This window comes from Pelobates fuscus, chromosome 12, assembly GCF_036172605.1.
Source record: "Pelobates fuscus isolate aPelFus1 chromosome 12, aPelFus1.pri, whole genome shotgun sequence".
Classification (NCBI taxonomy): Eukaryota; Metazoa; Chordata; class Amphibia; order Anura; family Pelobatidae; genus Pelobates; species Pelobates fuscus.
This window is the reverse complement of record NC_086328.1, coordinates 85560353-85632441: the sequence shown is the minus strand read 5'-3', so window position 1 is coordinate 85632441 and position 72089 is coordinate 85560353. Positions and strand designations below refer to the sequence as shown.

Below are 72089 nucleotides of genomic sequence, written 5' to 3'. Positions count from 1 at the left end.
AGTTCACAGAGAAACAAAAGTTTCACACACAAAGCTTGCAGCTTAAGGCCATAAAACTTTAGCTGACAGTTAGAATAACCCTTTCAATGCTGGTTAGACCTCCTAGGTAATTAAGATCTATTCTCATGTAATTTTAAATAAAATAACATTTAAACCATCTCATTAGTCATTTCCTGGAACCATCCAATAAAAGTAAACAGATATTTTATCCTATTTTAGAGCAAATCAGTACACCTGGACAAATATCACGATATGCTAACATGTGATATGTCACATAAATACATAATTATTGTAATTCTATCTGCAGAATAGAATGCTTAATTATATATTCTTTAGTAACTAAGATTTCTAAATATCGAAATTTGGTCGTGATTTATCCAGTCATGCTATTAGAAAAAAATTTAATTAATTAAGATTAATTAAATGAAACCAGTATAATTACCAGTTGAGTAGATATTTTCATCAGATTAGTAGGTAGTCTCAGGAATTTGAATGTCATGGGTCTCTTTCTCTGTCTCCTGACTTAGCCTGCTTCCGACTGCTTCCTCTGACTCCTTCCCCTGACTGCTTAGCCCTTTTGCATCTCCTTTGCATTCCTTTCTTGCTTCCTTTGCATACCCCTTTCTTTTCTTTGTCTTAACTTTTTAAAGGAAAATTCACTAGGTGATAGCCCAATAGAAACACTGGAGGTGTGGTTACCTTCCAGATAGCAATTTAAGTATTTGGTCTATGGAGGGCAGTCTCGTCCCACTAAACATACCTATCCAGGAAAGAGTTAACTTTTCCTGGTGGCTATTTTGAAGTCATTTAGCTAATCTTTATGGTTGTCTATAACTTAAGCTTACTGTCAGTTCAAATAGTTTTCTTTGAGTTTTGTCCAGACTATGTGTCTGGCAAATTCTGCTATAATTTCTAATATGACAGTTATAACTAAATATGACCCCTAAACTTACAATGGGACGTTATACAATATCGAAAGTAAAATTAAATTATTTAATCTTCTCTGTCACAAATGTCTGGGTTTAGAATTGATTATTCCATTAGCATTTTGACAGTCTGTCCATCCCCCGTTCTCATCTCTTATCAATTTGGTTTGTATATACTAAGCATTCCTTAGCTTCTGGCAAGTGGTTAGTTTTACAGAAGGGATAGAAATCTTGTGTCTTTTGTTCACTTGAAAATAACAAAATGGAGTCTGCTCTGTTCAGAATTATTCAGGCAATATACACTTTAATTTCTATCATAGCACAAAATGTCTGCCGATATAAATACCCTGACAACCTAAGTGGGCAGGCAGGAAAGGGCAGGTTCTGCAGGCAGGGCCCGCCTTAGGTGTTCAGGCGCCCTGTGCGAAACAATCCCGTGGTGCCCCTCCCCCCCATACTAGCTGAAGCGCTAGGAGTTGAAGATGGCGGCACCTGGGAGGGGCAGATTCAGCTATCTAAATCTCACTTTAACAGCCCCCACCGGGCCACCAGAAGCGATGTAACTGTCGGGGGTTTTCAGCAAAATCCACCCCTTCTAAAAAAAACTGCCCCTCTTTTAAAAAAACCCTGCTTTCCCCTTTACAAACCCCCTGCTCCCCTTTTACAAGCCCCTGCTTTCACTTTCTCAAATCCCCCTTCCCTTTTACAAGCCCCTGCTCTCCCTTTTACAAACCCCGCCTGCCCCCTCCTTATTTTAAAAACCCCTGCCCGTTTTACAAACCCTTTGGCCCCCTATAACAGACCCCTCTACCCCCTTTTAAACTCTTCTTCTTTTACAACCCCCTCACTTTACAAACCCCCCAGCCAACCCATTCACAATTCCCCTCCCTTTACAAAAACCCTTCCCTTTTTACAAGCCCCTGCCCCCTTCTACAAACTTGACACCCCTTCTAAAAAAAATCCCCCTTTTACAAAAACTCCTGCCCTCCCCTTTTACAAGCCCCTGCCCCCCTTTTACAAGAACCCCTGCCCCCCTTTTACAAGCCACTGCCCCCCCTTATAGGTCCCTGCTTCCACTTTTTCAAACCCCCCTCCCCATTTTACAAGCCCCTCTCCCCATTTTACAAACTCCCTGCCCCTCCCCATTTTACAAACCCCCTGCTCATTTTACAAGCCCCCTCCCCATATTACAAACGCCCTCCCCCTATAACAGACACCTCTGCCCCCTGTTAAGCTCTCAATCCTTTACACCCCACCTCCCTTTACAAACCCCCCTGCCAACCCTTTTACAAAAATCCGTGCCCCCCCTTTTACAAGCCCCTGCTTCCACTTTTTCAAACCCCCCTTTCTTTTTACAAGCCCCGCTCCCCCTTTTAAAAAAACCCTGCCCCCTCCCCATTTTACAAGCCCCTTTCCCCATTTTACAAACTCCCTTGCTCCCTCCTGTGCCCCCTCGCTCCTCCTCCACGCTATGAAATAGTGGAGCCGACCTGTTAGTAACTGACTGCGAGCTGTGTCGGCCGCCTGGCGCCCTGTGTGGCCACACAGCTCACAGACCACAAAGGCCGACCCTGCAGGCTGCAGGACTACTAAATGGAACGGCGTTCCTGTTGTGGAAGAAGTGCAGGAACGCCATTCCCACACGTTCCTGCAGGACTCGAACCCTGCATTTATTGCATTGTATTCATCACTCCCCCCTTGATTTGAACCCCCTAAATGAGCTCTGATGGAACCATGTGTTATCATATCTATAAACAAAAGCACCTGTTTCTGGAAGAATTTCTTAGAGAACATAGCAAACACACAGCATCATGAAGACCAGTGATCTATCATAACAATCCAGTTTATGGATTAAGTTATACAAATGTTCCCTACAATTTAACTTTGCATCCATCCATAGCCACCCCATGTTATCATCTTCTACTTCGCCACAGTACGCATGTTCATTCTGCACCCCTGTACCTGCTCACAGTTACTACTATGTCTACTTTCAGCCACTCTGTCCATATGCAGCATGACTGAACAAAGCACCCTTGTTCATTTACATTTGTTAAAACATTTTTTAAACAATCTTTATTCATCATATTTTCTTCACATACTTAAATAATAATAGAGAACAACAAAAACAAATAAAATAAAACCAAATAAATAAATAAAAAAAACAACAACAAAACAAACAAATAAATTCATTTAACGACTATAACATCATCTTCAAGATGTCTCTAATTTGAGGTCCTATTACACTTATTCAGACAATATTAACTAAGCAAAGGAGAAAGAGAAGAAAAAAGAAAAAAAAAGTTATATATATATATATATATATATATACAGGGCCGGATTAACATAGGGGCTGATGGAGCTGCAGCTCCAGGCCCAGGCCCAGGCCCAGGCCCAGGCCCATGGAACAGGCCCATTTAAAAAAAAAAAATTAAAAAAAAGTTTTTTTTTTTTTTACATTCTACTCTTAGGTTTGCCACCTGACTGGTATTTTAAGACACAGACGGTATTTGAGCCTGCCTGGCCGTGAAGGTAATACCGGCAATACAAATGCAAATATTGTTCTCAGTATAAACGGAGATTACTCTGCAATACCAGCACCAGCCAGTAGGGGTCACTATGCATGGAGGGAGGCAGGGATAGGAAGTTACAGCATCTCCCTGCCTCTCTCTACTCACTGATCCGTGGGAAAGCAGCTACACAGCACAGAGAGCCCAGACAGCAGCTCCCAGCCTGCAGAGACAGCCTACAGCTCAGGTATGTGAAGGATGTGGGGAAAGGCAGCAGGGAGACGTGGGGACACTGAGACACTTGGGGACACTAGGAGATGTGGGGACACTGGGAAACATGGGGACACTGAGACACTAGGGGACACTGAGACATGGGGAAGCTGAGACACATGGGGAGCTGTGAGACATAGGGAGACACATTGGGACACTAGGGACACAGTGTCTCCATGTCTCCCAGTGTCCCCATGTCTCCCAGCCAGTGTCCCTAGTGTCTCAGTGTCCCCATGGCTCCCCTAGTCTCCCAGTATCTGTGTCCCCATGTCTCTGAATGTCCCCAAATATCTGTGTCCCCATGTCTCCCAGTCTCCACATGTGTCTCAGCGTCCCAATGTCTCTCAGTGTCCCTATGTCTCCCAGCCAGTGTCCCTAGTGTCTCAGTGTCCCCATGTCTTCCATGTGTCCCCATGTCTCTGTGTCCCTAGTGTCCCCATGTGTCTCAGTGTCCCCATGTCTATGTCCACAAGTGCCCCATGTCTCCTAGTGTCCCCAAGTGTCTGTGTCCCCATGCCTCCCAGCTAGTGTCCCTAGTATCTGTGTCCCCATGTCTCCCAGTGTCCCCAAGTATCCTAGTGTCTGTGTTCCCATGTCTCTCAGTGTCCCTAGTGTCTTAGTTTCCCAAATGTATGTGTCCCTATGTCTCCCAGTGTCTGTGTCCCTAGTGTCTGTGACCCCATTTCACCCAGTGTACCAAAATGTATCAGTGTCCTTATGTCTCCCAGTGTCTCCATGTCTGTATCCACAAGTGCCCCCATGTCTCCCAGTGTCCCCATGTGTCTCAGTGCCCCCATGTCCCCTAGTGACATGGGACACACTAAGACATGGGGACACTGGGAGACTAGGACTGGGCGACATGGGGACACTGACACTGTGATGCATAGGGACACTGATGCCAGGCTGGCCTTCCAATTCTTTGAACAGACATGCCTCCTTTTTGAACATGTTCGCCCTTTTGGCAGTTCTGGTCACGTGATTCGCATCAGTGGCCCACCCTTTTACCCCGCCTATTGACTTCCTGCTTCACTGAACACTGCTGTTAGGGGGTATGGATATACTTGAAAGATGAAAGCATAAATTAGATAAAGAGATTAGCATAGCGTATGTGTATTCTTATAGCTGCATCCTTTGAGTTTCCCTCCAACACCAACTCCATCAGATACATGACGCTTGAGCGGTATGACTGTTTTAGTGTTTTTGGTCAATAAGATTCTTTAATAAGGCCCCATCATCATTGTCAGCACCAGGCCCTCTGGGCTCTTAATCTGGCCCTGTATATATATGCATACACTCATACACTCATACAGATACACCGACGCACAATAATTTTATATCAACACATGCCGCCCGTGTTTACTATTACCTCCCTTTTAAGATGTCTTACTCATTGCCATTTTAAAGCCACCCTCCAGCTTCTTTTACCAATAAAGCTACTTTCTACCTATGTGAGATAAATGCATGCCAAACGTGCCATTTTTGAACATGCTTTTCACTATCATTATGTGCTATTGCAATCCTTGATTAAGCAGCTTCAATCTCGCTCACTTTATCCAGCCAATTCTGTATGGTTGGAGAGACCGTAGTCTTCCGCATAAAATAAAAATCTAACAATTTATGTTTTGTTTTGTTTTTTTTTTATTTATAATATTTTATTAAGTTTTTAACATAAGTATATATAATCATTCATACAAAGACATTATCATTTTTACAAAGAGTTGTGGCACAAAAATTACATATTAAAGTTCTTTCGATTGCAGTACAAATTCTATTATTCAGAACCAGTCTTTTTGCATTTTCCCCTTCTTTTCTAACAATAATTCCATATCATGCAACAAACAGATACAAAAAATCAATACATATATTCTCCAATGTTGACATTACATATGGATTTCTGGGTATCCGGTTCCGTTTTCTACCATCATTCCCCCTCCCCAAATGTCAAATTTACAAGAATACCCCAATTCTTTTCTATTAAATTGCACTACCTATCTTAATGAGGTGCTCATACTTTATCTGCCTATACTAAAAAGCTCCAAGCTCTCTATGTCAAATTTTTCCCTTATAAAACAACAATACACACACACACACCTTTCGCTGTACCAAGATTCGAGGGGGAGAGGGTTAGGGGAAACAATCTTTTTCAAACGCTATGAAGTACAATAACCAGGGTTCAAAAGGTGCTTGTCTCCATGTAGAAAAGGACTGGGGAAGACTCTATGAAACATATTGCGTTTTAGTCATAATTTGGCAACTTTCGTTCTAAAGAAGATGGAGTTGAGTATCTATAATAAATTGTTAGGGCCCTTTCCTTTTCTAATTCCCCTTTCCTCCTTCCTCTTAGTTATAAGTCCCTTTCTTAAATGTTTCTACATTGCCCTAAATTTCCCAATTGCCCTGACCCTCTATTAACAAAACGTAAGAGAAAAAAAAAAAAAAAAAAAAAAAAGGTCCCGCACCCGCCGAGGGTCAGTCCCGAGTCGGTCTTAAGAACCCGAAAGGCAACACTCATCCTTATAACTACTGATCAGGTTACTCATAAACACAGATATCTTGAGAGTGGACGCACAGGGTTCACCCCCAACCACAGATCCATAGCATATACATCTTATTATGAATTAAGAATCGTTTCTTCTACCTAATTTTATAGTCCATTTCTGCCATTGTTCGATTCGCGGGTTAAAGTAGTGTTCTTGTCTTAATATCCCTATTTCCATTTTACAGTTATTCAAGACCTGCTGTTTTATCAGCTCCCAAGTCGGGGAGTCTGGGTTTTTCCAGAATCTTGCAAGAGTAGCTTTAGTTTCAATGAGAATGTGAATTATTAACTCTTTTTTATCCTTTGGAATTATAGGCCAGCCCAGATGTAATATCATAGAACTACAGGTGTAATCAAGATCTACCTCTATTGCTTCCCTGCAGAATTTCGCTACCTTTTGCCACAATGGAGATATGATCGGGCATGACCACCATATATGGACATAGTCTGCTCTCAATGAAGCGCAGCGCCAGCAGAGATATTGAGATCCTGGATATATTTTTGTTAATTTAGTTGGAACATAATGCCATCTATTGATGACTTTATAATGGCTTTCCGTTAGGTTTAGACAGTGTGAAGTTTTCAGTACCGCTTTATTGGCCTTAAGCCATTCCTTTCTTGTGATTGTAATTTGTAAGTCTCTTTCCCATGCTTTTAGGGCTGGGAATTCAGGGATTACCTTATATTTACTAAAAAGTTTTGAGCTTTTAGAAACTAAATTTTTATTATGTCTGATGTTTATCAAATCCAAAAAAGGTTGTAATTCCTCAGAAATCTCAGTTATTCTATGTCTCATTAGGAAATGTTTTATCCTTAGATACGCAAAACTTTCTCTATAAGAAAGCAGAAAAATTTGTTTAATCTCCTCAAAGGGTCTGATTTGTTGCTGTTGGAATAGCTGGTCTATTCTATTAATACCTTTGCTTAACCATGGCTCTAGATTTAGATCCTCAATATTATTGGCCAATACATGCAGTGGTAAGTCAATGATAATTTTATCTTCAATCTTAAGTCTTTTTTTCCAGATTCTCCATTGGGCCAATAGGTTAGCTAGGATTAGACCCATATCATCTTTCTCAAACTTATCTATACTCCAGAATAAAGTCGTTAAGTCCGGAGCTGCCGCTTTCCTAGCCTCAATTTTTTCCCATGGTTCACCACTAGAACTCTCTTTCATAGAGGAAATAACATGCGCCAATGAACAAGCTTCATATATATCCGTAATATCAGGGATTCCCATCCCTCCCAAATTAGGCTTTAAATTCAAAATTTTTTTATTAACTCTGGGTTTTTTCCCCAGCCATATATATTTGTCTAAAGCAGCTTGAATCATCATGAGCCATGGTTTAGGCATTTTCAATGGTAACATACGGAATATATAACTCCATCTAGGGACCAAATAAGACTTTACGATGTTGATTCTACCTGTCCATGATATCTCTGCTGTTCTCAAATCCTTTAGTTGTTTATTAATTTGCATCATTAGAGGTAGAACATTATATTCCATAATCCTAAAAGGATTACTGGAAATCTTAATGCCTAGATAGGTAATACATTTTTTTGCCCATTCGAAACTATATTTCGCTTTAATATATATTTTCTCTTCCTTCTTTATATTTTTGGCAAGAATAGTTGTCTTATCTACATTTAACTTGAAATTGGAATAATGCCCAAATTCATAAATCACCTTTAACAGTTCGTCTATTGATATTATAGGGTCTGATATAGTGATTAGGACATCATCTGCATAAAGTAAAGTTTTAAGTTTCTCTTGTCCTATTATTATTCCCTTTATTTTCTCATTAGACCTGATGTCACAGATCAGGGGTTCTATATATATCAAATATAGCAACGGGGACAGGGGACACCCCTGTCTTGTCCCATTTCTTATGTTAAACCACTCGGAGGTTATACCCCTACCAATTGTTCTTGCCATTGGGGAGCCATACAAGGCCATGATAGCGCTCAGAATCCAACCTTCGAAACCAAAGGCCTTTAATGCCTCCCAAAGGAAGTCCCATCTGACCCTGTCAAAGGCCTTCTCCGCGTCCAATGACAGGGCCAGCAATGGAGTGCCTGATTCATGAACGTATTCCAAAATGTCAATCACTGTCCTTATACTATTGTTTGATTGTCTGTCCTTCATAAATCCAACCTGATCTCCATGGATTATGGACGGGAGGACTCTTTGTAATCTCTTTGCCAAAATACTTGCGTATATTTTTATATCGGAATTTAGTAAGGATATAGGACGATAATTCCCCACTAATTCCGTTGATTTATCTGGCTTTTGTATGGGAATTATATTAGCATATAGTAATTCGTTGGGCAAATCTTTTTCTCTAGCTATGCTATTGAAAAGATCTTCAAGGTGTGTTACCAACACGTCCTGGAACTGTTGGTAAAATATGTTTGGAAAGCCGTCCGGCCCCGGGGTTTTTTTTTTTTTTAAAGACTCTATTGCATTTATTATTTCTATTTTTGTAAAAGGTTCATTAATAGAATTCAATTGTTCCCTTGATAATTTTTTTAGGGTTTTATTTTGAAAATATGTTTCTGGTTTATAGGGGGAATCAGGTAGATTATACAATTTTTGATAAAATGAATTAAATGCTTTACCTATATTTTCAGGCGTTAATTGAATGCCATCGTCTGTAATAATTTTTTGTATTAATTTGTTTAATTTCGCACCTTTAACTCGATTTGTGAGCATTTTATTTGCTCGGTTTCCTTTATAGTACCATTTTATTTTTAGATATTCGAGTTTTTTTGAGGTTTGTAAAAGTAGGATTTTATTGATTTTATTTTTTATTAATCCTATTTTCTCACTTATCTCTATGTTTGGATTATTTTTATTAAGTTTTGTTAATTTATAGAGGGACACATATAGTTCTGTCAGGGAAGCTTCTTTTTGTTTTTTCTTGATTGTACCTAATTTAATAAACTGTCCCCTCAACACGGCCTTATATGTACACCAAACTATGGCGTCTGGAGTTCCTTTATTTTTATTCTCCTCAAAAAAATTATTTGTTAATTCTTTTATGGTGTTTATATCTTGGGCCTCCCTAAGAAGAAATTCATTTAGTCTCCAGCTATTTCTAATTTTAATATCTGGTGAGATAGTGAGATCAAGTATTACTGGGTTATGATCTGACCAGGTTACGTCTTGAATCAAAACCTTTTTAATCTTATATGAAACCTCTAAAGAACCCAAAAACAAATCTAGTCTAGAATAGGTACAGTGTGCTTTCGAAAAACAGGTATAGTCTTTTTCTGATGGATGATTTATCCTCCAAAGATCTAATAATTCATACTTATTTATCAACATTGAGAATTGCATTGAGGATTTCTTTCCCCTTTTATCTTGCATTACCCCAACCAATGAGTTCCTATCCAACGTGCCATCCAAAATACAGTTAAAATCTCCTCCTATAATAATTTTACCCTTTTTAATTTTTTCTAATTTACTCAGAACCATTTGTATAAACTGAACTGGATTAGTATTAGGAGCATAGATGTTTACAATAGTGAATTCTTCATCTTGTACTTTACATATAGCTAAGATGAACCTGCCATTTTTATCTATATCCTGGTATGTAACTTGAATATCTAGATCATCTGTCGCTAGTAAAGCTACTCCACATTTCTTTTTATCCTCTAATGAGGAGCAGAGTTGGATTTTAAAATTTTTGGGGATAAAACGTTTTATATCTTTCCTTAACCAATGAGTTTCTTGAAGTAATACAACTTTTGCACCTTCCTTTTTAATATATTGATACACCATGGCTCTTTTAGTTGGGTTATTCAGGCCCTGTACATTCACCGTCATAAACTTAACCATAGTCTAAGCATTTAAGACTCGAGACCAAACCCCCCGGCGGGAGGGAAAAAAAAAGAAAAAGAAAAGAAGGGGGGGAGGAAAGCACATAACAATTACATTCATATGACCTCATGTAAATCAAACATGAGACCACGCATACCCACATTCTTGATAAGAAATTCCGTCTCCACTCCCACTTAGTGGAAGACAGACAATGCATCCCAGAGCTCTGGGAATACATCCACAACTCCACAACAAAATATGGAGTTACTTGGGGGAGCATGAGAAAAACCCTCCCCGAGAGTGCCGCTGATGTCCATATGTACCCAGCAGGAAGAAGAAGGGAAGAAAAAAAAAAAAACCAAAAAAAAAAACCACTTTTTATATACATATCATAAACCACACTGTGAAAACTACTTTCAGTATAATTTCAATTTCTTATGATACATCATGCTTTCCTTATGATCTAAAAATTACTCTAAACCAATAACATCTCGTGTACACCGTTATGATTCATCTTACTATTCAATTTGCTCCAATAGGTGTCCTTATATATATATTGTCCCGTTCCCCTTTAACCAAAAGTGCCTTTAAATGTGATTATTTCAATTTCTTTATATCAGTTTTATGTTACTAAAATCTGTCTTTACAATCTAAAGTGTTATCCATGCAATATCTTGTGGACCAAATAGCCAATTTAACCCTTAAATTTACCCCCGAAGATACATTAAAAAAAACAAAAAAAAAAAAAAAAAAAAAACCAAAAACACATTTATGTGTACGTTCTCCTAATCTTCACTAGTGAGGACAATTTGTGATGTGATTACTTCCGTTACTACATAGTAACTTTATGTTAGTGATTTCAATACTTGTGCTTTATAGATTCTTTTAAACCAGTGTTCTATCATACAATGGATTCCTATCAGTTTAGCTATTCAAATTACACCCGAAAGTGTCCATATCTGTCATTATCTGTGGGTGGTCTCATTCTCCTCAAAGAGGATATACTTTCAAGTGAGTGTCATTTATGTATACATTAACCTATTCCCCTGTAATGTAAAAATTATATAAAATATATATATATACAATTTATGTTTTTATATTGAGTTACAGATAGACCTGTGTGGTGTAAGAGGCTTCCTGGCCTAAATTGTTCAAAAAAGATGGAATCTTTTATTTCAAAAATAGAATTTACATTCCTCCAAAACTCCGAAAGAACCTCTTAAAAATAATTCATGATTCTCCCCTTGCTGGACATCCTGGAATAAAAAAGACACTTGAACTCTCTACTAGACAATATTGGTGGCCTCGTCAAGACAAAGCCATTGAATCCTATGTTAAGTCTTGTCCAGTATGTCAAAGGTCAAAAGTGGAATGTCATCTTCCTTATGGATTATTAACAAGATTGAAGACCTTGATAGTCTATTTCCATGGACTTTATGGTGGAACTCCCTCCTTCTCAGAAATACACCACCATCCTTGTTGTCGTAGACCGTTTCACAAAAATGTCACATTTCATTCCTTTGACAAAGTTACCCTCATCCTCTGAACTTTCCAAAGTTTTCATTGAAATATAATCACATTACATGGATTTCCTGAAGAAATAATCTCAGACAGAGGTTCTCAATTTACTTCACGTTTTTGGAAGGAAATGTGTTCTTCACTTCAAATCCAACGTTAACTTTCTTCAGCATACCATGCGCAAACAAATGGCCAAACAGAACAAGTCAATCAATGTCTGGAACAATACCTTTGTTGTTACTGTACGTATTTACAAGATGACTGGAGTAATTGGTTACCCATGGCTGAATTTGCCTATAATAATTCCATCCATACAAGCAGCAAAATTACGCCATTCTTTTCAAATTATGGATTCCATCCCTCCTTGTTCCCGGAAGTTCCCAAGACAACTTCTAATCCAATGGTTTCTTCTCAAAATATGGAAATGTCTTCATTGTTCAAGAAATTAAAGAAAAACCTCGAAAGTTCTATGTCGTTATATAAAAGGAATTATGATATTAAAAGGAGAGCTCCTCCTAAATATAAAATTGGTGATACTCTTTGGCTATCTTCAAAAAATATTTCTACTAACCGTCCTTCTAAGAAACAAAGTCTTCTTTTTCTTGGACCTTTTCAAATTGAATCCATTGTTAATGAAAATGCTGTAAAATTGAAACTTCAAATCACTTAAATTGCATCCTGTTTTTCATGTTTCACTCCTAAAGTCTTTTCTCCCAGACCCCATTGAAGTACAAGGAGAATTGGAATATGAAATAGAGAAAATTCTTGACTCCAGACTTCATAGAGGTAACTTACAGTACCTTATTAAATGGAAGGGTTATGGAGAAGAAGATAACACATAGGAGAAATCCTCTGACATACATGCATCGAAGTTGATTACTGCCTTTCGCAGGAGGTACCCTCATAAACCGAGGTAATAGCACCCGGAGAGTGCTCCTTAGGTGGGGGGTCCTGTCATGGAGTAACACTTCCGGGTTCGGCACTCAGCGGTGAGGAGCCGGACCCCGCCCCCCTCTGACACAGCTCTGACGGTATTTAGGAAGACTGGGCCAGAGAGAGGGTGCTTGGTGATTGATTGTGTGAGCTAACGTGTGAGCTGCCTCCGCGAGACCGCGGGCTCCACAGGCTCAGCTACTGGGAGCTACTTCCACCAGACTTACCTCTCCACAAGCTCAGACAAGCCGTTCCAGCCTTTGAGCAAATGCAAGGATTGCTGCATGCCATAAAGGATTATTGGAGAACGGATACTTTGCTACTTTACAAGTGGACCATATCTCTGAACTATTGGAGGACTACCCATATTAACCTTAAGTATATCTTTCAGCTATTTGTCTGCAATATCATTTATTAATGAACTAATGCTTGCTTACTCAAATCTTCATTGCTACAAGTTACTAATCTCATGAAGGACAACTCCCATCATGCTTATTCGCTATGAACTGTTTCTTGCTTTGCAATTACATTCAGTGCTTCAAGTTACTAATCTAATGAAGGACAACTCCCATCATGCTTATTCACTATGAACTGTTTATTGCTATGCAATTACATTCAGTGCTTCAAGTTACTAATCTCATGTAGGACAACTCCCATCATGCTTATTCACTATGAACTGTTCTTGCTTTGCAAATATCCTTAGCTACTTGATTATTGTTCCTATTGAAGATTATTCTCATGAACTAATGTTACTTAATACATCTCTGAAGAAATACTTAATAATGAACTTTGTGTTGTTGATTACTTGCACTTCTTCTTATTGGATTATTGCCTAAATGCAATTCATTTAAGTTTAACACTTATTAAAACTTCGGTTGAATCCAGTTACCAGTGATTCTCTCTTTTCTTAAAGCTACAGTATTGATACTTAAGGATTCTCCATTTCTTCACTATTGTAATTAGGGAGATTACAAGCTGCAGTTGAGTTCCAATCCAAATCACCCCTAGTAGCATAACAGAACCCATGCAACTAGGTAACACAAGACTCTCTGAGGCTGAGAAATCTTACAGAAGAAGGGAAGGGTTGTGCCTATACTGCGGTCGTAAGAGGCATTTGTGTAACAACTGCCCATCACGTCCGGAAAACTCTACCACCTATGCTTGTTCAGGGGACCGGCCTTGGGTGTAAAGTCTTTGTCCCCTAAAACGAATTCTTACAGGTGTGTTTTGCCTGTAACCCTATTATGGGAAAGTGTTCGTCATCTCACTATGGCCCTCATTGACTCTGGATCTGCAGACAACTTTATTGACCGGACCTTTGCAACAGCTCTTTCTCTTCCTTTTGAGAAGAAAGAAACACCCTTGGCCTTTGAGGCCATAGATGGTAGACCATTAACAGTCCCCTATGTTACGCATCAAACTAAGACTGTTATTTTATCTATAGGCGATACCCATAAAGAGAAGTTGTCTTTCCAGGTAATTTCTTCCCCGTTTTGCCCTTTGGTTCTTAGTTTTCCATGGTTACAAAAAACATAACCCTGTTATTGACTGGAGGGAAAGTCAAATCCTGTCTTGGAGTACGTCCTGTAACCGTTCTTGTTTAAGTCAGGTTAAACCCCTTTGTTCCCTTAATGTTCCTTTAGCTCCTCCACTTTCCACTAACGTACCACCTCAATACCAAGACTTGGTGAAGGTCTTTGACAAAATACAGGCAGACCGTCTCCCTCCACTGTGCTATCAAACTCCTCCCTGGTACCATGCCCCCCAAGGGAAGGGTTTACCCTCTTTCTCAACATGAAAATAAGGTGATGGAGGAATATGTACAAGAATCACTAAGTAAGGGATTTACCAGACGTTCTTCTTCCCCTGCAGGGGCTGGTTTCTTTTTCGTTGCCAAAAAGGAAGGGGATTTGCGTCCATGCATTAATTATAGGGGTTTAAATAAAATCACTCTAAAAAATGCGTATCCTATACCACTGATAGCAGAGCTCTTTGATAGGCTTTGTGGTTCTAAAATCTTTACCAAATTAGACCTTAGAGGAGCTTACAATCTAGTTCGCACTAAAGAGGGAGACGAATGGATGACGGCATTTAATACTCAAAGTGGTCATTATGTGTATACGTAATGCCCTTTGGTCTATGTAATGCCCCGGCAGTCTTCCAAGATTTTATCAATGATGTCTTACGAGATTATTTGCACACTTGCGCTATTGTGTATCTTGATGACATTCTTATTCATTCTCCTAATATTCAGATACATCACCAACAAGGTAGAACTATTTTACAAACCCTTCTTGCTAATGGCTTGTATTGCAAACTTGAGAAATGTCTGTTCGATCAGACTTCTATGCAGTTTTTAGTGTATATTATTTCTACTGACAGATTTCAAATGGACCCTAAAAAACTATCGTCTATTCTTGAATGGCCCTTACCCATTGGTTTGAAGTCCATACAGAGATTCATTGGATTCGCTAACTATTATAGAAAATTTATAAAGGGCTTTTCCCAGATTATAGCTCCAATCACAGCTATGACCAAGAAGGAAGCTAATCATGTCAATTGGTCTGAAGAAGCCAAGGCTTCTTTCACTCTCTAGAAGAAATCTTTTGCCTCAGCTCCGTCCTGGTACATCCAGACCCCTCTAGACCCTTCATCCTTGAGGTTGATGCCTCCGAGACCGATGTGGGGAATCTCCTACCGCTCTGTTGCATCCTTGTGGATTCTTTTCCCGTAGGCTGACATCTGCAAAAAAGAATTATGATATCGGTAATAGAGAATTATTAGCCATAGTATCAGCTCTCAAGGAATGGCGTCACTTACTTGAGGGATCTACGGTTCCTATTATGATTCTCACCGATCATAAGAATTTATCCTATTTAAGTGACGCTAGAATGCTTTCGCCCAGACAAGCCCGCTGGGCTCTTTTTCTTTCCCGCTTCAATAATGTAATCTCCTATAGACCTGGTAATCGTAACACCAAAGCAGATTCTCTTTCCAGACAGTTTGCCACTCTTGATAAAGAGGAGGTCATAACAGAACCCATCATACCTCCTGAGAGAATCATTGCTTTAACTAGAACCAGGGTCTTTTCCCCTCTTCTGCACAAAATCCAAAGGGTCCAAGATAGGGCACCTAGTGATAAGCCTGTTGATAAATTCTACGTACCTCCAGAGCTGAGAGGGGAAGTATTCAGCCATTACCATGACAGTAAAATGGCTGGACATATGGGGGTATCTAAGACCATTGATTTGATTACTTGACAGTATTGGTGGCCATCTCTTAGAAAGGAAGTTGAAGCTTACGTATCGTCGTGTAACGTTTGTTCCCAATCTAAGTCTTCCCATCAAATGCCATGTGGTCTGCATCCCCTTCCTTTGCCATCAATTCCTTTGTCCCAGCTGTCTATGGATTTTATAGTCGAGCTGCCACAATCTAAGGGTTTTACTGTTATTTTGGTTATAGTTGATCGCTTCTCAAAAATGGCGCATTTCATGCCTTGAGGAAACTGCCTTCCTCTGCTGAATTAGTCAGAATATTCACCAAGGAAATTATACGCTTACACGGAATGCCAGACGTCATTGTGTCTGATAGGGGTTCACAATTTGTTTCAAAGTTTTGGAGGGGCTTTTGTAAAGACATGGGCATTGAGCTTGCCTTCTCCTCGGCCTATCATCCTCAAACGAATGGTGCTGCTGAAATGACTAATCAAAGCCTTGAACAATATCTCCGTTGTTTTACATCTCAACTCCAAGACAACTGGGCTGACCTTCTTCCTTGGGCTGAATTCACCAGGAATAATGCTACACACTCTGCTTCTGGTCACAGTCCCTTCTTTGTCACGTATGGTCGTCATCCTAATCTACTTCCGGCTTCGTTTTCTCACATGGGTATGCCGGCTCTAGCCGAACACTTATCCACTGTACGCGACACTTGGAGAAAGGTTCATGCCATCTTGGAAAAAAATGTGTGTACTCAGAAAGCCTTTGCTGATAGGCACCGTAGGGCGGCACCTTTTTATGTTGCTGGTGATAGAGTTTGGTTATCTACGCGTAACTTGCGCTTACGCGTTCCCTCTATGAAGTTGGCTCCTAAGTTCATTGGTCCTTACAAGGTCTTGCGACAGATCAATCCTGTTTCCTATGCCCAAAAGCCTCAGTGTACCCGTCTTTCATACGTCCCTCCTGAAACCGCTTGTTTGCAATAGTCATTCCCGTTTCCAGCCTCGTCCTCCTCCTGTTTTGATTCAGGGTCAAGAGGAGTATGAGATTCAACATGTTGTCGACTCCCGCATCTCCCGTGGTTCACTTCAGTACCTGGTTCATTGGAAGGGCTATGGTCCCGAGGAGCGCTCCTGGGTTCCTGCTTCTGAGGTCCATGCGCCCCGACTCCTTAGGGCGTTCCATGCTAGGTTTCCTTCTCGCCCTTCTGGTGTTCCTCCAGTAGGCGTTCCTTCGGGGGGGTTCTGTCATACCTTGTGTCCTGCGCTGTCCCGGTCCCGCCGTCCGTCCTCTCCTGTCGGACGGTGTGGATCGCTGGCGGGAGTTGCGCGCGCACACCTCCAGGGGCGCGCGCGCATCTGGGAAAGCGTCCACGGACGTGCGCGCGCACAAGGTAACCGGCAGGGGTAGCATATAATCTACTCTTAAAGAGATAGTAGCCAATTGCTACTACCTATTTATACCTTCCTCAATTCTGTCCCTGCCTATCAGTATTCACCTTACCCTATATTAACCTCTTTCTGACATCACTTCCTTGCCCTGTCGTGGTTTATTATAGCTCGAGAGTGCATTCTGAGTAGTTGTCTTTTCTTTGGTTCCTGACTTCAGCTTGTTTATCGGTTATTCTCGTTTCTGGCTCCGTGACCTTGGCTCTGTCTATTCGCTTTCCTGTATCTCTGTATTCCTGACCTTGGCGTGTTTGACTATTCCTATCTCTCATTCCTACGTTAAGCCCGGCCACCTTAAGGTCCGGTAATACGTCTATCTGTGTTTGCCTTTATTGTTCTCTGGTTTGCGTGTTGGGGAGTATTAACCTTGACACTTAATATATTCCACTTATACTGAGGGAGTCCGTGGTCTCACTCCTCTCCAGGTTACCCTGCCAATGTTTCTATAATATTTTGGAGTTCCATAGTGATTATATAAGTGATAATACTCACCCTATCTATCTATAATACCCTACCTCTAGGGTTTAAATTTCCACTCTCTTTTCCCTCTTCCACCCACCCTTTTTGATACGTCTGGGCACCTTTGTGTATACTTATGTTCAAATCCCCATATATGTATCTCCCTGTAATGCCACAACAGCATTCTTAGGAAGTATAAACATACAAGAGTTGTAACCGTTGTTAAGCATTTAGAAGGTTCGCACATATTTTTTAAACAATATATGATAAAACAGGCTAGGTACATGCTGGCTGTCTAAAATGAATTAGTCAGACGTTTGGTAACAGTAGCTTAAGTTTATTAAGTGCAGTAATCGTTGTCCTTAAAACGTAAATGTTGCCACCCTCAGTGTAACACGATATGAATAAATGAATTAATACATAACTTTTAATAACTTTTAAAAATCAAAGGTGGAATTCGCCACCCCAGATGTACTAAAAGAGGAGCCGTGTTATAGTTGTCAGTCTCCTCAGAGAAGAAAAAATCTCTATTCATGCACAAAACTGAGATTTGGTCCAACTAGGTCCTAGGTGTAGCAACAGCAGGTGATGATTAATACTGTATAGATAAAATAAGTAAATGTGCATATATCAAGAGTAAACTGGAAAAACTTTCTGGTACTCAGGACTGATATGTGGTTCTGGAAAGTCCATACACTTGGTGGTTCATACTTCAAATGATTTGCACATCATACAGTTAATCATATGGGGGAGACACCTTGTATAAGCAGTATTTTCCGAATTCATCAATCTCTCGGGTAAACTGATCCTGCCCATAAGTCTAAGAGTAAACCTATAAGGTCATACAGATGATTAACCCAGCTTCTCGTTGTAATAAGCCGCACACCATCTTTAATCTATTGGTGATAATATATAACCCAAAGTAACAGAGTATTGGTGTGGATGTTAGGGTGCATTTAGGCAATATAGATGGTGCCTAGTGGACGCCTTCTACGTTCCGTGTATATCAGGTATCAGCAACTAAATAGTTGGACAATACAGCTGTCTACCTTGGTAGCCAAATTCGTATACCCTGAAGATTGTGAGATACAGAGTTACTCAAAAAACGACAATAGAGCCGAGGGGTAATTGGCCAAGGGCTGAGACCTACAGACTGGGGATCTCTAATTTGCCCACGGCTGGTAAAAAAAACCAAAATTGTATGCAAAGTGTCAGTATGCTTCACAGGAAGATGTATAATGGTAGAAAGCTTTCTAGGGTGCAAACCCGATAGGATAATCAACCCCCACTTAAATGCTCAAAGGTATATCTGTAGTATGCTATTTCTGATGAAATATATACATGGTCATCGTAATCGTGCCACTAGGGTACAGGCTGAACTGTTCAAAAGTTTTCAGTGTGCTCCATGTACTACTTCAGTTTGTGCAAAAAAAGGAAAAGATTTTCTTTGCTCAAAGTACTAGGGCTCCCTAGTACTTTGAGCAAAGAAAATCTTTTCCTTTTTTTGCACAAACTGAAGTAGTACATGGAGCACACTGAAAACTTTTGAACAGTTCAGCCTGTACCCTAGTGGCACGATTACGATGACCATGTATATATTTCATCAGAAATAGCATACTACAGATATACCTTTGAGCATTTAAGTGGGGGTTGATTATCCTATCGGGTTTGCACCCTAGAAAGCTTTCTACCATTATACATCTTCCTGTGAAGCATACTGACACTTTGCATACAATTTTGGTTTTTTTTTACCAGCCGTGGGCAAATTAGAGATCCCCAGTCTGTAGGTCTCAGCCCTTGGCCAATTACCCCTCGGCTCTATTGTCGTTTTTTGAGTAACTCTGTATCTCACAATCTTCAGGGTATACGAATTTGGCTACCAAGGTAGACAGCTGTATTGTCCAACTATTTAGTTGCTGATACCTGATATACACGGAACGTAGAAGGCTTCCACTAGGCACCATCTATATTGCCTAAATGCACCCTAACATCCACACCAATACTCTGTTACTTTGGGTTATATATTATCACCAATAGATTAAAGATGGTGTGCGGCTTATTACAACGAGAAGCTGGGTTAATCATCTGTATGACCTTATAGGTTTACTCTTAGACTTATGGGCAGGATCAGTTTACCCGAGAGATTGATGAATTCGGAAAATACTGCTTATACAAGGTGTCTCCCCCATATGATTAACTGTATGATGTGCAAATCATTTGAAGTATGAACCACCAAGTGTATGGACTTTCCAGAACCACATATCAGTCCTGAGTACCAGAAAGTTTTTCCAGTTTACTCTTGATATATGCACATTTACTTATTTTATCTATACAGTATTAATCATCACCTGCTGTTGCTACACCTAGGACCTAGTTGGACCAAATCTCAGTTTTGTGCATGAATAGAGATTTTTTCTTCTCTGAGGAGACTGACAACTATAACACGGCTCCTCTTTTAGTACATCTGGGGTGGCGAATTCCACCTTTGATTTTTAAAAGTTATTAAAAGTTATGTATTAATTCATTTATTCATATTGTGTTACACTGAGGGTGGCAACATTTACGTTTTAAGGGCTTTATTAAAAGTTATGTATTAAGTCACCATAGGGCACTTGGTATTTTCTCTTTTTTTTGTGCTTACTACAGTTGTAGTTCCCTGAGGGTTAACCCCTTGCCTACAAGTGCCCCTTTCTAGCTTCCAGGCTCCTTCTTTTTCCTTTTCAGTAATCGTTGTCGCTTTAGCTTTGGGCCCTAGGCTTACGCTTACGCTTACGCTTAAACAGGCTGTCTAACTAGTCATATCCTACAGTCGATTAGCAGTTAGGTCACATATCAGACATTGTGTCAGTCGCTAGGTAAGTCGCTTTAATGTGATGGGTTAATTATGCTAATTCAAATCCAGCATTTGTAGTTGTGGCGAAACCGACCTCGCCACGTGTCCTTGGAGGGGGCTGATTGCCCGCCTCTTGCCTTTGGACTATGGACCAGACTTCATGGGAATGTGATACCCCAGATAGCCATACCATGGAGCCTATTCATATAATGAAAGACTATGGGAAAGACTTTAGCTCCATGGCAATTGTACTGTGTGAGTAGGATCTGCGCGCTATTCGGTAGTTTTGTGCGTGCAGATCCCAGCTATCTGGGGATAGGTGAAATGTCTGTGTGTTATGTGTAAATGTGACTTTATGTATTTTAAAGTGTTTTATGTTGTTTTGCAACCATGTGGTTAATGGAGTCTGCCTTTAGTCCTGGGTAATTGGATTACTTCTCCAATTAACTCCAGGGCAGAAGGGAGGAAACCAGGGTGCATTGTGGGGATGTTTTTCTGCCAGCCAGAAAGGAACAAAAGATACTTTTAGTAACTTTTGAACCCCTGGTCGGATTCATGCCATTTTTTAATATGTTGTTCCCCTGAATGGATTGATTGTGGATATGTATTTTTATGTGAATGTGATGTATGGTATGAAAGTTGTGTAAAAGTATATTTTACACTGTATGCATAATGGGATTATGTGTCACACTAAGGGGAGGGGATGTGTGGGAGGTAACATCTATGTCATTGGTTCTTTTATGCCTCCCCCTGGGTGTGGCCTGTATGTGTGAGTTGGAAATAAAAGCCAGGCTGGATGAGCCAGTCCAGAGTTCCTGTTTTAACCTCAAAGTGATGTGTCGTCTCATTATTGGGGGAAGGATTTATTGTATGCTGTTCCAGTTGACTGCTAGGGGTACAAGCCTATTCGTATGGTTCCTATTCAATGGTCTACAGCATTCATACGCTTGGGAGAATTTAAAGGTTTCTTGGATTCGGTGATTATGGTGTCTGCCAGAGTGCTTGGAGTCCTCAGGAAGCACTAGGAGCATCCATTAACGGAGGTACCAAGTCGGGGTGCCAGGTGATCCGTTACATTGGTGGCAGCGGTGGGATCATTAATGTACAGGGAATAGAGAGCCCAGTCTCCATTCCCCAGCGGCAGAGTGTTCTAATGGGAGAGGAGCTGGTTACCACCTCTCCCCAGCGGCAGCTTAATGTACCAGGGGGAGACTGTAAGCCCCACACCTGTGCAGATGGGACCGTGGTCTCTGCACTTCCAGCACAGGGGGTAGGGACGGTCGGTCCTGCCCCCCCACAACAGGGCTGTTTAGCCAAAGGGGAGACAGTCTGTCTCCAGCAGCAGAGCTGTGTAACTAAAGGGGAGACAGTCGGTCTCCAGCAGCAGAGTTGTGTAACTCAAGGGGAGACAGTCGGTCTCCAGCAGCAGAGCGGTGTAACTCAAGGGGAGACAGTCGGTCTCCAGCAGCAGAGCTGTGTAACTAAAGGGGAGACAGTCGGTCTCCAGCAGCAGAGCTGTGTAACTCAAGGGGAGACAGTCGGTCTCCAGCAGCAGAGCGGTGTATTTAAAGGGGAGACAGTCGGTCTCCAGCAACCAGGCTCCAACCAGACTACTCCCGTGGTAGTGCTGGCAACAGGACAGAGTACCGCTGGTCTCTGCCCCCTCAGCAACCTACCAAGGCAGCCTACCAGTCCCCCACACAGCCGTGGTGAGGCACCTGAACCTGGACAAGATTCTCCCTCACCCAGGTGTAGTAACTGTTTATTGTGGGTGGGCTGCTCTGCTGTTTCTGTCTTGTGGGTGGGCTGCTGGACTAACAAGGGCACTGACCGGCAGGAGGTCAAGTACCCTGTTAGTCTGGGGGGTAAAGGGGAGAAGTGTGGCGAAACCGACCTCGCCACGTGTCCTTGGAGGGGGCTGATTGCCCGCCTCTTGCCTTTGGACTATGGACCAGACTTCATGGGAATGTGATACCCCAGATAGCCATACCATGGAGCCTATTCATATAATGAAAGACTATGGGAAAGACTTTAGCTCCATGGCAATTGTACTGTGTGAGTAGGATCTGCGCGCTATTCGGTAGTTTTGTGCGTGCAGATCCCAGCTATCTGGGGATAGGTGAAATGTCTGTGTGTTATGTGTAAATGTGACTTTATGTATTTTAAAGTGTTTTATGTTGTTTTGCAACCATGTGGTTAATGGAGACTGCCTTTAGTCCTGGGTAATTGGATTACTTCTCCAATTAACTCCAGGGCAGAAGGGAGGAAACCAGGGTGCATTGTGGGGATGTTTTTCTGCCAGCCAGAAAGGAACAAAAGATACTTTTAGTAACTTTTGAACCCCTGGTCGGATTCATGCCATTTTTTAATATGTTGTTCCCCTGAATGGATTGATTGTGGATATGTATTTTTATGTGAATGTGATGTATGGTATGAAAGTTGTGTAAAAGTATATTTTACACTGTATGCATAATGGGATTATGTGTCACACTAAGGGGAGGGGATGTGTGGGAGGTAACATCTATGTCATTAGTTCTTTTATGCCTCCCCCTGGGTGTGGCCTGTATGTGTGAGTTGGAAATAAAAGCCAGGCTGGATGAGCCAGTCCAGAGTTCCTGTTTTAACCTCAAAGTGATGTGTCGTCTCATTATTGGGGGAAGGATTTATTGTATGCTGTTCCAGTTGACTGCTAGGGGTACAAGCCTATTCGTATGGTTCCTATTCAATGGTCTACAGCATTCATACGCTTAGGAGAATTTAAAGGTTTCTTGGATTCGGTGATTATGGTGTCTGCCAGAGTGCTTGGAGTCCTCAGGAAGCACTAGGAGCATCCATTAACGGAGGTACCAAGTCGGGGTGCCAGGTGATCCGTTACAGTAGTAGTAGTAGTGAAACAAAGATCACCCATGCAAAAAAGGAGAGGAAAGAGAGCTGTCCAGAAATCATGAAGAAAGAGAGTCTAAAAAGATATACTTTATTAAATAGAACTAGACATACACACAATAATTGACACAGTTACTAGTCAATATTGCTCCAATAATGGATAACTGGGGCAAAAGAGGTGACTGCAACTTGACACACTGAGTGGATATACAAACGAAAAGACGGTGAACATAACATAAATAGCTGACTAGAAGCTAATATCCCCTTAGGAACGGCACCGCGTAAAGAGATATACAGCGGGGTCCCAAACAGAGTATGGGAGGATATAGCGGTCAATCAGCACGTAACTGCTCAAAGCAGGGGAAATGGTACCGGTCTAACCAATCCCCAACTTAAACACTAGAGTCTGAAAATTATCTAGGTAGGGGCTCTAATCAGTGCCTTCATGGGCATCTCATTGATAGAGCTTTAACAATAATAGCCGGTCTGTGCCAACGTGGGCACCTTAGGAATGTATGTGACACAAGCTGTACACTTGCTCGTGGTTATCCTAATACGGTGCCTTGGTGGGCACTTAGCGGTGTTGATAACTCAAGCTGAAAAAATAGGCTCGTGGCTCTCTAGATCTGTGCCTACGTGGGCACCTCGCAATGTTGGTGACACACACTGTGCAATTTACTCGTGGCTAACTTAATCTGTGCCTTAATGGGCACCTAGGAAATGTTAGTGGGCGGTACAATTGCTCGTAGATGTCTTGTTCTATGGCTGAGTGGTCACCTAGAACTATTAGAGACACACACTGTACAATTATTGGTGGTTGACTAAATCTGTGCCTACAAGGGCTCCGCTGTACAATAGCTCTAGGCTAGACTTTAGTCTGTGCCTTCGTGGGCACCTAACATTGCTGATAACAGAAAGCTAACCACTGTGTAATTATTAGTGGCTAACTAAATCTGTGCCTTAATGGGCTCCGCTGTGCAATTTCTCTAGGCTAGACTTTAGTCTGTGCCTTCGTGGGCACCTAGCATTGCTAATCACAGAAAGCTAACCACAAACTGAGTAATCTGTGCCTTCGTGGGCACCTAACATTGCTGATATCAGGCAGTTATCCAGTAACTATTGATTATCCTAATCTGTGCCTTCGTGGGCACCTACGTAGTGCAAATGATAATGTAACGTGCTTGCAAACTGAGTAATCTGTGAAGGCACAGATTACTCAGTTTGCAAGCACGTTACATTATCATTTGCAATGTTAGGTGCCCACGAAGGCACAGATTACTCAGTTTGTGGTTAGCTTTCTGTGATTAGCAATGCTAGGTGCCCACGAAGGCACAGACTAAAGTCTAGCCTAGAGCAATTGCACAGCGGAGCCCATTAAGGCACAGATTTAGTTAGCCACTAATAATTACACAGTGGTTAGCTTTCTGTTATCAGCAATGTTAGGTGCCCACGAAGGCACAGACTAAAGTCTAGCCTAGAGCTATTGTACAGCGGAGCCCTTGTAGGCACAGATTTAGTCAACCACCAATAATTGTACAGTGTGTGTCTCTAATAGTTCTAGGTGACCACTCAGCCATAGAACAAGACATCTACGAGCAATTGTACCACCCACTAACATTGGCTAGGTGCCCCTTAAGGCACAGATTAAGTTAGCCACGAGTAAATTGCACAGTGTGTGTCACCAACATTGCGAGGTGCCCACGTAGGCACAGATCTAGATAGCAATGAGCCTATTTTTTCAGCTTGGGTTATCAACACCGCTAAGTGCCCACCAAGGCACCGTATTAGGATAACCACGAGCAAGTGTACAGCTTGTGTCACATACATTCCTAAGGTGCCCACGTTGGCACAGACCGGCTATTACTGTTAAAGCTCTATCAATGAGATGCCCATGAAGGCACTGAGTAGAGCCCCTACCTAGATAATTTTCAGACTCTAGTGTTTAAGTTAGGGATTGGTTAGACCGGTACCATTTCCCCTGCTTTGAGCAGTTATGTGCTGATTGACCGCTATATCCTCCCATACTCTGTTTGGGACCCCGCTGTATATCTCTTTACGCGGTGCCGTTCCTAAGGGGATATTAGCTTCTAGTCAGCTATTTATGTTATGTTCACCGTCTTTTCGTTTGTATATCCACTCAGTGTGTCAAGTTGCAGTCACCTCTTTTGCCCCAGTTATCCATTATTGGAGCAATATTTACTAGTAACTGTGCCAATTATTGTGTGTATGTCTAGTTCTATTTAATAAAGTATATCTTTTTAGACTCTCTTTCTTCATGATTTCCGGACAGCTCTCTTTCCTCTTCTTTTTTTGCATTTGTCCACTTAGGGTTACCCCCTGTACTGTCCCTCTATTTCCTCGATCATTCCTACAGGGCCTACTCTTTAATTTAAAGATCACCCATGCTTTTGCGATTCTAACTAATGACAGTTATCTAAAGACAGGCTGGTAAGGTCAACAAGATGGGCGCTCCTATTCACAATGTGATCTATGGGCAAGCTTTTGGGTGGAGTATACCCCCAGGCAGTAGATCTTGTAAGTGAATGGCACAGAGTCCCTGAGGGTGAGATGGTGGAAGACAAGACAGTCCCGGTTGTAAAAAGTCCCTTGTGAGGTGAGTAAGAGACGTCCTCTGCAGCTGCTGATTTGTTATATCAGGGAGCCCGGTCTGCTGTCAGAGGCTGGGTGCTGGGTAAGTTCTCTACTATGTTCCTGTCGCATGTGAGGATCTCGACTTCAGGGATGTGGGTGATGGCTCTATTGCTTTTCCACATGCTGGTTTGCCCCCCAGTGCAGCGGTGGTTGCTGGCGGCTGATGCCTCTGTGGGGCGTCTTGTTTCCCTGCTTGGAGGAGGGAAGAAGTACCGGACCTCTGAGGGTCCAGTGTTAGTGGAGGTGGGTGGCTTGCTGGGGTTCTAGGATGTGTGCAGGTGGATGGTTGCAGTCGGGATCTGTACCTTTGGTATTTACAGTGCACTCGTTGTACTGCTGCTGTTGGGAAGTATCCTGTGGAGGCTCTGGACTCGCCGCCTTCACAAGTGGCCTCCGCCATCTTGGTGACAGTGCCTGGAGCGTGGGTCTTGGCGTCCCTGTAGCTTCGCCTGTCGTGCTTGCGGTTGTCGGGTCCCGAGAGTGGGGTCTGCGATCACCCCCCCCTGAGAGGGGGGTACGGGGCCGGTTCCCTGCGGATCTGACTCTGAGTGCTGAACGGCGTGCGGCAGGGCAGCGGCCGTCCGCCCCGCTCGCCTCCGGAGTAGGCCTCAAAAGTGTCAGGTAGGATTCCTCCTCCAGGGGACTGAAGCCTGTTTGGCCAGCCTCACCCTGGATCCAGGGCTCTCTGCCCACTGAGGGCCACTGTTGCCGGTCGGTTTTGTGCCATAAATCTGAATTTTATTGCTTGTTAGGCCTTGGGTTGCAGGAGTTGGTCTCACTTGCGACCAGCAAGCTCGGCGGTCTGGCCCCGCCCCCCTTCTTTTTTTTAACCATTGTTAATACATACATGTCCTCACTGGAGGTACTTCTTCTAACCAGTAATGTCTATCCCTTCCGTACCTGAGCAATGAAAAGGTCTCCCTATGCATACTCATCCTTGATATATTTGCATTGCAAGCTCGTTATACCAGTGTAACTCTTATACACTTGTAGTACACTATCACAAATATATATATAAATACATACACATTATCAATAAGTATATCTAATGTTTGTTTTTTGTTTCATGCTCATTTATACTATAGAGTGTAAAATATAATAAAAAGGCTTACACATTTCCTATTTACAATGCAAACCGTGCTATTTTTGTATGTTATAAAAATGTTTCCACTCTGCTGTGTTTCACATGAATAACTTCCTGATACATTATTTCAAGTCCGATTCATAGTATATGCGTATGTGTGATCATGTCTATATGAGTAAATAGTTTAACATGATAGGGTGACCAGATGTAAGATCTATGTGCAAGATGTTTCCTGCAAGCTTACATGGAAATATTTGCTGTTCAAGGCTGCAAGGAAGACTCTCTTCATCTAAACGCCCAACATGTCTGTTTGTTCCGAAAAACACCTATCATAGATCCAAGCTGCAGTGGTACAGAAGCTGGCAGAACATGAAGATAAGAGTTTTCGCAAAAATATGAATATCTGGGTTATCCCTGACTCTCTAGAGACACCCGAGAGTCCGCATTTCTTGTGATGTCTTTTCCATCATGTCTTACCTTGTTAGCTCATAGATGGTCCTATAGGATCTATACACCAGCTAAATCCCCTACCTCTGTCTCTAGAGATCTAATTGTACAGTTTGTCACACATCCAACAAAATATCAGTTATGGCAGCTGTCAGAGATTCCCCTTCTTTGGAATTCAAGCAATATTTACTGTCTTTCTATTCAGACTTATTTAGGTCCACACTACAACGGAGACAGTCTTTTCACCCTGTTTCCATTGTCCTGCAGGACAAAATATACCCTATTGTTGGGACAACCTAAGATCTCTACAGATCTTTAGTCCACTAAAGATTGGACTACACATAAGTAACTTACTGCTGCAGACTCACAGGCTTTCCTTGCTGTGTTGGGAATCCCTCTAAACGCGGTTCCCAAGCATCGTTGGGACATAACTATCATCATGCCATTTGTGCCTGCTTGGTGACCTTCTACTTTAACTGACGCCCATGGTGACAGAAACCGTGTGCGATTTCTCCGGTGTCTTTATTGCTTTTTGTTTATTTTTTATTTTATTGTGATATCTGAATGGTATTTTTTGTAGCATTTATTGCTTTAGCCTAGATCCCACATAATGTATAGCAGATATAGCAGCTAAACTCATTACTCCTTGAATTCTAAATTGTACTGCTCCACAATATAAATCAAGAATAAAAAAAAAAAAAAAAAAGATTTGCTCTTATGCAGTATGCATTTTATTTAAATATCTGCCCCTGCCAAAATGGAAGCATAATGGTTAAAGGGACACTATAGTCCCCAAAACAACTTTAGCTTAATGAAGCAGTTTTGGTGTATAGATCATGCCGCTGCAGTCTCACTGCTCAATTCTCTGACTTTTAAGAGTTAAATCACTTTGTTTATGCAGTCCTAGTCAGACCTCCCTGCATGTGACTTACACAGCCTTCCTAAACATTTCCTGTAAAGAGTCATCTAAATGTTTAAACCCCCTGTATTTCACATTCTGTTTAATTTAGAATTTCATATCTCCTTCTCTGTTAATAGCTTGCTAGATGGTAAGCCCTAAACGTACCAGGAGATCTAATAAGAAGTGAAAATGTGAAGCAGTGTAAAAGCACAAGGAATAATAGGTACAGATACCTATCCATTTCCTCTGTACCTATTATTCCTTGTGCTTTTACACTGCTTCACATTTTCACTTCTTATTAGATCTCCTGGTACGTCTAGGGCTTACCACCTATATTTGTTTATATTACTTTCCATGCCTTTATGGGAGGCAATTTACCTATCCATTTCCTCTGTACCTATTATTCCTTGTGCTTTTACACTGCTTCACATTTTCACTTCTTATTAGATCTCCTGGTACGTTTAGGGCTTACCACCTATATTTGTTTATATTACTTTTCATGCCTTTACGGGGGGCAATTTATGCTAGTTGAGATCTTTTCTTTTTTATCATCAATCCTTACTATTTTCTCCACTTATTAGGGCTAGTTTTTTTTTCTACCCAAGCCTAGAATAGCTTGCTAGACCCTGCAAGAGCCTCCTGTATGCAATTAAAGTTTAATTTACAGAGCAGGAGATAAAAAACCTTTTCAATTAAGTTACATCTGATCGAAAGTGAAGCCATTTTTTTCATGCAGGCTGTGTCAGTCACAGCCAGGGGAGGTGTGGCTAGGGCTGCATAAACAGAAACAAAGTGATTTAACTCCTAAATGGCAGTGAATTGAGCTGTAAAACCTGAGACGCATGATCTAAACACCAAAACAGCTTCATTAAGCTAAAGTTGTTTTGGTGACTATAGTGTCCCTTTACGCTGGATAGGTCTACGATATCACTTATTTACAATATTTAAATGTCACTCTTGTAACTTAAAGTTAATATTGAGGCATAAGTGCATATCACTACTACTATTACTAATATTACACACTACTACTGTCTTTAACTTCCCCAAATAAAAGCAGAAAGCAGAGCTAAAAAGAGGATCGAAGAGAAAGATGAAAGAGGAAGCTATGTCAAATGTAATGGCATCCTTAGTTGAAGGGTGGAAGATATTCAACCAGGGTGAAAAAGCTTCTGAAAATAGTACCAAAAGCCACAAAGGGTTGCGGTCATTTTCTCCACATTGTACAATTAGAGCACTAAGTGACATGCTCACGTGTCTGTCAGCAGGAATAGAAGCTGAAGGCAGATATACTTACTATATACTTAGATACTCATCCTTGTAAGTGCTGCCATTTTCTGCAAACATCTTAAACTGCTGGTGCTTCATCCACCAGGAGCTGTGTCAAAGTCACACTCTTGGAAATGCTTAAGAGTACAATGCAGAAAAGCTAATGTTGTGAACGCTCACAGTGGTAGAATGACCACCACACACACGACCCGGCAGGAAGTCCCTCAGGGAATAACCCCAAAGGGGTATGAACGCATCATAAGGGCCACCAACAACTTCACGGAGAATGTTCCCAACTGGGGAGTACACAACACAGACATAGATGAACATTATCTTAAGGGACAGACCTACACGACGTCCGCGGCCACTATAGTACGAAATCAGTCCAGACGCAATAGCGAACACATAAGGTGCACAATAGCACGAACTGCTTTGAGTGTTTAACAGACGAACACAACGACTGCGAACCTGTATGGTGGAATCTAGAACCGCACAAAGTTAACTGTTTTATATGCCACACAGTCATGTATCGTATTGTTTGGATTTAGTTTTTGTTTATGTTTGACACATGGGCTCGAAATGCCCTAAGAAATTAAAAACGACACCGAGCGGCACATTCGAACTGATATACATGGTACAACTCCTCTTATCTTCTGTAAAAAGAAATGTAATACCTGTTGATGATCGGCCCCTGCGTGGGCCACTAAACGTTACTAAGCCGCATTCAGTGTCGAAACAAAAATAAAGAATTTAAAAAAAAAAGAGTACAATGCAGAGGTCTGTAGAGAAATCCGCAAGACCCTGAGATCCTCCATAAACCATCTCACGATGCATGAAAGTATGTCTGGTTCCCATAGCCATTGTTAGCAACAGTTTCTGAAATCGACAAAGCTTGACGGCAGAAGCTCCAGCTTTTGTCAAGTTTTGGCAACTTGGACTTTTACCACAAGACACATGAGTTCCTATTTTGTCTTATGCTATCTTGGTTTGATTGTGTTGGGATGAAATGCAATGAAATTTGAAGATAGTCATTAAGAGTAATTTATAAATATTTTATGTTTAAGGTGGAAGAGCTGCTGTAAACACAATTTATTTTCAATGTGTAAAGTAATTGATTAAGTGTCTTCCAATTGGTGATAGTTAATCTGAATACAGGGCAAATTTGAATAACTAGGTAGCTTGTTTGCAGGGACAATGCCACCCACATGAACGCAAGTTCCTTTGTGACCACAATTCTCATAGCAAAATAGCATGCTACTTTGAAACAGGTGATGAATTATTCATGGGAGAGATAGCACAGGGATATTGTCTTATGGAGATTTTTTAATAAATGTGCATGCCATCAGAATGTATTTTGGTGAAAATGTTTGCATTGCATCCATGCATTGTCAACTACAGCATGCCCAGTATATTCAGGTTAACTCTTGCAGTTGAAGATCTGCAAGAGTTTGAATTGACAACCGTAGCGGACGAAGAGCCAAAAGATCCTATTGTGTACAGAGAAAGAAGCAAAAAGATAAAACCAATTCACAAGTTCTTATTTCTTCTCAAAATCTAGAGCATGAAGCACCATATATTTGAGTAGAGTTGTCCACTATATGGCTTACATTCAGGGTGAGTCTAATATTACATAGTCAACAATATTGGTAAGACCCTCTAGATCCAGGACAAGTGAGATGGTTAGAATGGATCAAATAAAAGAAGAAAGGGAAGTAAATACAAAAACCAAAAAAAAAAATTAGAACAGACTTTAAAAAATTAACATTAATGACTGAAGTAGATTTAGGCATGTCTAGCGAGGATGACGAGTCAGCAGCCATAAAATGCACAACAACAGTATAATTACAGAGAAGGAAATCTTAAAACTCTTTGTATTAAAGTGGTGTGAATCCATCGAGAATTGTAAAATTGTACGCACTGAGTAATTGTGGTTCACAATGTTCACAAAGGTGCCAACACAAAACAGGGTGAAAAATAAATGCTTTATTCCATAAAAATACAGTGCTGTTGAGTCTAAAGTACATAAGGTTCTTTATGTCCTTTTTTGAGTCCTTCCAATGTATCTGACTTTTAAAAAAATTACAAGAAAAATAATAAGTTTGTCACAAAGAAAGTGACAAAATAAAGTGTAATATGGCACAAATACACTTTATTTTTTTAACACAGCACAAAAAAATAAACAAAGTTTAGAAGGACTGACTAAACAGAAAAACAACTATATGACACAATTTTAGATCTAAATCATTTAGGTAATTAAATTCTAGCCACACCTCCCCTGGCTGAGACTCACACGGCCTCCCTATGCACTTCCTGAAAAAAGAACCAGCATTTAAACCTCTTTTTCTTCTGCTCTGTCAATTGCCTGCTGGAGCCTGCAACAGGCTCAGGTGTGTGATTAAAGTTCAACTTCTTACACACTGTGCAGTAAAAATGAAACCCTTTTTTAATGGATACTTTGTGTCACATCCACAAAAAGTGGTTGGATTCAGCCGGTTTGCAATGGTTCGCGCGAACTTGTTACTAACATTTAACAAGTTCACCGAACCGTCTGCCAGTCGCCACCATAAGCGCAAAATCAGTTGTCAGTCTGACAACTGAGTTCTGCTCTCCCCTCGACCTGCAGGCAGGTTGGAATTGGTAAGGAGACATGGAGGAGGACATGGCTAAGGGCAGAGAGGCTGGTGGCATAGAGATGCTAGTGGCAGAGATGGCACAGAAAGGTTAAGGGCAGAATGGCATTGGTAGGCTGTTTGGGGACACATGTGGCTCATTGGCATGATATTCAAATGTTATGAATTTATTGCTCTTTGGCATGATATACCTAGTATATGTATTTATTGCTTCATTGGCATGGTATACCAAGTTTATGCATTAACTTTCCATTGGTGTGATATATCAAGTTTATGTATTTATTGCTCATTGCATGGTATACCTAATTTTTGTATATTCTGCTCATTGGCAAGACACACAAGGCTTATGCATTTAATGCATTAATAGCATTCCCTTTGCCCCCAGGATATATATGTGTCTCTGTCAATGTGCATGTGTGTGTGCGCGCATGGTCGAGGAGGGGCGTGTCTTGGTCCCAGGCAGCACATTGTCTTGGGCCGGTTCTGTGGAGTTGGAAACATATGAAAAGTCAGAAGTGGTTACTAAAATTTTTGAATCCCACTACGGAGTGTGGTTAAGGCTCCATAAAGAAAGTGATTTAACTTCTAAATATTAGAAAATTGAGCAGTGATCCTGCATGATCTATAAACCAAAACCACTTGATTAAGCTAAAGATGCTCTGGTGCTTAGTGTCCCTTTAAAATAAAGCATTGCGTTCTTACTTTGCACCTTCACTGGAAAGCTCAATTTACTCCAAGTGCGAAGGATCTTGTCATTCCACTATAATTATAGACACACTACAACTCCAATAACAAATTCAGCCCATTAAAGTGGCCATGGAGACAGGAGCGTCTGGGCGCCGTTTTATAACAGATAACCCCGATGTTTTCCCTGTTGTGCCAGACCCAGCTCCCCCTGGGTTTCCTTCCCCTCTGCCTCTGCAGTATGAGGAACATTTAGTTGGGCAGCTGGCGATCAGATGATGATGTGAACTGATGCTCTAAACCTCTCACTGGTCACCCACTGAGAGAGATTGCACAGACATTTTCCCCACAACTTCATTATCATTGATGGCAACCGACATGTGTTATGAATGTCACGAGCACTGTCTCATGTAACCTAGTTATCATTAGTAAACACTTCCAGGGATATTATACAAATTCATACAGAGTTATTCAGTAAAGTCCAAACAATGCCATACAAAATGGGGCAAACCAAAACGTTGAAACGCTCAGCTCTGTGAGTTTTAATTATATGGCTTGCTAAACAACTGCCACATTAAAAAAGCAAAATAAATAAATAATTAAATAAAAAGTCTATGGGGTAAAAAAAACAACAAGACATGTTAGATGTAAAGGAACAAAATGTGTCAGGATCCTGCCTAAACAAACTTACCGTCTAAGGGGATAGCTCATTGTCTTGGTGTTATTTTTGATTCTGGTCTCACCATTGTGCCTCTAGACCAGTCTATTGCCAAAATCTCTCGATTCCACCTTAAAAACATTGCCCATGTCTGCCGCAAGGCTGATTTTTTTTTTTTTGCTTCTGTTGCTCTTCACCCCTCTGTCAATCCTTACATTGACATTCCTATATCCTATAAGAGTCAATTTAAAATACTAACCCTTGCCTTAAAAGCTCTTAACAACTCTAGCCCCTGTTATATTTCTTCACTTATTTCTATATATGCTGCTTTTTGGTCTCTCCGCTCTATCATAGATTAGATTTTCTCCTGTCCACTGCTCGTACTCTTACTGCTAACTTATGCTTGCAATAATTCTCGCTGGCGTCTCCCTTCCTTTGGAATAGCATGCCTACCCCCATCAGACTCTCCCATAGCCTTCAATCATTTAAGAAGTCGCTCAAAACCCATCTCTGCAGAAAAGCTTATGGCCTCCCAGAGTAACTTCTATCTCAAAAACTTGTCTCTTGCTCTTTTTTAAAGCGCCACACGCCACTCTAACCTCCAGTTCTACTACTTTTCCACCTTGTTTGGTTGCTATCCCTCTAATGTCCTTCCTATTGTGTGTTTAATACTCCACCAGGGGTTCCCAATCCGTACGCATACCCCCCAGGTGTACAATTCAGTGCCCCAGGTGGTATGCGAAAAAAAACTGTTGCGGCGGCAGTGCAACACACCACACAGACTGGGGACCGTAAGGCGAGTGGGTCCATTGGGTGGACCATGCACTCAAGGCCACCTGGTGGACATGTACCATGAGGGGCCCGATTGTGCACTGCAGTGCTTTAATAGCGCAACCGGGCCCCTTCTAACTTGCACAGAATTCTGTGTGAGAGTGAGAGTGAGATGGTAACTTCTTCCCACCTGTAACATACCAAGTCGCACAGGAGGGGGTCGCGAAAGGAGGCGGGGCGGACCGAGAGAGGAGAGTGCTGGGAGGAAGTGAGAGTGGTAACCTCTTCCCAGCTATAACATACCAAGTCACACGGGAGCAGGCTGCGAAAAGGGGCAGGGCCGACCGACAGAGGAGATAGCCCTCAACTCCCAACATCCCTAGCCAGCAGAAGTCACCCAAAAGGTATGTGTGTTTTCGTTGTCAGTATGTATGTAATGTTTGTACCTGTGTACTTGTGTCAGTGTATCTGTATGTCTGTGTATCTGGGTGTGTCAGTGTATCTGTATGTCTGTGTATCTGTGTGTCAGTCTGTATCTGTATCTCTGTGTGTGTCAGTGTGTGTATTTGTGTATATGCATGTGTGGCAGTGTTTACATCTGTCTGTACATCTGTATGTGTGTATCTGTATGTCTGTGTATCTGGATCTGTTTGTCTGTGTACCTATTTATTGTTATGCAGGGTAGTTTTTTATGTCCATTATACTGGTAAGACTTTATTTGATTTCAGTTTTGTTTTTCTTTACATTATACTTTCCACTATTTAGTTGAGAAGCCTTTTTTTCTCCTATTGTGGGTGATGCAAGTTTGGACTTTTTTGCTCACTATTTGCTTACTATGTGGTGAATTTATATATTTTTATATTCAGGCTAGATACATATTTTCAAGTGTTACACTTTGTAGTTGTTTGCACACAGTATTACAATCAAAGTTGTTCTGCTTTAATCTGTGACTATACCCATACAGTTATATCACTAATACTTTAAAATAAGTGCTTTCCTTTTGGTCTGTGTTTTTCAAATAAAATATTTTTAGGTATAATAACTACATTATCTAACTTTTTAACAAAAACAGGAGCACTCAGACTACATCCATAGCACACACAGACACACTGCATCCCCAGCACACACCACATCCCCAGCACACATAATACATCTCCAGCACACACACACACTACATCCCCAGCACACAGAGACACACTACATCCCCAGACACAATACATTCCCTGCACACACACTACATAACAAGTACACACAAAGACACCGTACATCCCCAGCACACACAAACAGACTACATCCCTAGCACACACACAGACACTAAATCCCCAGTACACAGACATACTACATCCCCAACAAACACACTACATCCGTAGCGCACACACAGACACACTACGTCCCCAGCAGACACACACTACATCCCTAGGACACACACAGACACACTTCATTTCCCGCACACACAGACACACTACATCTCCAAAACACAAACACACATCCCCAGACTAATGGCATAGACCCTACATGACAAATTAACTTCATCCTCTTTGGTTTGTTATTGTTAGCGATTAATGTATATTGTACTTAGCTAATATGTTAATACCACTGTGACATTTAATTTAGTGTGCATTGATCTAAACATGTTACTGGAATGTACTAATCTAATCATGATATATTTCATTTTGGTTAAAATTATCATAATACAAAATAATGAATGTGGGCGTATTTTGGTGGCATGGTTGGGTAAGGTGTCAACATTTCACTCTTGGACCCAGGCAGCAAAATGTCTTGGGCCAGCCCTGGTATCTGTGTGTGTCATTGTATCTGTATGTACGTGAATGTGTGTATCTATGTATCTGTGTGTGTATTTGTATGTCTGTGTATTTGTCAGTGTGTATCTGTATATCTGTGTATTTCTGTGTGTGTCAGTATGTGTGTCTGTTTATCTGCATGTATATCAGAATGTGTATCTGTATTTGTATCATCTGTATGTGTGACAGTGATTGTATCGGTGTGTCTATGTATCTGCATGTGTGCCAGTGTGTGTGTCTGTATATCTGTATCTTTGTGTCTGTGTATCTGCAATGTGTGTCAGTGTGTGTATCTGTATGTGTATCTGTGTGTCTGTATCTGTATGTATGTATGTGGCAGTGTTTGTATGTGTATCTGCATGTGTGGCAGTGTTTTTATCAGTGTGTCTGTCCAACTGTGTGTATATCAGTGCTGCAATCTGTGTATCTGCATGTGTAGCAGTGTTTGTACCTGTGTGTCTGTACATTTGTTTATGTATATGTGTTATGTTTTCTCTGTGTATGTGTCAATGTTTGTATCTGTGTCTTTGTGTAATTTTTTTGTGTCTGTATCTGTATGTATGCCAGTGTTTGTATCTGTATGTGTGTCTGTATCTATATGTGTCAGAGTTTACATCTGTGTATCTGCATATGTCTGTATATCCACATGTGTGTATCTGCACTGTGGGGTGCCTGGGGCAGAGGAAGAGCAGGGTAGCCTGGGGCAGAGGAGAAGCAGGGAGAGCCTGCGGCAGCAGAAGAACAGGGCTAACCAGTGGCAGAGAAGAAGCAGAGGAGCCTGGAATTGAGAAAAAGGGGAGATAGGGCAGAGAAAAACATATCCATTTAAAAAAAACAGCAACAATAAAATTTACAAATATTCTGTTAATATAAGGGGTACAATTTATGGAAATGGGCTTCCAAGGGGCACTCAAGTCAAAAAAGGTTGGTAACCACTGGTGAAATCCACTGGTGAGAAGACAGAGCGTAAAAAGTGTAAACATATTTGTATAAAGCAAGTCATTTAAATGTAGTAGTGATATTTAGATTCTACATTTAATCTACTCTTCAATAAATGATGTGATCACATTTTGGCCAAAACATTTGAAGCCTGCCACCACGTCAAGGTAAACTCTTTGAGCAGGACCTACACTAACCTACCATCTACCACTAATCTACCTATTCCCAGCATCCCCTACTAACAGGGATGAAGAGGAAATTTAGAATTGAGGACTATTGCTGGTACAATTGAATGAGGCTAGTGTTAATGAATTAATACCAGTTCCAGTCCTGCAGAATTAAATATGTATGGTCCTTTATCACTAGGACCACATCGCATTGCTAAAATAACTAACTATGTGAAATGTATTCTTTTCTTTTTTGTTTTAAAACTTTTTGTATAAACAAAAATTTAAAGGCTACCTGTAGTGAAATTTGTATTTACCTTCTTTCGAAAGTGTATAACATTTAATCCATACATTGTGCTAGCAGTTTTGCTAGCAAATGTCTAGTTTTCTCCCCCCTTTCCCCCCCAGCTGTCAGTCAATGCCATTGACTGACAAGTTAGAACAGAAAAGACCTTGCACAGGAGGTCCTTCTGCTCTCCCAATCATAGCAACAGCATGCGCTGCGGTTACTATGGAAACTTTCTAGTTCCAACTAGGGAGTATAGGAATGGATGGACATAACTCCATTCTGACGGCGGCCCGCTGGCATTAAAGCTAGCGTGCCATTGTCCCAGAGGAGGTTGGTGGAAGATGATGTGGAGGATGATGAGGTCCTAGACCCCACATGAAATCAAGGTCATGCGAGTGATGTGTGCAGTTTGGAGGAAGAGGCGCTGGTCGCACAGAAGCACCAGCACAGCATAAGAGTGAGCAGGGAGCAAAAGCAGAGCGGCCGTCCCCTAGCACTCGTCGGCATGTATTAGCTCGGGAATTACCAGTTATCCAAGTAATACGTCTCCAAGCAGGGCAAAACAAAGAAGAGAGCCGGCGCGATGGAAGAGTTACATGTAGAGTAACACCCACGAAGGGGGCTGGGTCGGAGGAAAGGTGAATAAAACTCTGTATTTTACATTGATTACATTGTGTATATTTGTGATATATGATGTATTCAATGTATACGGTTGCATTTAAAGGGACCTCGTCATCTCATTGAAGAGGTCTGGGTGCAGTGCCCCTGTCCCCTTAACCCTGCAATATTAATTATTGCAATTTCTGAGAAACTACAATTATTATACCGCAGGGTTAACGTCTACTCTAGTGGCTGTCATTTAGACAGCCAGTAGAGGCGCTGCCTGATGTTTCACAGAGTTTTACTCTGTGAAACGACGCTAGACATTTTCAAGCTTTGCATGGGGACGTCCAGCATCTTGAAAAAGCCCATAGGAAATCATTCATTCAATGCTTTTCTACGGGGAAGCCCCAAAGCGCATGCAGCGCAAGCACATTAGATCCTCCTAATCGATGACATCACATGATGAGGCTACTGATCCAGCACTGAGGAATCTCAGAGCTGGAATCAGGTAAGTGAATGAAAGAGTTTTTAACCCTTTCATGATGGGGTGGGGGGGGGGATGGGTACTCAGACGAAGCAGAGATATTGTTAGTGTTCGATATACAGTCTTGTATTCCAAATACTATAGCATTACTTTAAAGGGGAGTTTAATTTTTCACTACAGGTTTAGTTTAAGATCTAGACATCTTCTAACTTAATTTAAACTAGAGTTCTTTAGTTTAATATTTTGGCCAAACTGTTGGACCTGTGACAGGAAGGAAAGCGTCAAGGTGAGTGTGATCATTGTGTTATATATCATATCTATATCTGTCTGATCTGTGGCAGAGGATTATCACATCCTCACCCAACAAAGTGTAAGCTCTGTAGTCGGGAACATTCTGCAGGCCCCCTGGATTTATAATATTCTCTAAATTTGTTTTTGTTTTTTTAAGTTTTGTATTTGTATTTTTTTATTTTTTAACTTTAAACTTTTTTTTTGAAAATCTGTTTTATTATATTGAGACAATAGGTAAGTGGAGCTCGCAGGCCCCTGTAGTACAACATAATAAAGACAAGAAGAATGTGGCATTTATCATACTGTGTACATTACGTAACAGAACAGAGATTGGGGAATGACGACGTTGTCCCTCCGGACAGGCGTAATTTATGCACTCTGGTGCGCTGTGTTTCCCCTTTCAGGAGGCGATCCAGGTATTTGCCTCCCTTATTAGCGTGGAGATAGAAGAAGTTTTTCGAGTATTGCAGGGAGCGATGATATCTGCGTGAGATGAGATCCCTTAGCTTCCTTCTCGCGTCTGTTAGTTCGTCAAAAGTGGTCGTCTGTTGCGTCCGTTTGTGTTGGAGTTCCAAGTGCTGTATAGTCCCGTACAGTTCTGTCATCTCCTTCACAGCTGCTTTCCTCTTGCGGGAGGCTATTCGAATGAGTATGCCCCAAAGGACGCTCTTATGCGCCTCCCATATCGTGATCGGCGATGTGCCTTCCACGTCATTTTCCCGGAAATATTGGTCAAGGGTCTGCGTGATTTCCCCCACCAATTTGGGGTCTCGGAGCAGGGCTTTGTTAAATCGCCATGTCCAGCGTGCCGGCTTAAACAGAGGGATTCCAGTTCCACCAACACTGGGCCGTGGTCGGACCAGGTCGCGGGTCCTATAGTAGAAGAACGGAGGCGTGACAAGCCTTCTTGTTGGATCACAACGTGGTCGATACGCGAGTAGCGACCATGGAGAGCCGAATAATGGGTGTAGTCCCTGACGTCTGGATGCAGTGCTCTCCAGCAGTCGACAAGCCCCATTTCAATCAGTGATTTATGTATGGATTGAATGCTGGAGTGTGGTAAACAGCTACGTCCCGTGTGGGGCGTCTAGCTGGGGATCCAACGGGGCATTGAAGTCACCCCCTATTATGAGCGCCCCCTCTGAGAATCCTCGTAATTTGCGCATCGTCCCTTGCAGGAAGCGCGCCTGGTTCGTATTTGGTACATAGACCGATGCCAGTGTGTAGAGTTTATCAGCGATGGTGCCTTTCAGGAAAATAAATCTCCCTTGTGTGTCCATCATCATGTCCAGCTCCTTAAAGTCCAGTTCAGTTGCCAGAATTATGTCCACCCCCGCCTTACGTGAGGTGGAGTGGTTGCTGAAGAAGTTGCGCAGATAATATCGATTCCGCAGTTTCGGTGCGGACCCATCCAGGAAGTGGGTTTCCTGAAGAATGGCTACCGAGACGCGTGTTTTCCGTAGGTCCCGGAGAAGGTGTGAGCGGCGTTCCGGGACGTTCAGGCCCCGGCAGTTAAGGCTTAATACCCGCAGGGGGGCAGCGTGATAGGGTGCAGACATCTCTGTGGGCGTCCCCAGGCACACGCAGATTCCCAGCCCGTTCCCAAGTGGCCTCCTCTCGATACCCCCTCGTGTCTCCCAACCCTTGGTGAGGGCGTCCGGGGGCGCAGCGGGACCAAGGGGTTCGGTGGCGCACACCCAGACGAGACAAGGGATCAGCGAAGTAGCAGTCAGGGAGTGGCCGTGTGTCAGCCCTCTACCCCTCCCCTAGTTTAGTAGTATTTTTTAACTATAAACTTAAAAGAAACTTAACCCACACAAGACCAAGGATGTCTCTTTGGCCACAAATATAATGTTACTTATTCACTTTATATTCCTCCCCATTTACAACCACAAATACATACCTTAAATACCTACCATAATAAGAGATAAAGCAGGTGGTAATGCTTTTAAGATGCTGCCGTAGATTAGGGTGAGGAGTTCCACTGAGGGTTTATAAATGAGAACCCGTCAAATAATTTTTGATCTTCAGAGCCAATAGGTGTCTTGTGGGCCTCTGATGAAGACACGGGATTCACCTGTGTCCCAGATGGTAAAGGGCAGTCCAGCAGGGGCTACAGGAGAAGACACAAATGCTGCTCTAACTGGCTTGTCTATAAATTTTATTTACACATTTTCTGTACTTAGGCCTTCTATCTAACAATTTAGGACAAGTAATGAACTGAATCAGTTGCAACATACATTACAGTATAGTGGGATTATTATTACCACAAATAAAATAAACAGCATTAAAAGGTTACTCCAACCCTTCGGAGGAGGGGTGGAGGGCACATTTTTTTAAATGTAAAATGCCCTACTGAACACTATTTCTTGGGCCCTCCAATACATAGTCCTGTTAACCTGCAAAAAGGTTTTTTTTTTATTTACTTGCTGAAATCCTATGTGAGGCTCCAGGCTGCCTTCAATGCCTCCACACTTCTCATAGGACCATTTCCCATTTCAGAGTGCGTGCGTGCGCGCAATCAGAGCATGTGACAGGGGGATGGAGGGAGGTAGTGGGAGGGAGACTGGGAAGGAGGGTGGATATAGTCTTAAAAAAATAAAAATAAAGGAGCACTGCAGAGAGGACAGTGATGCAAGGAGGGCTTGAATTAGTGAGGGGGGGACATCTTCACGCTTCAAGGGAAAAGCACAATACGTTAGCTGCCAGCATGCAGCATGCATTGACGACGTACGGGTTTCATGCACAGAACTGACGTTAGGCAGTCCCGAACAGGAATGAAGAAAAGTGCATATTACTCTATATGTGCAGTGTTTCAAGCATAAATGCTGCACATACAGATTTGAATCAATGAAGTGGTAGTGGTGGTTGGAGTAACACTTTTATAAAAATAAATATCACAAATAGAAAGAAAATAAATCTAATATTTCTTGGTTTTAGACAATTTTACACCTAGTTAATGATTTAGCCAGTGAATGTAGCCCAATGTCATCTAATAATATACCTCAGGGCTTTTGTTGTCTTACTTATCTTTTTTTCTATTTTTTATAAAATGGTTCGTTAAATCACCAGATTTATTCCTAGCCACAGTTTTAATGGCCAGTGTACTTACCGCAGGTAGTAAGGGGGCACCTAATCTGCCGGCCTCCAGCTCCACCCAGTCAATAGATCTAAAAAACGGGTGGGAACGAATATGGCCGTTTACCCCCAAGCGCTCTGCTGGTGACATGCACAGGAGCTATAAGGAGAAACAGTAGCGTCTTTAATATAAACCTTCCCATCCGTTCAAGTATTGACTGCAAAATTAACAAACAAGTAAGTCATACCATTTATTTACAGACTTTATAAACATAATCCATGGCACCAATTAAATTAAATTATTCTCCTGAATTCTCATGCTGAACCTCTGCTAAATATATTCTAATGCAAGTCTTGGTACATTTAATGTGTGCTGATGTCCTCTTTACAAACACTGCCCGTTCCATGACTTATCACAGCATGCTTCTGCCCTTTTGTTTTCACATTATGTTCGTGAAAGAATTCAGCCAAGGTCTTATCTTTTATATTTATTTCTGAGGAGTGATGTGATTTTAACTGCAGCTCTAATGTATTGCCTTTATTGATTAAAGGGGTTATTCACTAAGCACTAAATTATAGTGAATTAAAAACCAAACTGCAACATTTAGGCAAAAAATAACCAAGCTGGTCTGTGAACAATTTTTTGGCAATTCGGTTTCTAACATCTTTCGGTGTTTAGTAAATATTAATCCACTTGAAGGACTACTAAGGGCTAATTTCATCTCAATAAAGTGGTCTGGGTGATGTGGTCCTTTAGTTTTAACCCTGCAATGTAAAACACTGGTGTTAAGTAGTTGCGGCAATGTTTCAACTGCAGGCCAAACACGCCTATAGTGGCTGTCTTCTGTCTTCTTCGCCAGTGAGAACCTTGTCAGGCTCGGTTCGGAACCAAATACGGCTCCTAGAAAGTATTTTTCACATGGCAGCGAATCGCTGTTCATGTGCATTAACCTTTCAATGCTTCCCATTGGATTGATTGAGATCATCAAGATTGATGATCTCAGCCAAGGAGGTGGGACGGGCAGCAATAATTATAAAACAAACATATTTATCACATTATACATTATTATACAAAAGCTTTGATACACACCTGTTTTAGAATATCCCATGTCTCCTTGCTTATGAAATTGTGGTGATATGACGATTTCGTAAGCAATTGTTGGCCTGTAGGTGTTAATTGGTTGTTACGATCGAAAGCAGACATTCCTGTGGCCATCTTGAACAGAATTACTCCAAACGCCCACCAATCTACGGCAGCATTATATCTCTCGCCATTCTTCATCTGCCAAATATATAAAATCAGAGATATGTACTCAGCAGGTTGCCCACACAGGGAAGTAAGATATAACTGAACATGGGAACAGATCTAGTTTGGGAGATATATTATATAATATAAGCTGTGGGATATAGAATGTTCTGTATCAATAATTTCCAACTCTGTTATCGTTTTATACCAAGGACTAAATTCCCCATGATGCTCAGCAAAACTAAAGGCTAGCTGTCAATACAGGAAATACGATTTACACTTATCTGCAGCACTACATTTAACAATAATGGCTTTTTTACATTAGATGGTATACATTATTATGAATAAAATATTTTATTAACATTGTCACAATTTTTTTACATTGTTCCTTTTTTCAGCTTTTCAGAAAGTGAGTTAAGGGAACAACTTAGTAGATATGCAGCCAAAGAGAAATACTTTTTCCATGTTTTCATTGACAGTATGTGAAACCTTAGCTAGCAATATCTACAGATCTAGTATCTGAGGCTCATGCAATCCCTCTCCTACATTTGAAATCCCAACCAGAGGTTTCTCAGTGAGAAACCTCACTTTCCATTTGGGATGCGCCGCTCTCCAATCAAAAAACCTTTGTAAAGCACACTACAGAGGGTGTCATATCAAAACGGAATAATTACCAAACAATGGAGGGTACGCCCTGATGGAAACTAGAGCACTGTATAAGGTAAAACTCAAGGAGCCTAGGGTGGGTCACAGTGCTGATTTTAAACGCTCCTTAACTCCAGAGCAGGATGGGAAGGGGGCATTAGGTGGGCAACCTCACAATATACTCCACATGAAAATATAGTATTAAAATGAGCTAGAACGCTAGATATAAACTACCAACTTTAGAACTTAAACCACAAAGGAAGGAAAAGCCCAAAAATAACATCAGACGTTTCAGCCTACTTCATCGGCTTGCCGTGGAACAAAAGGTTAGATGGCAGAGGTCTCCCAATTGTGTGAAAAAAGCAGCCATTATAAAGACCCAGAACCTTGGTGCAGCCCATAAGCTTGCAGGAATGCAGCCAAGTTATCCACATGCGATAGTTTGTGTTGAGCCTCGTTGGAATTGGCTACTAGTTTTTGGTTTGGCCTTCATCTGTACTGGATGTTCGAGCCCCATAACCACTTAGTAATTGAAGATAGGGAGCATTTGCATGATAGAGAAGATCGGCAGAGATCCTGAAGGAAGGTGAGTTGCATGACTTCAAATTGAATAAGTTATCTTTCACCGCAGATACAATAGCCATATTGTCACCAAAGTCTTGAAAGAGTAGTAACAAGTCAGGAGAGGATGCTGTTGTGGCCTCAGGAGATCTAGGAGGCCTGGTAATACTATATAAGTGAATGCTCTTTGCCTTCCTCTATGGAAGGAGTGAACAAGCATCAAACAAAGTGTGGTAGTTCACTCTCCGCAACTTTCACGCTTCTTCTCTGAGCTTTATATTAGTACAGGAGTCATCTAAGAAATCAATTCTAGCTTGCAAAGACACAAGAAACTGTTGGAAGTGAGAGGTATGTTGTATCACGAAGGCCTGTTGTTGGCCAATAGTAGACACATCTTCCTCTGTAGCCTTAATCCAGTCAGTTAGGGCAAAGAGCTTTTCTGTAAGTACGGCTAAGTCAGCGCTAAAGATAGTATGGATTTTCTTCATAAGGTCAAGGATATCCCTTTTAGTAGTTAGAGCAGAAAGATCCTCAGTGGGAACTGTCAAAGGTGAAATGTCTGCATTTGACACTTCAACTAGCATTTCTAAGGCCTCCTCCTATTAGGAGTGAGTGGGATTTCCTTTGCAGCACCATCTTGGGCCATGGGAATTGTTGCAGCCAGCAACTAATAGTTCATGAACCATTGCCTATAACCACTTTAATTTGGGGGATTTTTTCCCATTATGTGGAAAGACAGTAGAATTGGGAAACTGTTTTGATCCACCAGGTTGGAAATCCACAAATCAAGTTACTGTAGTCGAGAGTCTCAGAGCATATACAGCGTGCGTGTGTCTCGATTTGTTAATGGCTTCGCCCTCCTGTCCACCTTCTTGTTATTTTTTTTTTAACCTGTTTTAGAATAAGCATCCTGATTTTGAGGTGTGACTCTTTTTAGATACTTTTCTTAAATTGGCATCACATTCATCAATGGAATTTCATTATATCATCTCTTATATCATCTTTTAATCTGTACATTTACTGTTCACTAAATCTATAAACAAACTAAAGGTGAATTTGTCTTCCTCATGAGATAACACTTGGGAATATACATTTCTAAACATACCAGCAGAATATAAGACATTTGTGGATGGTGATCATGTCATGTAGTTATTTAAAGATTAAATCACACTAGCGATGGTCAGTTCCTCACCTCAGGAGCGATGTAACCTGGTGTACCTGCTTCTCCCGTTGCTGTTTTACCACACATCTTATCTAACGCGAGCCCGAAATCACAGATCTTCAGGTGGCCTGCTCTGTCCATTAAGATATTTTCTGGTTTTAAATCACTGTAAAGAGAAAGAATCTCAGCTCTGTTTCTCTCTATAGAAGATCAGATATTTTATATGCAGTGCAAAAGGAAGTCAGACTGACACTGATGTGTGCAGTAAAGGTGGGAGGTGTGAAGAGCGACAACAGGCAGTCACTCCTAGCAATGTATAGAGCTAAGGCCTCTGGTATACATGTCGTCAGACCTCAGTGTCGAGCCTCTGTAAATAGCTGTGCATAGATACAGAGGGACCAGGCTGCATATGAACCAATGCTGGCGGGAAAGCATCTAGACAAATTATAATACGAGCATTGTTTGTGTGTGTGTCCGCATGGGTATGTTTGTGTCAGTGAGTTTGTGCATGTATCACCGATTGTGTGTACGTCTCTAAAACATCAAAGTTTATTAAAAAAAAAAAAATGCATGTATACTAGATATGTGTATGCATGTGTTAGATATATATATATATATATATAATTTTTTATGTTTATAATATATATGCAAATATTATATAAAATCGTTAATTATTATTATCGTAAGTTATTCCTTTACACCAGGTGAGAACCTACTATAAAATCAAAGTTTACATAGTATTTTCTCCAGCCGGGAGTCCTCTCTTGCCTCCACTATGCGCTCTCCAGATGAAATTGGCGCATGTGCAGCAATTGCTGTGACAGCTCCAATCACATGCAGCTATCGCCCAATGCAATGCTTCTTGTAGAGAAGTATTAGACTAATTAAGCTCTATGGAAGCTCTCAGGTTCTATTGAATGATTGTGTGTTCCTAAATCAGTTCATAAAAGTGCAGAATTCTCTATAAAAAGGCACTCTATGAATTAGGACAAGCGGACCTCCTGTTATCCTCTAAAGCATTTTAGCAAGTTAAAATGCCTTAGGTGTCTGGAGTATCCATTCATTTACCTATATGTATGTATAATATACTCCTAAACCATATACACATATATAATATGTTATTCAGTGAACTTGCTAACGTCACAGCTGTCTTAACGTTGATTCACAAGAAGTCACAGATTTGGGAATTACCCGCCTGTCTTCCAGTGTTTGTGGTGCTAAAGTAAATCTCTACTCTATAATATAATATATCTGATGAGCACTGATCTATAAACAGAATAAAATATTAATTTCTTTATTTTCAGTTAACACGCAACATCGTTCAGCCAACATTGATATCTATTCATCACATTTACAAAATGTCAAGGTAATGGTGCTAATTTGTGGACTGTATTCTACTGCAAGCCAGCAATTCATTTAGTTTATTTTGAAGTCCTGTGAGTACACTTATTTATGTGAATAATTAAACATTTTGATTTTGTGTTTTTTTTCCCCCTCGCCTTTATATCTTTACATTATACTGATGTAATGTATTATAGGACAGGTATAAAAAATATTCATAGGGGCAGGGCCATATTGCAGAATGAAGTAGCTCCTCAACATTGATATCCCGCTATTCTAATCAAATTCTGTCAACCCTGGAACTGGTTTCACCAAGTGCACAATGGAAACTGTGGCTTGTGACCTATCCCTGGGTGGGAGAAGCTGCCGATCCCCCACCTTGGTTCAGTATCGAACTTTATTTTGTCGTCGTCCCCCTTTGGATCAGTAATGGTTATCCTGGTCCCTGCTGCAGTGGACCACTATAATCCGCACAAAGATGCTAAGCTTTACAACTCACAGAGTGCATGAGACCGCGTTTCCCAAGATGGCCAATGCAAACAGTGTCCTGTGTCACAACTCCTTGACCCAGCAAGTTAATTTGTTCAAACCATCTATCAGCTCCGTGCTCATTTCTTGGCGAAGTTTTTCTAAGAGATATCCCCGTCAAGGCGTGTTCCCAGCTGCCGCATTCTACTTAATGCCATTTACCTGGGCGGGGAGCCATCAGTGAAACGATCCATGAGCACGGTCCACACCCTCAGTGGGACACTTGTAGACAACCTCAAGAGCACCCTGCAAGATTCTCCAAAGACACTGATTTGGGTGCCAAGAGCAATCTTCCCAGTGTGGGAATAGGATGATTTCACCCTATAATCTGGCCTATTTGATATTGTCTATTACCCTACTAATTTGTTAATATCTGTCATTGTATCACTGCACAGCAATGTAAAATTACACTAAGCCCATGTATGTATGTATCGGAGGTTAAAAAGTTAATGACAGAGATAAATAAGTAAATGAAGATATAGGACGTTGCCTTGCTTTAGGTGCAATATAGATCCCACTGTGAATACTTTCAACAATATCAAAATCGGAAGATTAACATATATATATATATTTATTAAACACAAACTTCTGGCCACTCTACTTGCTGGTTTTCTATATGAATCCTTCCTCCAGTGCAATCCCGTGTTAAAGGGACACTCTAGGCACATTTAAGTGGTCTGAGTGCAGTGTCCCTCTTGCACCTAGTGCTGCAATGTTAAACATGACGCTCTGCATGAGGACATAGGGTGTCAGATTTTCCCCCGAAGGAAAGCATTGAAACAGCCGGTGATGGGGGGCGTAGCCTGGCTGTGGAGCTGATCAGACACGCTTTCTGTGAGCTCCCGGGCCTAGGCCCGATAATCGACTGCAAACAGGGGCAAAAAGCCTTGGATCGAAACCGCAACCCACCTCATCTTACTCTATTGAGGCTGGTGAATCGGGGGATACCTTTCAAGCCCAAGTACCTGTCAGAATGACCGAACCGAGGCTTGGGGCCTACAGCCCATCAAGACAAGCAACACCCACGGTACCCGGCTCCCCCCCCCCCCACAGAACCGGCGGGGGTTATCCCGGTCCAACTAGCTCCGATCCACACGCCTCCGTGGTCTCTGAGGACTGGCACGAACCTTAGCCAACTACAATGCCTGCAGAAGGATAGCCACTATAACATGGCGGATGCACAGCCCAGCGAAATGCACGTGTCTCCAGAGGACCGTTATGGCACTACCGAGCCCCTATTTTCCCGCTGGAACAAACTGCTCAACAATTTCTGGGCACGGATTGAGGCCAGACACGCTGCAGCACAAACGCAACAGCGAAAGAGCTGGAGCACCACAAGTACACAGAGAGATGATGGCCGGAAAGGGAGTTGGAAACCCTTGGGCACTACCTCGATGAAGCAACCCACCATTCAAAGCATTAGTCCATCCGAGCCAAAGGCCATTAAGGGAAAGACCCCAGCGCATCATCCACGCAGGCGGAGGCCTGACCAGGCCCCCAGACCTGTCCCGATGGGAAAGGACCCGGTCCCCAGAGGCTCCCGAGTCCGTGGGAACAAGATGCCGGCCTTGTCACAGGCACGGAGCTGGAGGGAGGAACCGACCTGCCCCTGGCCATCAGTCGTCACCTGTACCTACTAGGAGCCACCGATGCAGCCCCCCCCTAGAGGAATAGGATAACCTGCTGACACACGAGCTGTCCATTCACCACTCATGAACACAACTTATCTACTTACAGATGCTCCATCTAGCATCACAACACCCAACTTGACACTTAAACTTGCACTGTACCTTGCTATATGGCGGTCCCTCCAATCACTGTCTAAACCACAGTTGGTTAATTTCTGTTTGTTGCCTAAGTAAATCGAGATAATGCCTGTTTACACAATAACCACGGAGGTACGTCTATCGTTAGAAATGCATGTTATTGACTCACTCAACCAAAACATCTCACAAGCATGTCCTCTATCTCTTGTAACCATACTTGGTAAGGTCGAGACACGTCAGACAGTTAAAGCCTATTTCTTGGTATACAAATGAGCACAGCTCCACTAGACTGTTAGCAGTCATGTTGTAATAACACTGACCTAGCATTAGAAGTTGCCTATCGGCTGTCAAGCTAATTGTGTATAATGGCCATATGTGCCCAGCTAAACTGAGAGGGCAAAGTTCTTTCAAACATAAATCGAAGCAGATACTTATGTGAGAAAATACCGATGTTATCAACTACTGTGTTCATAATGTTTAAGTTTCATTACTTTTAAAACAAAAAATGAGGCATCGTTTTTTTGGGAAATGTTATTCTCTGTTGTGATCTCCTTAACGTGTATTTATCCTTGCACATTTCCCTTCTTTTACTTCTGTATCCTAACTTATTTGCCTTAATAAAAGAAAGATTTACAAAAAAGAAACAGCCGGTGATCATGAAAAGGAAATACATATAGAATTCAGTACTATTGTACAACAGGCTGCAAGCACTGCTATTTCACATACTCTGATGTGTACCAGATCACACATGTGGGTATCCACTTGTTATGAAACTACAGCTCCCATGATGCTTATCCAGCCACAGACGTGAGTCTTTCAAGATGGCAGTTGAACATTGTGAGACTTCATAGCTTCACTGCCGCTGGAGAGCCCCTTGTCCTCCTCACCCTAGATCTAAAGGCTTTTCAATTGTTTATGTAATCAGAAAAGATTACAGCTAGACTATATAGATTAGTGGGAAGATAAGGGGTAAAACAGAGGCAGGGAATAAATCACTTGTAAATAATAATGTTTAAGCACTGTTAATTACCGGTGAATAATGCCGTTTGAATGCAGGAACTGCAGGCCACACACGAGCTGCGCTGCAAAGAATCTGAGGGAAAAAAAACATGAATGAATGGAGCTATTGGATAAAAAGTATAATTTATCCCATAGAAACATCAATGTAGTAATCGAAAGAGTCTATGTTGTGTTGAGCCATGTGGGACAAACAAGCAGCATTAAATCTGCTCTGCATCGGAAACCTTGTTACTTTTTTGATAAATTTCCAATATAAATTTGAATCACCTATTAAATGAGGGGACTCGGCTGCCTGGATTTAATTCACTTTGTTGGGATTTTAACCGCCCGGTGACGTTTGGTACAGCTGAAATCCAGACTAAATTCAGTTTAGTGCTTGATTTACAAAAATTCAGAAAATGTTGAATTCTATCAATTATGTCTGGATTTTGCATTCCCAATGGCCCCATACAGCAGCAAATGGTTTCCCCCATTTGTAAATTGTTACAGGGCCATTCGGAATATAGTGAATAACCCTGATAGTCTCTGAGGGCTGGGAAGATGGCATCCACAGACTCTAAGCATCATAACCATTACAGTAAACCGGCTATTTTGTGTTAATAGTGTTATTGTTGTTCTTCGGTTTATTTTCCAGTATGTGTGTCAGACCAATGATGATGAAGGCTTGGATGGGACAGGATGTTCAGATAAAGCTTTCAAGCCAAGGGTCTTATTGGCTGCCTTTATTTAGCTCCCTTTTTCATTGCCTCTCTATTTTAACCCCCCCCCCCCCTGTATATATCTCTATATGGAGCTACTTTCAACATCCTCTGCTGTCAGAAATTATTTGTGTTCTTATATATCACAAAAAACACAGGTAGGGATAAGCGCTAGAAGAACAACTGACAAAATATAGGCAGCAAACTCTAGATATAGGGGATACCCTCAAACCCTAAACAATGAACAACATAAAATATAGAAAAACAGATTGTGCTAATGGATGGATATAAAGATAAAATGAGTAAAGTATATATGGAATAAATAATAAATAAACATATAAAGTCCAATATTTAAAGTCCAATGATCATAATTATATCAAGAACTGACACCCATCAAGAATTTAAAAGCAGCTGGGATTCTGATCATTGGACTGTGAATATTGTACTTTATACGTTTATTTATTCCATATATACTTCTTTACTCATTTTATCTTTATACCCATCCATTGGCACAACCTGTTTTTGTATATTTTCTGTTATTCTTATATATCAGTCTTCTACTGCCCTGTTTCTTTCAAACATCAACGATCTTACGTTGTGGTTGGGAGGTCAGGCCGTCCTTTCTCCATGAGATAATCAAAAAGGTCCCCACCGCTCAAGTACTCCAGCGCATAATAAAGATGGTCCTAATTGAAATGAAAGATAAAGGTCAAAATATTAACAGACTTGTGAAATGTACAGCCATGTGGTATGTAAAAACTCTTCTTTTAGTTCCACAGGAATGTAACTCAGAAGTAATGTGTGTGAATGTATCACAACCCTAATATAAAATAATACTGACAGTCATGTGTAGAATAATTATTTATTACAGATAGTGATGTTACAGAATTCTGTTATGTGTGAGTGTATGAATGGAGCACAGAGATCTACAAGAATAATAGACTGTTTATGGGTACATCACCTACATCCAAATCACTACAACTTGCAGTAGCATGCTTATAAACTTGTGTGCAAAATATGCTAAAACCATGTGAATTCAGAAGTGTTCTTATCTTTAAAGAAACATTATAAATCGAGTCCCTGATTATTAAGTATAGTATACATAGCAAGATTAAACATATTTACATAAGTATACATTTAAAAATAAAATATACATACTGTTTATAGGTAATGTTGCTGATATACATTCTGGAGCTGAAGGCAAAGTGTATTTAAGGAAACTATCATTTTTTTTCCAAGGTTGCTTAAATGGGTTTTAAAATACATTTAAAAAAGGCATTTCTGTGTGAAAGTGTCTGTGTGTGAATGCAGAGGTAAATTTGGAAGGGTATGTATGTGTAGATTATCAGCACATGTGTCAACGTGGGAGTATATGGTCATTCAGTGTAATTACAAGGACATAATGTGGGGAGTGATAGGGGTATATGTGGTGGTTTATTTGTCATGTGATATTATTAGTTATAAAGCTCCAACAAAATCCACAGTGCTGTACAATGGGTAGACTAACAGACATGTAATTATAACGAGACGAGTTGGACACACAGGAACAGAGGAGGTTGAGGGCCCTGCTCAATGAGTTTACATGCTAGAGGGATTGGGTATAGAGACACAAAAGGTAAGGGTAATGTAGAAAAGTAGGTTGCTAGAATAGTATTCACTGATGGCTTAGTGTTTGCTTTTTTATGACTGTTGCAGGAGAAGAATCAGGGTACGGGGCGAGGGGGGGTAGTAAGCTATTAACAGTTTAATTTGATATGCTTTCCTGAAGAAGTGACTTTTCAATTACTTTTTGAAGGAATGGCGACCAGAACGGCGTTCCACTGGAATGGTGCAGCCCTAAAGAAGTCTTGAAGGCGAACAACAGAGGTGGGAGAACAAGCAGGACAGACATAGGGGCTAGACAGGACATACCTCTGTGTTAGGAAGGATAGGTAGGTTGGAGCAGCATTATGTAGAGATGTGTTAGCAAGTATCAGGATCTTGAATTGAGCCCAATATTTATCTTATGGGAAGCCAATGCAGGGACTTACAGAGGGTTGAGACGTGGGAGGTGAAGGTGGACAGGAAGATGAGCCTCGCAGCCGCATTCATTGTAGACAGTAACAGGGTAAGTGAGGAACAGGTAAAACCACTGAGAAGCAGATTGCAGTAGTCAAGGTGAGAGATGATATCGGCCTGGACCAGCACCTTAGCCACATCCGGTATTAAATAGGGGCAGATGTGCATTATATTTTTGAGATGGAAGCGGCAGGATTTAGCGATCGACTAGACATGAGGGATGAAGGAGAAATCACAATAAAAGAGAACACTTAGGCAGTGAGCCTGCAAGGTAGAGCTGATGGTAGAGTTAGGGTCAAGGTAGCGCTTTTTCAGAATCAGGGTTACGGTTGCTTGTTTGAAGGGTGGAGGAAATATGCCAGGGTGGAGGAAATATGCCAGAGGAGAGGAAGAGATTGTCAATTTTAGTTAGAGGCAGAGCAAGAGAAGGAGAAAGAGTGCAGATGAGATATGAGGGAATAGGATCAAGGGAACACGTGATGGGGTGTGAGGACTGGAGCAGAGCAGAAACCTCTTCTTCTGTAGCTGGTGCGAATGAACATAGAACTGCGGAAGGAGTGGGGTTGGGGGAAATATCGGTAGGGGATGGAGAAAGATGAGAGGTCAAAACCAGAGAGGTGTCTGCGAGATTGATGTGCTAAGGGTGGTGTACTTTGGGTACGGCGTATGCTGATGTCAAAGGTCAGTAGATGGTGGTCAGATAGAAGAAATGTAACATTGGAGAGATTAGAGGCAGTACAGAGAGTGGTGAAGATGAGATCAAGATTGTTTCCTGCCAGGCCTGGACTGGACATCGGGCACCCCGGGGAAATGCCCAGTGGGCCGCGATGTCCATGGGCTGAGGCCGGCAGGGGAGATCACAGGATCTCTCCTGTCGGCCCATGCAGGGCCGGCACTATCCGAGCACCGGCCCCGCTGATTTCCTTGACGTGCCGGTGGGGAGATCAAAGATCTCCCTCACCGGCCTACATATAGTGTATTGCGGCCGCTGGCGGGGGAGAGAGGGAGGGAGACAGAAGAGGAACCCAGATGAGCTCTATCTTGCAGCTCCGCCGGGCTCCTCTTGCGAGATCCAGAGTGTTGCCATGGCAACGCGCTGGGTTTCACAAGAGTGAACTCCAGCCCCACAGGCTACAGAACAATACAGGGCATTTTTCTCATGCTAGAGCTCTTCAGCAGAGCTCTGAGCATAGTCTGCCCTGGAAGAGCATTGAACCAACATGCTCACTTTGTGATGCGGCGTGCTTGCCATTGGTGATGACAAAACACACCCTATCTGGCCCCACCCCCTTTTCAGATTGTAAATAAAAAATGCTTGGACCGAATTTTCTTCCCAGTCCGGCCCTGTTTCCCACTGTATGAGTTGCTGAATTAGACCATTGCATGAGGCCAAAGGAGGAGTTTACAGAGAGCAGACAAGAGGCAGTTGGGGTTGTTGATTGGGATATTTAAGTCCCCAAGTATAAGGGAAAGAATTCCAGAGGAGAGGAAATAGGGTAACCAGGAAGAAAAGTGCTCGATGAATAGAATAGGATGACCGGGGGACATTACTTCTGCCTGCTGGGGCTTTTACCAGTACCACTTCAACCTTTCAAAGTGATTTGAAATGGTACTTTGAACTGTCGAACAGCCGAAGTACCGGACCACCCATAGTTGGAAGTGTGCTGCTTGTTAACCTCCCAGAAGGTATGGTTAACCGCAGCTTAATTGACGAACGGCTGGGTGGTCGCTGTTCGTATAGCTGAACACGTGGTGGCAGCCATCTTGTTTAGTCAAACGCAGCCAGCGGTGTTTTGTCGTTGAGTGCATGGAACTAAAATCGGACACTCAACGGCACGAACACCGCTAGAACTTCCACCTCCAGCTAACTTCGACTAAATCCCCACGAACAGAGCGTTGTTCGGTAAAAGTAGTCTACCGAACACGCTTCAACTCTGACTTTGTGCACGAACGCTCTCATTCGAATATTCAAAGTGCATTTTAATCATTGAAAATAGACCGACCGCACAGCCTAATTCTCTGGAACTATTTTGGGCATGAAGCCATGTGTGCGGTTGGTCAAAAGGGACTTCCAGGAATTTTCTGAACCCCTGTTCTGATCTGGGTGATTTTTGGATATGTTGGTCACCCAGATCAGGGGATATGTGATGGTTTGGGGTGTTTTCTGTACTTTGTGAAAAATGTTTTTTCTGCTTGGGGATAATTGAGTTAATTATAGTATCTTGCTCAATTATCTCCCAAGCAGAGGGGAGGGATCGTGTGCTGTATGTGGGAGTGTCAGACATTGTACATTGGTTTTATTGGTTTGTACATCTTGTAATTCGGTGCTCCATCAGGTCCAGGAGGTGTTCCCCTGGCCTGAGAAATTGTATAAAAATCCAACCTGACCCATTAAACTCTCAGATCTTCTTACCCTTAACTCGCAGCTTCGTCTCGTGTGGTAGGGAAATGCTATACCTGCTATAATCAGCAAATTTGTATCCTGGAATGTCCCCTTAGTGCAATGCTTGATTTAAGATTGTTATTCTGTTACCTTAGTTTGAAAAGTGGCGTACAAATGGTTCAGGAAGATGTTTCCAGCTGCCACTTCCAAAACTCTGCGCTCTCGGAGGATTATATGGCTGTAATAATGAAGCAGGGGTCTCTTCTGAATTATCTTCACAGCTAGCAACTTCTTGGTTGGTAAATGAGTTGCTAGCATGACCTGGTTAACAGATGAAGAAGTAAAAAAATTATCATAAAGCACCCAAATAGTGATGGGCTTAAGTCACATTATATGACCTTACGCTTAGACCACTGCTGTTTTTGTGTTCCACTGCTTTAAACATAACACAATCCTTCAATTAAAAAGAGACATGGAGGAGAGGAGTGGGCAAAACCCAAAATGTAAAGAAAACAAGCTTCAAGTCTTAAAGGAACACTCCAGGTACTATAACAACAAAAGCACTCTGTTGTGGCTATGGTGCAAAAACAGCAGTCAGGTGACCCTCTCAGCCAATGCTTAGCTCAGGAAAGCTAATGAAAGCTCCTACTCAGTTACTACTGTCTCTCCATTGAAAGTAGTGGAGGCAGGGAGGGACATCTGGCAGACGCCAGGTAATAAGTCAAACTGTTTTAAAACGGTTTGGCTACTTATAATCAGATGGCTACAGGTCACTCTTGGCACCATAACCACTATAGCACTGTTGTTTGTAATTTTCCTTTAACACCCTTACTTTTTTATAGGTAACCCATTAAAGTAGTGAAACTATTTTATATATTTCTTGTAACATGAGAAAAGAGTTAGATGGAAATATCAGTAAAGCTTTGGAGTGTTTTTAGAGTTGATCAAACTACAGTTTATTGACTAAACCTAGAGGGGAACTATCACTTTGAATAATTTTCAAAGACCCCCGACAGTGACATCACCGCTGGGGTCCTGTGGCCAGGGGAGCAAGGAAAGGTGATAATAACTTACCTGATCCTTGCCCTCTAGGGTGTCGCCATGCTCTTCCAGCAGGTCCTCTACTGCTCCCGGCGATTCACAAACAGGGATTGATGTACAGCATGGGTCGTCAACCTAGTCCCTATCGCCCACTAGTGGGCATTTCGGGATTCCAGGTGGGAGGTAGGGACTTTGGAGGTTAAAACCTCCTTTTGAACGAGCGAGTGTTTAGTCAAGTAAGCAGTGTTAGTCTGACTCATAAATTAAGTTTTGTTATCTTATAAAAGAAAAGAAAAAAATAAGTAAGGGAAGGAGAAGGAGAAAATAAAGACACATAGGCAAGACCAGTTGCTTGCACCGCCTCCCCCTCAAAAACATAAATTGCCAACTTTGGATGTCTTTCTTCTCCCAGCCCCTTTGTGTGTCGCTTTCTCCCACAACTACTTTGTGTTTATTTTTTCCCCTTCCTCAACCCCCCAGTGTGTCTCCTTCCCCTAGCCCCCTTTGTGTACTTCTTCCAGCGAGCCCCATCGTGTGTCTCTTTCTTTTCCCAGTCCCTCTCTGTGCCCCTTTGACCACCCCAGACCCTCTGTGTGTCTATTTGTCCCTCCCATCCTCTCTGTGTATCTCTTTATCACCCCTCTGCATGTCTCTTTGTACCCACCAACCCCTCTGTGTGTCTGTTTGTCCTCCCCAGACCCCTGTGTGTCTCTTTGTCCCCCAGCCCCTCTTTGTTCTCCCCAGCCCCTTGTGTGTCTCTTTGTCCTCCTAGCACCTCCGTGTGTCTCTTTGTGTGCCTATTTTTCCCCTTCCCCAGCCTTTCTGTGGGTCTCTTCCCCCCAGCACCTTTGTGGGTCTCTATCTCCCCCACGGTTCCTTTGTGTACCTCTCACCCCAACCAAGCCCCTCTATGTGTCTCTTTGTCCCCCAGCCCTTCTGTGTGCCTCTTCCCCTCAGCCATCTGTGTGCCTCTGCCCCCCTTAGCTCTGTGTGTCACTCCCGGCCCCCAGTCCTCTGTGTGCCTTCCCCCCAGCCCTCTGTGTGCCTACCCCGCTTTCTTTGTACTTCTCCTCCCCAGCCATCTGCTGTTGTGTCGGCCCTGGAAGTCGTGTACTTGTGTTGCTGTTTCAATGTGTTTGTATGTAGTATTGCTGTTTGATTTCAGGCTCATGTTTGTATGTACTTAGTATTTCACTGCAGGGCTGTGCTTGTAGTGTTGGCGTTTATAATCCAGGGAATGCATTTGTATGTAGTGTTAGTGTTTGAGTTCTGGGATATAGGCAAATACATGCACACACATAGATACATTGAAACACACAAATTTCACTGTCAGACACACTGACAGACAAACACACACACACACTGACACATACACACAGATGCAAGTATATACACACACACACAGACAGATCACAATTTACATATTTTAGCCAGACCGCCTGTTTGCATATCTTATGGGAGCAGGAGTAAGTCTGTTCTTACCTTCTCTCCCTCTCCCACGCAGATCATTTTTATGCTAGGAGAAAGTGACCTGTAATGATTTTAATCAGTGCCTAACCTTACCCTAATCTTCCCCCTTAACAGTATTCGTTTTTTTTTTAACACTACTTGATCACTAAGTTCTACAGCAACTTTGTACTTTGTGCTCTACCTTCCCAGGGTAATTTATGAATACAATTGTTTGTAAAAAAAAATCACTGCAGCTATAATTTGCCCCATTATAGGATAACTCAAAAAGAGGTCCAATAAAAAGTCCAATGAAAATATTTTATTTAATCCATAGTCCTAGCAACATACAGGAGGACAAGCCAGAAAGCAGCCTTAAATTTAAGGACTACAAATAGTTCCTACACATTAGCTTAAACTAATCCCAGAGGAAGTGAAATTGCATTGATACACAAACAATTGAAATTACCTCAATACTACAAATTGAGTAAAGAGAAAAACATACTGCATACAATAACTTCCCCATATGATAAAAGTAAAACAAATCACAGCAATGAAAAAAATGTTAATAAAAATATATGTAAACACTGGAAAAACATAACAAAATACACACACACATTAACCATGAAACTGAATACAGAGAATTTTTAGTATCAAGTATCTATACTTGAAGAAAAAATATAATTTACACTAACATTAAATTTAATCGGGGGGGGGGGGACACAGAGAGGCAGTGGGCGATAGAGACACACAAAGGGGTGGGGAGGGGGAGAAAGAGACACACAGAGGGGATGTGGAGAAATAGAGACACACAGAAGGAATAAGGGAAGAAAGAGACACATGGATGGGTGAGAAAGAGACAATGAGGGCATGGGGGTGAAAGAGAAACACAAAGGGGGTGGGGAGAGAGAGGCACACAGAGGGACTGGGGGAGAAAGAGACACACAGATGGGCAAGGGGAAAATAGACACACAGAGAGGATGGGGGGAAGAGACACACAGAGGGGCTGGGGGAGAAATAGAAACACAGAGGGCCTGGGAAAGAGGAACAAGAGACACACAGAGGGGCTGGGGACATAGAGAAGGAAACACACAGAGGGGCTGTGTTGTAAAAGAAACTCAAAGATGATGGGGTAGAAGAATGATACACACAAAGGGTCTGGAGAAGGCAAAAAAGAGATCCACAGAGGGGCTTTGGAATGGGTGAAAGAGACAAAGTGTCAGGGACCAGGAACCAGACAGAGACGGAACTAGATGCAAACACACCTTTATTGATAAATAACAAATAAATAACAAAAGCAAAGTCCAGGAATCAAGCAGGGGTCAGTCACCAGAGCGGGTAGTCAGACAAGCCAGGGATCAGGAGCACGGAGAGCAGCGGAGTCAGGAACAAGGCCGGAGTCAGAAACCAGGAACAAACAGGAAACACAGGAACAAGGAGACTTCTGGGAAACAGGAAACCACGCAAGGGCAAGGAGGTTATGGGCTTAGCTGCTTAAATAGGCAGAACTGATTAGCAGCAGGGTTGATTACTACTCACAGGTGAGTAACCGTGGCAACAAGCAGAAGGAGCTCATAGTAATTGCAGCTGAAAACTCAATCACTGAAACAGAAAAGGGTTGCTGTTTAAAACAGCAAAGAAACCCTGACAGTACCTCCCCCTCAATGACTCCCCCCATCTCTGCTGGTGGGTCCGGGCTTCATGGGGAAGCGGGCGTGATAGGAACGAAGGAGGGATGGTGCATGGACATCAGAGGCTGGAACCCAGGAGCGTTCCTCTGGACCATATCCTTTCCAGTGCACCAAGTATTGGATCTGTCCTCTGAAGACCCGTGAGTCAATGATGCTGCGTATTTCATATTCCTCATGATTGTCAATCAGAACAGGACGTGGACGTGGCACTGAGGTGGTGTGGCGATTACAAACCAACGGTTTCAAGAGGGAAACATGGAAAACATTTGAGATGCGCATGTTAGCAGGAAGGTCAAGTGCGTAAGCTACAGGGTTAACCCTTCGAAGTATACGAAATGGCCCAACGTATCGGGGTGCCAGTTTTTGTTAGGGAACACCGAGGTGTAGGTTGCGGGAAGACAGCCAGACCCTCTTTCCGACCTGATAGGTAGGTGCAGGAAGGCGTCTGCAGTCCGCCTGGAGTTTGTAGTTCTGCATTGCGCGTTGCAAAGAATTCTGAACCTGCACCCAAGTGGAACGGAGTTCCCTGAGATGTTCCTCCAATGCCGGTATCCCCTGTGGCAAGAACGTATCAGGCAACATGGACGGTTGAAACCCATAGTTTGCCAAGAATGGGGATAGCCGGGAGGAGGCATTAATCGCACTATTGTGGGAAAACTCCGCCCAGGGTAGCAGATCAGACCAGTTGTTCTGGTGGTCAGAAATGTAGCAACGCAGAAACTGTTCCAGTGTTTGGTTAGCTCGTTCCGCTGCACCATTGGATTGCGGGTGGTAGGCCGAGGAGAAGGAAAGCTGAATTCCCATTTGCGTACAAAAAGCTCTCCAAAATCTGGACACGAACTGGCTACCCCTATCTGAGACTATCACTTTGGGTAACCCATGCAAACGAAAGACCTCGCGAGCAAAAATTGTTGCAAGTTCCTGGGAAGTTGGTAGTTTTTTCAAGGGAATGCAATGCGACATCTTCGAGAATCGGTCAACAACCATGAGAACAACTGTATTGCCACGGGAGACCAGAAGATCTACGATAAAATCCATGGACAAGTGGGTCCAGGGTCGTTCACCATTAGGTATGGTTTGCAGGAGACCCACTGGAGGGCGTCGTGGGGTTTTATTTTGAGCGCACACAGGACAGGCAGCTACAAAAGCGGTGACATCCGAACGGAGACTAGGCCACCAAAATTGCCGGGAGACGGACCAGATTAACTGGTTTTTGCCTGGATGTCCAGCTGCTTTGGGGTCGTGGTATGTACTCAATAGTTTCGTACGGAGTTTAATAGGTACAAAACAACGGCCATAAGGTTTCTCTGGAGGAGCATTACTTTGTGCAGCCAGAATCTCCTCGCCTAGGGGTGAGGTGAGGTTAGTACGGATGGTTGCCAGTATATGGTCCGGAGGAATCACAGGAGTAGGGGTTATCTCCTCTCTAGATGGAGGGGAGAACTGTCGAGACAAGGCATCAGCCCGAATGTTTTTAGTACCGGGCAAGTAAGAAACCACATAATTGAATCTTGATAGGAATAGAGCCCATCTAGCTTGCCGGGGGGAAAGCCGCTTAGCTTCGGAAAGATATGTAAGATTCTTGTGGTCTGTGAGGATGAGGATTGGCACTGAAGTACCCTCCAGAAGGTGTCTCCATTCTTTGAGAGCTAGAATTATGGCTAGAAGTTCTCTATCACCAATCTGGTAATTGCATTCCGCCGGGTTCAATTTCCTCGAGAAATACCCGCACGGATGCCTGGGGCTCTCAGGGTTAGGACGTTGAGACAGGAGGGCGCCTACTCCTGTCTCAGACGCATCGACTTCGAGAATGAATGGTAAGGCAGGGTTAGGGTGTGCCAGTATAGGAGCAGCAGCAAAGGCGACTTTGAGAGGCTCAAAGGCAGTAATGGCTTCTTGTGGCCAATGCTGTGGATCAGCATCTCTCCTGGTCATGTCCGTGAGAGGTTTAACCAAGGAAGAAAAGTTGCGTATGAACTTCCGATAATAATTGGCGAAGCCCAGAAAACGTTGTATAGAGCGAAGACCCGTAGGTCGAGGCCATTTTAGTACAGCCGAAAGTTTCTCAGGATCCATAGAGAATCCAGCATCTGAGATAACATATCCTAAGAATGTGACCTGTTTGCAGTTAAACTCACATTTCTCCAATTTGCAGAACAGATTATTTTCTCTAAGTCTCTGTAGAACACGAGAAACGTCTGCGTGATGGTTCTCTAGAGATGTGGAATGGATAAGAATATCATCAAGATAAACCACCACACATTGCTGCAGCATATCTCGCAGGACATCATTTATAAATTCTTGGAAAACCGCCGGAGCATTGCAAAGACCAAAGGGCATTACTAGGTATTCGTAATGGCCGCTACTGGTGTTAAATGCGGTTTTCCATTCGTGGTCCTCTTTTATCCGGACGAGATTATATGCCCCTCTCAGATCAAGTTTGGTGAAGACCGTTGCTCCCTTGAGGCGGTCAAATAACTCCGTGATTAATGGAATGGGGTAGGCATTCTTAATAGTAATGCGATTGAGACCCCTATAGTCGATACAGGGTCTCAACTCGCCATCCTTTTTTTTTTACAAAGAAAAAGCCGGCCCCGGCAGGAGAAGATGACTTCCGAATAAAACCCTTAGACAGTGCATCGGTAACATACTCCTCCATGGCTCGATTCTCTGCTACAGACAGTGGGTAAATCCGGCCACGGGGAGGATTGGCACCAGGTTGGAGTTCGATACCACAGTCATACGGACGGTGTGGTGGCAGAACGCTGGCTTGACCTTTGTCAAATACATCTTGGAATTCTTGGTACTCAGCGGGTAAGGAAGAGGCAGAACATTCGCCCAAAACTTTGACCAGTTTCTGGAGACAGGAAAATGTGCATTGCTGGGACCATGATAATATCTCAGCTTTGCGCCAATCAATTGTGGGGTTATGCTTCTGTAACCAAGAGTATCCCAAAACAACCTGGTAATATGGAGAGGAAATGACCTGGAATTGGATCGTCTCATGATGTAGAGCCCCTACAGCCAGAGATATGGGCACGGCTTCTTGGGTCACGTGGGTTGGCTGTATTGGTCTGCCATCGATGGCTTCGAAGGCTAGTGGAAAGTTGCGAGACTGTAAGGGTTTAGAGTGCTTTGCTGCAAATGCACAATCTATAAACAAGCCTGCGGCCCCAGAATCAAGAAATGCCCGGGTTTTAATGGATGAATCAGGCCAGGAGAGGATAATAGGCACCAAGGGTTTGCCCACACATATCTCTGGATCTGCAGAAAGACCACCCAAGATCTGCCCCTGACAGTATCTTGGGTGCGGGCCCTTTGCCGGACGAATCGGGGAAAACTTTAACATGTGACCGTGGTGTCCGCAGTATAGGCACAGACCCTCCCTCCTCCTAAAGGCTCTCTCCTCGACCGAGAGGCGTGAGAAGCCGAACCGCCTTGGCTCCACACAGACAGAGGACTCAGGACCAGGAGGCATGGGAGGTGAGGGAGCATTAGACAAGAGTAGTTCGGCAGTAGGGGTGGAGCGAGCTGGAATATCAAAAACCCTTTTGAAGGACGCAACAAATTCAGGGTAATTGTAAATAATAGGCTTCTCTGCCTCCCAGAGAGGTTTTGCCCAAGCTAGGGCCTTTTCAGACAGCAAAGAAATCATGAAGTGAACTTTGTCACTGTCTGTAGGACAGGATTTCAAGGTATCCTTTAACCTGATTTATAAATTCTCTGCACTGAGCTGGGTTGCCCCCAAAATACTGAGGGAGCGGGACAGACCCAGTCATTTCTCTAGCCGCTACAGGTTTGGAGGCTACAACCGGTGCTAGAACAGGAAGTGAGGCAGAGGCGGCCGCAATCGCAGGCTGGCCGGGTACTGGATCCAGATGGGCATACTGGTCCAAATGGTGGTTCTGCTGGTCCCACCGGGTAAGTAGGTTAGGTATAGGTGTCTTGCCTGTACCATCTGTATTCATGGCCCTTGCGAAATGTCAGGGACCAGGAACCAGACAGAGACGGAACTAGATGCAAACACACCTTTATTGATAAATAACAAATAAATAACAAAAGCAAAGTCCAGGAATCAAGCAGGGGTCAGTCACCAGAGCGGGTAGTCAGACAAGCCAGGGATCAGGAGCACGGAGAGCAGCGGAGTCAGGAACAAGGCTGGAGTCAGGAACCAGGAACAAACAGGAAACACAGGAACAAGGAGACTTCTGGGAAACAGGAAACCACGCAAGGGCAAGGAGGTTCTGGGCTTAGCTGCTTAAATAGGCAGAACTGATTAGCAGCAGGGTTGATTACTACTCACAGGTGAGTAACCGTGGCAACAAGCAGAAGGAGCTCATAGTAATTGCAGCTGAAAACTCAATCACTGAAACAGAAAAGGGTTGCTGTTTAAAACAGCAAAGAAACCCTGACACAAAGGGGCTTGGGCTAAGAGACATACAAAAGAGACTTGGTGGAGAAAGACACAAAGGGGATTAGTGGGAAAGAGACAGGGGCGGACTGACCACTCGGGCGGATGGACCGAGGGCCCGGGCAGTCAGGGGCCCAGCTACATTCGCCTTTCTGAAGTGATCAGAGATGTCCACTGTCAGAAGGGTTGCAGGGGCCCATGATGATACAGGGGGCCTCTGCAACATATCACTCAGCAAACTAATTCCCCCATTCAACGTGAGACGTGGCAGACATACCTGCTCTAACTGCCAGGTCTCCTCTCTCTCCCTGCAGCTAGCTCTATGTGAGGATGGGAGGGGGCAGGAAGTGACATCATACTCCCTGCTCCCCTCTCACAAGGAGCACTCACAGCATGGATGGAGGGTGAGAACAGGAGCAGTCACAGCAGATCCCACTCAGGCTGGTGCAGGTAAGCAGGCTGAGGGTAAAAAGGGCAGAAACATATGAAGGATGAAGGGGTGAGACAGGGCAGAAGCACACAAGGGTTTGTAGAGATGTGGGTAAGCTATTGGTGAGACACCTCGGTTCGTTTTTGTTTATTTATTTATTTATGTTGTTGTTTGTTTTCTTTCTTAATGTTGTTGTCTGATGTGTATGTTTTTATCATAAATTGGGAATTCATGTTTTTTTCACTTATAGGATTTTTATTTTTTATTATTTAACTAAGGCGTCATTACCTGATACTGATCGCTTGCCTGCTTACAGAATGATTTTTTGTACAAGCCCTTATATATTACTTATTTTGCTACTTAAGTGTGTTCCCTATCCTTATGAATATATAAATGTGTCATGAATGTTTTTTTTAATTTATAAAATTGAATCAAGATGAAAAAAAAAAATAATAATAATAATTAATGGGGTGGGTTTAACATGTAAAGGGAACTATAGTGCCAGGAAAACAAAATTGTATTATTGGCACAATAGCTCCCTAAAGTGCCACGGGCACCTTCCCTTCTCCCCATCCCCCCAACCCCAGTGCAGAAGGGGTTTCCAGATTTCCTGATTCCAACACTTTTGTCACTCAGCGCTAGTTCAGGCTCTGCCTCTACTATTGAGACCAAAGGCACATGCGCGGCAATGGCTGCACTCTCATTAGTACTTTCCCCATAGGAAAGCATGTATAATACTTTCTATGGGGTTTTACATGTTGCTGGATATCCTCATGCATAGAGTGAGGACATCCAATGTCAGGCGACCAAAAGTTGCCTAACAACCCAGAGGTCCCTCTAGTGGCTGTCTAGTAGACAGACACTACAGGTGGAGTTAACCCTCAAAGGTAATTATTGCAGTTTCTTAAATACTGCAATAATTACCTTTACAGGGTTAAAGGGACATTGTAGGCACCCAGACCACTTCAGCTCATTAAAATGGTCTGGGTGCTGTCTCCCTATTGCACTTAGTGCATTGAAGTTCTAAGTCTGCCCTCAGTGGCTGTCTATAAGCCACTAGAAGGCTTCCGGAATCCAAACAGACTTTTTGTCCGTTATCTGACGCTGGACGTCCTCACAGACCTCCAGCGTCAGATTTTCCCCATAGGAAAGCATTGAATAATGCACATTAGGTATCCCCCGTCGGCGGAGGAGGAGCGTGGGTGGAAGACAAATGTGGGTTATATGGGAAGGAGAAGTGGGAGGTACAGCTCAGGCACAACTGAGTGGGTTGTGAGGGGGACAGAAATTAATCAGATGGGTGACAAGTGGTGTTAGAGAGTAACAATAGGGGAGGCAAGAAGTGACATATAAAAGAGGGAGTTAATTGGAAGACACATACAGATTGATGAAGATCGAGAGAGACAGAAACTCAGAAGAAGATGGAGAGTCAAAAAACAACAAAAACACTTGCAGCATATAAATATCCCTCATTACATACATGCTGACACTGATTTCAGATGTACTCCTCATTTACATACACACTGATACAAGTTTCAAATACACCAGCACACTCTGACACAGATTTTAGATACACACACTCACTCACTCAAACACACACACACACACACACACACACTTACACTCTGCACCCATACAAATACACTCCAGCCTTCACATACACACTGCCCAAACATACTGCATTCACGTGCTGACAATCCATATAAATCTATCCTGGCATTCATATGCAGACTTTCCATACTAATACACTGCATTCACTGAATACACTGCATTCATACACCAACACTCCCCTGTGTTCACACACAAGTCCTCCACAAAAATACACTCTTGCATTCACATTCAACATATAACACCCTTACATTCACACATAAACATTCCATACAAACACACTTCTGCTTTTACAAACATCTGCTCTACTCACTCAGAACAATGTATTTACACATTTACGCTGCATGCACATCTGCATTATATACTCTGGCACTACACAAATTATATTGTAGGAATTACGCACATCAGCATTACACACACACACATATACTCCTACTTTGACACAAGGAATACACACACAGTCATTCACTAAAGCAAGAATTGCCTGACATTGAAACTGAATTTCAAATGGAATGCCTAAATAATCAAATTGAGCGACAAAATTGAATTTTTCTAATACGACTATTTAGACCTATAATTTAACCCCTTAAGGACCAAACTTCTGGAATTAAAGGGAATCACGACATGTCACACATGTCATGTGTCCTTAAGGGGTTAAAAGTAAAATTTCCCAGCAATTCAAATTAAAGAGAATCATCCTGACAGTGTTTTTTGAAATTTATATTTAACATTTACTAAAACAAACACTATAGTGTCAGGAATACAAATGTGTATTTCTACAACTATAGTTTTGAAAGCATAGTTTCGGTGGCCAGCCCCCCCGTCAGAGAAGAATAAGGTGTTTTAACTCCCCTTTATTCCAGTGCCACGCCAATCTCGTTGCAGCTGATTCCATCCAAATTTTATGATATAAGCCAATCCAATGCATTGAGAGACAATTGTGCATGCACAGCAAAACACCATGCTGCACTAATCAGCATCTCCTCATAGAGTTGCATTGAATAAATGAAACGCTATAGGAAGTGTTCAAGTCTACAGGCCGAGCATGGAGACATTGAACAACAGTGCCTCCCACTTTTCTCTGAAAAGGCACCGTTTACATAAAAGAGCCTGAGAGGATTGGCTGTGGATACCAGAACAACTAGATTAAGCTGTAGTTGTTCTGGTGACTCTAGTGTCATTTTTAATAGTTAATATTTAGTCTTTAAGGGGCCCAGGATGAAATTTTGCCCGGGGGCCCAGGAAGCTGTCAGTCCATCCCTGGAAAGAGACATACAGAGGGCTGGAGAAGGGTAAAAAGAGACACACAGAGAGGGGCTAGGCGGAAGTAAAAGAGACACAAGGAGGGTTGTAAGAGACACACAAGGGGAGGTTGTGAATGGAAAAAATGGGAGAAAAGATACACTAGAGCAGGTAAGGCAATCAAAAGGGGAATAAGAAACAGAAAAAGGTGCAAGAAATGCAAAAGGGGGTTAAGAGCAACACAGGTGAAGATACATTTTGTGTGTGTGTGGGGGGGGGGGGGGGGGGGAGGGAGTGCATCTTCACCCATGTTTCCTGCACTCCCTGTAACTCCGTTTTTAAGCACACGAGTCAATTGACAGATGAGGGACAGACCTCTTATTAAATAGGCTTTTCTTCCAATACATACATTTTTCTAGTAATCCTGCTAGCACAATGTACAGACAGAAGATTTAATTGTTGTGATTCTGACAGATATATATTAGATATTTATTAGTAATATATAGATATATAGATATAAACTATGCCTATATTTACACATGTATTCAAATACATGTATAGATGTATAATACACACAGATATGACATTAAAATATAAATATAAAGCATATATGTAATGAGCATGTATTGGCCCAATCTTGTTGCTAGTTGCACACTCTAGCACAATAACATATTCGAAGTACAGAGCAACAGCATGCATTCACCATTTTAGTCCCATTAACAAACTTTCCTTACTATGTCAACGTAGTTGTACTGAAACATTGATTATATGAATAAAATGAAGAATAAGGATATGGAATTCTCTGCCTGAAGAAGTGTTTTTTTTTTTTTTTAAATTCTTTATTTTTGCAGTGCAGATCAGGAGTAACATACAGGCGTGAGGTACCCCAACGGCAATCCTCAAGCAAACGTGTAACATTTAAAACAAGTAGAAGCCAAATAATGATGTTTCAAGAGATAGGTAAGAATATATCACTGTATTCCGTTGGTTACAAGGCAGGTAAGTTGACAGGGTAGTGTCCCGAGTTTTAGAAAAGCAAATGAGAGTCTTTGTTTTGTTCTAGGTTATTGTTGTCTAATGGTCATATAAAGGTATCAAGCCAGGCATGCCATACTAGTAGCTATGGAGTGGCTGTGTACGATGTGGGGTAGGGATGCTACGTGCTTGGTCCTCCCATCTGGTAGTACTGGGTTATCCTCTTGTCTGTAATATGCCGTGGAGTATCATTCCACCAATGTGTGGCAATACAGCCCTATCAATTAATACGGAGGGCTATCTGGGTCGTGGCATGAGTTTGCGGTATGTAGGCAAGAAATATAGAGGGCATAGAGTGTATGAGGGGGTTCCGCCCGTCTGGCAGCCTTTATGTGTCTGCTAGGCAAATAAACTATGAGAGGTGGATATCAGGTGAGACGAGACCCATTTTCAAAAAGGGGGGGTATATCTAAGCGTGTCCCTCCTGTGCTGACGCGTCTAGTCGCTACTCTATACCTTTGCCGTTATGCAGGTAGGTGGATATCTCCTCTTTACGAGACGTGCATGCATGTGTAACGTATGGTATGTGATTATGAGGCGCTAAGCACTGGTTGATCTGTTGATATATGTGTATTCCGCCTTGTCTAGATAGAACATGTATTACGTAGCAAGTGGTACTCTGGGAGCCAGAGGTATGAGGCCCAATGAAGGGTTGCCTGCTCCTTTAACTCGTTTACCTCGGCTATCGGGGTATTTGCTTGCCCTTAAAATGAAATAGACATGCAGAATTATAAGGCTGGTCAAACCTGGCTAGCTGTGTAGGTATAGGACAAAGCTGGGAAGGGCCAGTTGGACTTGTGAAGTGTGGGTAAACATGCGATTACAAAAAATGCAACTTACAAGCCATTTAAAAGATAACTTCGCATCTGTAACAGTGCTCACGAGAGGAGACCACAGTTTGTGCCGCCGGACAGCATGATCCCGCCTCCCGGGGTATGATTAAAACATTAGGAGTCAAACTAGTATTAAGAAACTAAACAATAGACCGGGGCGGCGCCTGACTTCTTACCAGAGGGGACCTGAAGGGGCTTCTGAGGGACATTAACGCCAACATGGCTGCAGAATTAGCCAGACACATGGCTCCCATCAAAGAAGGCCTGGAAGACCTGACCAGACGCACTCTAGCAGTCGAAGACAAAATGGAGGACATCTCCACGACGACTAGCAGACATGACACAGCTATACAAGACCTCCAAGCACAGGTACAAGCCCTTGAGAGCGCGCAAGAAGACCTAAACAATAGGTCGCGCAGAAATAATGTCAGGATCAGGGGGCTCCCCGAATCCATAGCCCCTGACACCCTAAACACCACCCTCAGAGAAACATTCAGCGGAATGCTCCCCGAGGCCCCCCCAGCTGAACTCATCATCGACAGAGCACACAGAGCTCTCAGAGCCCAGCCTCCATCGAACACACAGCCTAGGGATGTCATTGTCCGCCTCCATTATTTCCACGTGAAAGAAGCACTGATGAGGGCCGCACGAGACTCCCCAGTCCACGTAGACGGACACCAGGTTCAATTATTCCAAGACCTGGCCCCTAGCACGCTTTTCAAAAGGAGGATCCTCAGACCACTGACTCAAGCTCTCACGAGACAGAACCTCAGGTACGCTTGGGGGCACCCCTTTAAGCTGATGGTCCGCAAAGGAGACAGGACCTACACTCTCCACGACACTGCGGACGCTGCAGACTTTGCGGCCCAACTAGGCCTGCCTCGCTTGGAACCGGAACCAGACAGACAACGAGATCGACGAGAACTACCAACCACTGCAGGAAGAAACTGGCAATCCCAACAGAGGGGTCGCAGACCCTCCAGAAGAGACCAGTCCCAGCATTAATCCTGGGCTTAGACACCTGCCTTCCACCCGGCCTCCTAGCCAACCAACCGGGAACAATCCCACTAGCAACCACCCCTCACACTCCTAAATAGACTCCACTTGCCATCCCCAAAGCAGCATGACAACTCATCTCCCCGAACAAAGACCCTGCAAATATGGACACGAGATGAACAATCAGACTGGCACACAACTCACCGGCCACTAACTCATCACCGGCACATGAAGACTTATCCCCAACATCCCTCTGCCTACAGCCCTCCTCCACAGACGACCACCCAAGGGACACTAACCATCGACTAGACCACCGGCTACCATGCCCCGGCGGACAAGAAAACTAAACCCGGGGACCGCACGCCCGCTAGGGCCCACGAACTTTCTCCACCAGCTCCATAGACCCGGGACATTGCCTCACTTGGCCCACCCAACATTCATAAAATGCTTATATATATGCACGGGTGGGAGAAAGGGTAGAGGGGAAAAAGGGGATAGCACACTGGACGGACACGGACCGAAACCACGGCCTCGCATTCACCACTAGGGAGGCCCCAGACCCAAGACGGACCCCCCCAAATTAGAAACACCACCATGACAAGGACGCAGGTTTAGGGAACGACCCACCCCGACCCTAGGGACACCACACACGCCACATCCCATGGACCCCCGAGCATAGATGCCAGCTCTCCATTCTCCCTACTAAACACCCCCATAGGCCCACATCACCACCAAACAGCCGCCCACAGACCCCCTCACGAGAAACCGAAAACCAACAGACATGAGGAGGGGACCTTAGGCGATCTTTACAAACCCCGCACCCCCCAATGACAATCAGAGGACCACGGACAGGACGCCCACTCCAAGGACTCATAGCACCGACACCTTAGTAGACGACAGCAATGATAACACAGGTGAACCATGCTGAGGGATCCGGTGGGGAGGCGGGAGGGAGGGCAGGGAATGTCTGAAAATGTCTAAAATTGTCAAACTGAATGTACCACATATAACGTTAATATGCTCTTTTGCTGATCTCTTTCTTCTATACTAGTATATAGGTTCCAGTGTACAACATGTTTTACTCTACCATTCCATGTATAATACCTTTAACGTTTGAAATGTTTTGTTCCCACTAAGGGGGAGGAAGGGGACAACCCAAATGGACAAACGACAGACCAGACGGGCGGGAGAGCCCAGAGAGGCCCCACGGAGACTTTCACTGCGGACGACACACCTACTAACTCCACCACACCTCCGCAGGGAACAACCCGACTGTACCTCCCACGGAACGTTGGACGACACTCCCCACCGCCTGCTGGCCTAAACTGTAAGTCCAGCAGCAACACACACACACACTCGAACCCGGCTGGTCCGGGTTGCAGGGACCCACGCCCCTCCGTAACCCCCAAATACCCCCTACCCTACCCCAACACCAACCCAATCACCCGCTCCCAAAGGGACACCTCGCACACACAACCACGCAACATGCCGACTCACCTCAAATGCACTTCCATCAACGCAAAGGGCCTCAACTCCCCCAAGAAACGTCACGCACTACTTAGATGGGCCCAGAGGCAACAAGCCGACATCCTCCTAGTCCAGGAAACCCACTTCACCGCACTTAAACACTTCCCCCTCACGAACCGGACATACAAAACTAGCTTCCTAGCCAACTCCCCAACACCCAAAACTAAAGGGGTAGCCATCATCTTAAGAGGCACATGCCCCTTAACAGATATAACCGCACACCCTGACCCCTCAGGACACTTCCTCACAATAACAGGGAGAATAGGCACCAATCATTACTCCTTTTGCTCTATATACGCGCCTACCCAACCAGACCCA

The 72089-nt window shown here is 42.8% G+C and overlaps 1 protein-coding gene across 1 annotated transcript; it reads right to left on the bottom strand.

Annotated features, from left to right (window-relative positions):
• Positions 1-40989: 40989 nt before the first annotated feature.
• On the bottom strand, positions 40990-58061 carry LOC134578502 (protein kinase C delta type-like). Its single transcript, XM_063437491.1, has 8 exons — positions 58035-58061; positions 55662-55832; positions 51665-51756; positions 50383-50445; positions 45748-45883; positions 43194-43385; positions 42138-42263; positions 40990-41138 (listed from the first exon to the last, which is right to left on the bottom strand). Exons 1-8 carry the CDS (start codon positions 58059-58061, stop codon positions 40992-40994), a joined length of 954 nt encoding a protein of 317 aa, XP_063293561.1. The 3' UTR covers positions 40990-40991.
• Between the last annotated feature and the right edge of the window lie 14028 nt (positions 58062-72089).

What these genes read in the sequence shown, in the direction of transcription:
- LOC134578502 (XM_063437491.1), bottom strand. Translation starts at nt 58,061, where the DNA reads ATGATCTGCGTGGGAGAGGGAGAGAAG. An exon ending in GCGTGGGAGAGGGAGAGAAG is followed by an intron (nt 55,833 to 58,034) that starts GTAAGAACAGAC and finishes TCTGTTAACCAG; the next exon opens with GTCATGCTAGCAACTCATTT. An exon ending in CCTGACCTCCCAACCACAAC is followed by an intron (nt 50,446 to 51,664) that starts GTAAGATCGTTG and finishes TTTTTCCCTCAG; the next exon opens with ATTCTTTGCAGCGCAGCTCG.